Here is a 72,089-nt window from a genome sequence, read left to right on the forward strand (position 1 = left end):
ACCCAGGCGGGTGGGGTCTATGGAGACCTCGGGGGGCGGGAAAGGAGCCAGGGCACCCGCAATGGGACAGGGAGGCAGGTGTACTCACCCCTGCTAACAACGGGCTCTGTAGAAAGAGCTCCATGAGCTCGCGGACAGTAACGTCCATCCTGAGGCTGTGTCTACCGTCCATTGCTATGCACACAGGCTCTGGGCCCACCGTCTCTGTGCCCACCAGCTCTGTGGCAAGCACTGCCAACGGCTACTCGTCCCACATTCCAAATGGCTCCTCACCCCACATTCTAAACTGCTATTTGCACCACATTCTAAACTGCTATTTGCTCCACATTCGAAAAAGGCTCTTTGCCCCACATTCTAAACGGCTCTTGAGCCTGTATTCCTAACTGCTCTGGGCCCCGTACTCCAAAGGGCTCTAGCAGGGAACACAGCTGTGTCAGGGGCTGTGGCAGCTCCCTGTCAATGCTCAGTGCTTTGGAATACACAAAAATTATGACACACTCCCTATGAAATTTAAAATCTTTCTGGGCACATGAAATAGGAGGAAATATAAAAGGTCTATGTCTACATCCTATGTACTTATAAATGTAAATTAACCACTTCAACATAATTTTGCCAATCTCCATTTTTAATTATTTTTTCCATCAGCCAAATTGCAGAAATTTGATCAGTTCCTTTGAAGTAACCATTCATTTTATTTTGTTAAGTCTGACCTAGTAGCTCAGCTTGGGAGTTCTCTTTCCCATCACAGTGAACGGAGACCCTCCAGTTAGTAGTTGACACAGTACAACACCTAAACCCACCAGTCAGCTGCCTACAAAACAATTTCATAGAATAGTAACTAGTAAGTCATTTAGAGGAAAGAAAAATGAACAAAATAAAGCTGCATATTTGGGAAATATTTGAACAAAAAGAGCCTGTGCATAGCTTTCTGTGCAAGGAGCATTAAACTAGCACATGCAAGAAAGACATTTAGAGAACAGATATGCAGGTATGTCAGAACAAATTTAAACATCTAGGCTGTCAATCAATGAACTAAAAGTGTTTTAATTATTTTCTAAACTAGTAATGGTTTTATTTTGGTTAACTAAAAAATTTATTTTGATTTAAAATAAATTTAATTTTTTTAAGTAAATGAAATCTTTGGACTTATGATAGAGGGGGGGACAAAGTACCAATTAGCATTTTTAGTAACTATCCAGCTCCAATAAATATTACAAATTCCTTAAAGTCAAAGAACAAAAATGAAAAAAAAGCCCACCTACAGATGTTATTTTTTCATAAGCACCTAAATCAATTCCTCTTATAGAACCTTCCAAAAATCTAATAGCCTTCATTTGTGGGAAGCATGATGAGATTTAAAATAATGCAAAACAAAACGTGATCTAAATGGGAAACAAATTTATAAATGTAGTTACCTGAACTGAGAACACAGCAAATTACACATAACTTAGAGATTCTTGATATATGGAAAATTACTTCCATTATGATTATGCAAATCAGGATTTGAATAATGGTTGCGTATATGAGCTTATGCCAATGAGATATTAACTGGATGCTAAAATTTTAAACTCTCTGCTTCCAAATTTCAGGGCCAAGGTTTCAGAGAAATGCAGCCAAATTTATGGGACTAGGATTGTTGTAAAGAAAACACGTAACAGTGACATAGAAAACAGGGTCAGGCAGACTGAAACCACAAGAGTGCGTGCAAGCCAGGCACAGTGATGAGCACGTTGCACACATTATAGCTCATTCAATCAACTCAAAGGCCTCAAGGGGTCCCATCTACTCTCAATGACATAGCTGAACTTTGGACCTCAGGTATGCAGAAATTCTAGGAGGAATATAAGGTTTTCTTTCCTGAAACCCGGTTCCATGCCCTGGCTGCTGTGGCTCAATGTTGGCTGGAGCATCATTCCATACACTGAAAGGTTGTGGGTTTGATTCCAGTCAGGCCATATACCTAGGTTGTGGGTTCAATCCCCAGTCAGGCTGCATATGGGAGGCAACCAATCAATGTTTCTCTCTTACCTAAATGATTCATTCTCATTCTCTCTTTCTCTCTCTCTCTCTCTCTCTCTCTCTCTCAATCTCTGTCTCTGTATCTCCCCCCGCCCCTCTCTAAAATCAATAAGCATATCCTCAGGTTAGGATGAAAAGAAAATTGGTTCTATTAGATCTCAGAAAACTTAGAAAGTAATTTTCAAATTTTAATAGTTATAAATTCCTGCCGAAATTCTCAATAGTTTCAGAGAATACCTTGACTCGAACTAAACCAACAATTCAATTATTTTATTTATACAAGCAGTTTTACTGCCATCTGAGTCAGACCCTCAGAATGCTCTGCTGTTGGATTGGAAATCAATAGATACAGCTCTACAATCAGATTCCTAGTTGTGAAAAGTTGAATAATAGTCTTTAAACATATGATGAGTCATTAGCACACATCTCTACACTTAAGATATGTGGAAAGTACATGTGGGATTTTGCAAGGGAATGAGGAAGAGGGGAAGGTAAGAAACAAAAAATAGTCAGAATCCCTTACTTGGAGAAAGTTATTAATAAAGCAAAAGTGCTCACAACTGGACAGCCCTAACCGGTTTGGCTTAGTGGATAAAAAGTCAGCCTGCAGACTGAAGGATCCCTCCCAGGTTTGATTCCAGTCAAGGGCATGTACCTTGGACGCAGGCTCAATCCCCAGTAGGGGACGTGAGGAGGCAGCTGGTTGATGTTTTTCTCTCATCGATGTTTCTAACTCTCTGTCCCTTTCCCTTCCTCGTTGTAATAGCCATTAAATATATATTTTTTAAAAAAGATAAAGAACTGGACAGGTGTGTACCCTTTCATTCATGAAATAAAAATATGTGACCTAGATTTTGTAACATAATTACTTAGAAAGCCTCTTCCCAGCCGTCATTTTGCAAATACAAAGAAAGTGGGAAGGAAAAAATTGAGCTCTTTAGAGCAGCGGTCACCCACCTTTCGGACCTCACGGACCACCAACGGTCTGCGGCCACCGGTTGGCGATTGCTGCTTTAGACGGCTTACGAAAACAGAGACTATCTTGGATTTTCTTTCTCCAAGGAGTGTTACAATGATTATTCCTGTGGGAGAGATAATCAACAAAGTCTCCAGTATGTCTACAAAGTTAAAAGCACAATTGGAAATAAAAAATAGGAAAGATTCCCTTTTCAATGCCCTCTTAGAAAGCAAATATCAACCTAAGGTGACACAGCCAACTATATGTCCCATGTATTTTTCTAACAAAAATCAATAATGCCAGCGCTGTCCAAAATCATCAAGCGCGACTCACATAGGAGCAGTGGACAGTCTGCGCATTCAGTGACACCTCTGCACTGTGCTGTGGCTCAGCTGAGTCCTAAAAGAGCAGGTCCCATGCAACAGAAAATGAATGATTTTGGTTTTATATAGAGTTACCACTGGTGCTTTGCTCAAGATACAAATCCTTTTCATGCAAATAACGTAAAAATTATTATATGAAGAATCAGTTGCTTTTGAAGTTTCCTTTAACAAAGTGTTACTCTATAAAACCAAAGATGATCCTCAGGCGTAAACCTTGAAAAAAGGGAAATCCAGAATGTCCCAACCTTTCTATTATTTTTTCCCTCTACAACCCTAGATACCATAATGTGCTCATGTATACAAAGCAAAGGAGAGAAAAAGTAAAGATAAGGCAACACCAGAAAGAGGACTCTGTTGGAAACTCTACCTAAGTTATTAGCTAGGATTCTTATTATACAGTTTATAGTGATATATAAAGATGTGTCAAAAAGAGAACATACCTTGTCATGTCCTGAATCTCCCCCTCTGACAGTATCTGGTGCCATGTGTTCAATAGTGCCACAGAACAAACACAACAAATCGAGGAGGTACGACAGGCGACAGTTTCTGGTGGGAGGCAGGAAATGTTGTAGGTCATATTTTACGAACTACTAGAGGCCTGAGCCGGGCTTGCACCCTCTCACAGTCTGGGGCTCCCTGTGGGCAGTTGGACATCCTTAGCTTTGCTGCAAAGGCAGGCTCCTGCCACTGCCACTGCCCCTGCACTCGCCAGCTGTGAGCCCAGCTTCTGGCTGAGCTGCTCCCCCTGTGGGAGCATACTGACCACCAGAGGGCAGCTCCTGTGTTGAGCATTTGCCCCCTGGTTGGCAGTGCGTGTCACAGTGTCATAGCTTGGTCTTTCTGCCATTAGGTTGATTTGCATATTAGCCTTTTATTAGATAGGATGATATAAAAAGGCTAGGAAAACATAGCTAAATTCTATTGTGATTACTGTTTATTGTAGCACCTAAAAAGAAATAAATGAAACACAGACCATATTTTATTTTTATTTATACATGTATATATCATAATTAAGTAGTTTTAATATATTTATTAGCATTGACCTATGACACCAGGAGGTCACAGTTTGATTAGAGTCAGGGCACATCTAAATATCCTGTTTTGTTTTGTTTTTTAGGAAAATCTTTATTGCTGAGAGCATTATAGATGCCCCCCTTTGCCCTTCAGGGCCCCCATCCACCCAGATCCCACCCCACTCCAGGCCTTCACCACCCTATTGTCTGTGTCCATAGGTAATGCATATATGCATATAAGATTTTCCTTAATATCTTCCTATTCTCCTTTCCTCTGAGATTTGTCAGTCTGTTCTGTTTCCATGCCTCTGATTCTATTTTATTCATCAGTTTATTTTGTTCATTAGATTTCTTGTTCATTTATTTTGATTTTTAAATTCAGTTGCTGATAGATATGTATTTATTGCCATTTTGTTGTTCATATTTTTTTATCTTTTTTTCTTCTGCCTCTTCTTCTTCTTAAAGAATACCCTTCAACATTTCATGTAATGCTGGCTTGGTGGAGATGAACTCCTTTAGCTTTCTCTTGTCTGTGAAACTCTTTATCTGACGTTCAATTCTCAATGATAGCTTTGCTGGGTAGAGTAATCTTGGTTATAGGTTCTTGCTATTCATCACTTTCATTATTTCTTGCCACTCCCTTCTGGCCTGCAAAATTTCTGTTGAGAATTCAGCTGACAGTCATACGAGTGCTCCCTTGTAGGTAACTAAATGCTTTTCTCTTGCTGCTTTTAAAATCCTCTGTTTTTCTTTTAACTCTTGGCATTTTAGTAATGATGTGGACCTCTTTGGATTCATCTTGTTTGGGACTTATTGTGTTTCCTGAACTTGCAAGACTCTTTCTTTCACCATGTGGGGCAAGTTTTCTGTCATTATTTATTCAAATAGGTTTTCAAGATCTTGCTCTCTCTTTCTTCTCCTTCTAGCACCCCCATAATGGGAATGTTGGTACACTGGAAGTTGTCTCAGAGGCTCCTTGCATTATCTTCATACCTTTTTATTCTTTTCCCTTTTGTTCTTCTTATTAGGTGTCGTTTGCTTCCTCATATTCCAAATCATTTATTTGATTCTCAGAATCCTCTACTCTACTGTTGAATTCCTGTAAATTATTCTTTATATCACTTAGTATATGCTTAATTTCTGACTGGTCCTATTTTTATGTCTTTGGCATTCTCACCAAGATCCTTGAAAGTCTTACTAAGACCCTTGAATCTCTCATTAATTCCTTTGAAGCTCTCATTAAGTCCCTTGAATCTCTCGTGAAGATCCTTGAGTAACCTTAGAACCATTGTTTTGAACACTGTCTCCAGTAGTTTGCTTACTTCCATTTCTTTCATTTGTGACATGTTTCATTGTCTCTGCATTTTGGCAGCTTCCCTGTATCTGTATTTCTTTCTATGTATTAGGTAGAACTATTATGTCTCCTGGAATTGGTAGAGAGAACTTGTGTATTAGGTTTCCTGTAGGGCCTAGTGGCTCAGACTCCCCAGTCACCTGAGCAGGGCACTCTAGGTATGTTCCTGTGTGTGCTGTGTGCTCTGCACAGTCTTGTTGTAGTTGAGACTTGACTGCCGTTGGCATCACTGGGAGGAACTGATTTCCAGGCTGATGGGCTGTAAGGACCAGTTGCATCCAAAATGGAAGAGCTGCTGTGCAGGAGACACCCATATGGAACAGGACTTGTTTCAGTGGGGCTTTGGTGCTCACTGAGTCAGCTCGAGTGTGTTGCTTGTGGATGTGCAGAGCTGTAATTTGCTATGATATGAAGCTGTCCACCAGTTTCACTGGTTTTGGGGCCTCCAAGAGGTGTAAAGTCAGCCACTTCCTGGGGCCACCTAGCAGGAGCTAGAGAGAGATCTGCAGATGGCTGCTATTTGTTTTGGGCTAGGAAGTGCCCAGGTAAGACCCAGCTGTGAAGCAAAACAGGCTGGTGCTAGTGCAGAGTCTTGGGCCTTTTATTGATAGGTTCGATGCCAGCTGCTGCTTGTTTGAGATTTTAGTAAAGTCTAAAGCCTGAGCCAAGATAGGCCACTCATATGGAAAATTGGCTACAAACAGCTTGGGTAGGGCTGCCAATTGGATGGAGTGTTGTCTCAGGGAATAACCAGGGGGGATAAAACAGGAAGAGCCACGCTGACGGAAAGTCTGATATGGCTGCCAGTCAGCTTTGTGACTGGGGAGGTCCCAGCACAGGAACAATGAACCTTGTGAGCACACACTTGACAATCATGCTGGCAAGGTACTCTCAGGGATCCTTCTTTTCAACAAAATTAGATGTTTATGTTGAAAGAATCAGTACTTTAAAAATTAATGCATAAGTCAGGCCAGTGTCGCTCTGTGGTTGAACATTGAACTATGAACCAGGAGGTCACAGTTCAATTCCAGTCAGGGCACAACCCCAGCATTTCTGGCTCATTTCCCAATAGGGGGCATGCAGGAGGCAGCCCATCAGTTATTCTTTCTCATCATTGATGTCTCTCTCTCTCTCTCTCCCTCTCCCTTTCTCTCTGAAGTTAACAGAAACATATTAAAAATTAACACATAGATATACATATGATAGTGTGTACACTACCACAGGGCATAATCTTTGCAAACCTGTCTGAGTGTACAGTACTGATGCACAACAGGACTGGTGAATGAACCACAGAGCAATCTGCCACAGCACTCAAACCTCCCGTGTAAGTACACCATCTCATCTCCTACAAGGTGGTGTGCTTTGATCAGCAGCCATCTGGTTCCCTGGAAAAACAGCACTGTTAGAAGTGTTCAAATGCATCTCTGTCCGTAACCCTGCACAAGGATGCATATCTAACAGCACTCATTCTGAACTGCAGGCTGAGACTGGAGGAGGAGGAGGGAGAAGTAGGATGGCTTGGATGGATGTCAACGGTCCAGTCAGGAAGTGAGACCTAGGCCTTGAGGAACACAGCTGTGCCAGACAACTAGCAGGTATGACCAGCCACTCGGACACTGGATGAGAAAGATTTAAACATTGGGGAACAAAAGCCGGAAAAAGAAACTGGGGGGAGAGCAGGTTAGCGGGGGCTAGTTAAATTGTGGGTGCAGGTGAGCTCAACAGGTTAGACTGTAAACACTAAATGCTAGAAGACCCCAGAGAAAGGCACTGATGGGCAGGGTGGGACAATGACTTCACAGAGGCCAGATCCTATAGACTTGGAATATTCTTTAGTTAACACATAAATGTAACCTGTAAACTCCCCATTCGAGCCCCTTTTAAAGATAAACCTGAAGAGGCACTATATTATGTTCAAATATAACTTAAAAAAGAAATTGGAATTCTTTAGATATCAAGAAAAACTCATGCATAACACCCACTCAAGTTGGATATTTTAAACAAGTGAATGAGATTATTTAATTATATCAAATTTTCTCAAATTTTAAATTTAATTGATGTCTTCAAAATAAAACTTAATATAGCATTTAAAAATAGCAATACCGTTCATGTTACTGAGGTTATTTAAGCTCTTACATTCATTCGATGGGATTTTAACACAAATCAGCAGAGACCTGGTTTTATTTTTAAGTGACTCAAGCGCCATTCAGTGACTCACGCCAAGGGCTTCATGCTCCTCTCATCCCGGGAGGACCTTCCTGGCCCCACAGAACTGAGGTTCCCTGGGCGCAGCGTCGGGAGAGCTCCTCGCTGGGCACAGGCTTCAGGGGCTGCCATGGGCTGAGGCCCCGCAATGGCTTCCCTGGAACTGTCATTGCTGGTGCCCTTCACGCCACGAGTGAAGGTGAAGTGAGAAGTGGCCATAACCTCAGGCCCACGGCTGTCCCCGCATCTCCCTGCAATCCTGTTCCGGCCAGAACCACGTGGCTGTGGGGGGTCCCGGTCTGACACAGGAGGTGGGGGGGGGGGGGGGGGCGCTGGGAAACTCTGGAGCCACACGGGCACGAGGAAGGCCCGGGCTCCGTCACACTCTGCAGGGAGCCTGGCGAGGTGAGGATGGAGGGAACCCGAACCTCAGAAGGCGGCTCCCTACGCAGCTGGTGCCCGCAGAGCGGGGGTCCCACCGGGATGACCGAGCCCAGCCTGCCCTACCCTGGCCTGGCCTGGCCTCCTTCTGGGGGAGGGAATGGACCACCTGCAATGGGCGCTGCTCCGCCACGGGGCTGGCCTAGGAGGCCCCAGCAGGGACTCCTCACCGCGGGCTTAGCTTCTCTAGGGCCCCGCCTGCCGCCCTCTTTGCTCCATCCCAAGGTCCCATGCCTGCCTCACGCTTCCTGAGGCCATGAGCACTGGAAAGCCACCATCTTGCAGAGGCAGGGACTCTAACTTCCGGCAGGGGCGGGACTTCCTGGGGAGAGCAGGGAGCAGCTAGGGGCGGGATGACGCCCCCTTCTGGCCAGAGGGCAGCAGCCCCGGAAACTCGGTCACAGTGAGTCTCCTCTCAGAAGCCTGGTCCACTGATGTGCTGAGATCAGAGCTAGGCTCTCACTTCAAGTCAGGCGGATCTGGCTTCTCCTATGGTGACTGGCACTTAGGGCATGTGAAGTGCATATTTGAGCAAAGATCAATTTAAATCAGGCAGCATGCAATCTAGTAGATAAAAAGGAGTTCTGTGAAGCTGTACAAAATGAAACATTTTTATAGCCAGAATAGAATGGGGAAAGAATGTTATAGTAAGCAGAGAAGTAGGCTGCTGGAGGCAAAGTTACATTTCTCTAGTCTAGGGGGTGTTGCGGGTCTATCTAGTGCTGATCAGGTGATTTCTGATTGACTGGTTTAAGGGTACATTTCTGGTTAAGTCTTGGCTTTGGTGATGTGGGACTTAGTAAAAGCAACTCCATTTTTGGCCTGTTGTCTTGTTTTTAACAATTCCCCTCCTTCTGATCAGATTATCAGCCACACAGAGAGATGTGGTCAATATTTAAGGCATTGGCATGATTCGTGCTACTGATTTGGAGTCCTCCATTATTTTTTTTGCTGAGTCTGTGGGGTATTCACAGGTAATGCTGTCGGGTTCACATTTTTAAATCAGTCATTCTCCTTGCTCTTTTTTTGATGTTCTAATCTTAGGGAGATCATCTTCTTGGTGGTTACTGGCTGTGAACACGCGTTTACAACTTTTGAGGTACCAAGGAGACTAATGATTATAAGCATGACTAGAGGTCAAGTGCACGAATTTGTACACATAAAGGGTCCAGCCTGCCTACCCTGATTGGGGCCATCTCAATGGGCCAGGGGGAGGGGATGAGAGAGTTTGGCCGGCTGGCTCCGCCCCCTGGGTCAAACTCCCAGTAGAGGGGCCAATTTGCATATTAGCCTTTTATTATATTGGATAATTCTCAATGTCTGAAATTCATTTCTGAGCCAAACCAATTAGGATAAAGTAAGTTTTAAAAAGACCCAGTTTTAAGGACTGACTTTCTTAAGCCAACTGGCTTCTTCTTATGTAGCTGAGTCTCAACTTCCTCAGAAGTGGCAATCCAACATATGAGGTTACCTTTCTTGCTCACGCATTTTGTAATAGAGATAACATGAGCTTATTTGACTTTTAGTAAACCTAGGTGGAATAAAGTATTATATTTAATTCTAATAACTCTAAAGACATGCCTGCTTTATTTAAACTAACAAACTTAAACTAGAAGTTTATCTTAGATCAAGTGACCTTGACAAACATTTGGTAAGACTCAAAGTCTTTGCTTTTTAGGTCGAATAAAGGTTAAACATTTAAAACAAAATAAATAAAACCTTTTATAATCTATTATCAAGAGCAGACCAATAGTCCAGGAACACTTTGTCCTCCTAGCTGATGAAAACAGTAGACTTACGTAAAAGAAAAACTTAATTTTCTTTCATTATGTGTTTTTAGTAGTCTCTATATTTTTGAGGGTATATACTTGATTTCAATAGAGCTCTTTAAAAATGAATTTTGGCTATACCATTCAGAGAAAGAAAAAAATGACCCATGTTTAACATATAAGCATGCATAGACATGCAAAAATATATAGACCAATGCTGCCAGAGATCTTGTAGCTTTCATTTTAAAATCTTAACTATGAGACAGGTACAACAATGCACAGCTCACTAGTTTAAAAAGGAACAGTTGGATCAAAACTGTGTTTCTGGCAGATGGGTAAGTTAAGGTTACTTGGTCAAGTGACAGATGGCTGAAGCTTTTTGCTAATATTTGTGAAGGAGATTTTTAAGGTTTTTGTTTGTTCTTGCCACATATAGCAGGTCCTCGCATAATGTTTTGTTTAACACTAAACATTTTGTTATAACACTAATGAATTGCCCCAGGGATTTAACTCATTTTTTTTATATATATCAATAAGGCTGTGGTAAAATTGTAATTATTATGCATCATTTTGCTGCAGTTCCAAGAACCTAATGACATTGTTCAGTGAGGACTTAATATAATTTTATAAAGGCTGTGGACAAGACTTTCAAGAAGAGTGCCTTTATAAGAATCTATATTTTTAAAAGCCTCTTTCCCACTTTTATTTACCTCCATCTCCTTTGATTGTGGGCAGTGTTTTACTTACCTTTTGGGGTGTTTACATCATAAATAAGCTCTTCCTAAAATTGTTCATGTTTCTATTTCATAATCCATTAATTTTATTTTCTGCAAGTATAGATTTTTCATTGCACTCTAAAAACAAATTACTTTCTGACTAAAATGACAGATATTCCATGCTTATAGTAAATTCCCTTCATGTTCTATAATATAGCAGAAACACTCTACATACTAGCAAGTACTAAAACATTATTGTTTGCAAAAAGGCAGAGCTAGTCTCCTTTCAGCCTCTGATCATAGCTTGCCCATCCATCAATTAGTACATCATCTTGTTTTATATGTGTCTCTATTTAAAGACATCTTAGTTGTGACTGGCTTTTTTCACTTAGCATAACATTTTGAAGTTTTATGTATGCTATATTCTAGTGTATGGTTATACCACATGTTGTTTACCCATTTTTCAGTTGATGAGTATTTCGGTTGTTTCCGGTTTGAGGCTCTTATGAATAACACCGCTGTGAACATTGTGTACAAGTTTTTTGTGTGAACATGTTTCCATTTCTTTTGGGTATGTACTTAGATGTGAAACTTCTGGGCCATCGGGTGACTCTCGTTTTCCAACATGGCCCCGCTATTTTACATTTTCACCAGCAATGTACGAGGGGTCCGATTTTTAAACGTTCTCATGAATGTTTTTTATTTTATTTTATTTTTTAATCTTTAATTTCTTTATTGGTTAAGGTATTACAAATGTGTCCTCATCCCCCCAATAACCCGCAACCTCCCCACCCACTCATGTTCTCATCCCCCTGTTGTCCATGTCCATTGGTTTGGCTTATAATGCATGCATACAAGTCCTTTGATTGATCTCTTCCCCTTACCCCCACCTTCCCCTACTTTCCCTCTGGGGATTGATAGTCTGATCACTGTTTCTCTCTCTTTGGATCTGTCCCTGTTCATCAGTCTATGTTGTTCTCTATATTCCACAAAGGAGTGAGATCATGTGGTATTTATCTTTCTCTGACTGGCTAATTTCACTTCGCATAATGCTCTCCAGTTCCATCCATGCTGTTGCAAATGGCAAGAATTCCTTCTTTTTTTACCGCAGTGTAGTATTCCATTGTGTAGATGTACCACAGTTGTGTTTATTTTTTACTGCATTTCTGGGAAATGTCTCCCCCATAACCCCCCCATAGGCATTTCCCTGGTGGCACCTCCCTACAGAAAGCAGATTAGTGACTGCCTGGGGTTAGGGTGGGAGGACAGGGTGGGGCACTGGGAAAGGGAGGCAACTGTTAACTGGTATGGGTTTAAAGTCCTACAATTGGCTCCTCTCTGAGAGGGCGTGGCTAGGCACTAGAGGGCGTGGTTGGACTCTAGGGCGGGCCCAGCCAGCTTAAAACCCTGCTGAGGGGTGGCTGCCCACACTGTGGTGGCTGTTACGCGTGGAGGCATGGAGGAGTGCGCTTGCCTCTGCGAAGTGGGCTCTTTGCTGGAATGTCGGTGTCATCAGGAGTGTCAGGGCCCAGCTGAGAGGGCAGAGGCCAAGGGCAAGGAGTGTCAACAGGATTGCCAGGGCCCAGCTGAGACGGCAGCGGCCTAGGGCAAGCCAGCACTGGCAAAAAAGCACCTCGAGGCGGACACGGAAGGGCGGTGCTGTGCGGGGAGTGGAGGAATCTCGAGCCCCATGCCGCCCCCGTACTGCTCGCTGCAGGACCTGCCAGTGGAGATGCTAGTGAAAATCTTCGCCTTGCTCCTGGGCACTGACCAGCCCAGCCTGGCCCAGGCCTGCACCAAATTCCACCACATCCTGCACACCGACAGCATCTGGAGACGGCGCTGCCGTGAAGAGTATGGTGTTTGTGAAACCTTGCAGAACCTGAAGATGATCGGTATGTCTTATCGAGAAGTCTATGCGAAGCTGTGCCACCCATACAGAAACATTTTGGGATTGTGGCAGCTAGATAAAGACTATGGAACACTGCTGAATGTAGTGGTAGATGGCTTATGCATTACTGGTGGGACGAGCAGGCCTTCCCATAACACCCATGTGGATGACCCAATGCAATTCAAGCCCTCCTTTAGAATTCGCCTGACAGAAAGAAAATCAGCCACGCTGGAATACCTGGATGACTTCTACAGCTTTTCCCACAGCCGCCACCTGCAGATTCAGAAGGACAGGTTCAGCATCCAATGGATCCAAAGAGACCACCGAATGGATTTACCACCGCAGATTAGGAGAGAACGGGGGCTGGAGCTGGTGCGGGAGGACAGACAGCAGTATGACTGGGTGACCTACTGCCGCCTCTACCTCCCGCCAAGCCACCCGGGCGACCTCATCAGGCCAGGCCTCTTCCAATTCAAAGACGAGAGCTTCAGACCAAAGAAGGTTGCCATACTCAGCTTCCATGGGAAGTATGCCAGGGTCACCGAGATCAGGGGAGGGTTAATCTGGACGTTTGAGATCCACCTCAGGAGCGAGATGGCCAGATCTTCTGCAACTTCAATGAGCTCTCCCGCGTGATCCGGGAGATTGAAGAGCAGGTGATCCAGAAGCAGCAGCAGCAAGAAGACGGGACTGAGGAAAGCCAGGGCCATGGCTGGCAGAGCCCTGCCCAGCCCAGCATCGGGGAGTCCAGGGCTGCAGCTTCGGAGGAGCAGCCTGCTCCGTTTGTTCTGCCTGTGAGCGTGAGCTCAAGAGACCAGAACTACCCCCGAACCTGCAGGATGTGTTTCTATGGCATGCACAATGTTATCTTAAGTGGCTTCCACAACCTCATGCGCCTCCCTGGAGTCATCATCCTGTTCAATGAGAACCACCTCGGGTTCATCTCGCTGGAGGAGAAATACTTCATCCTGCTTGGCAGAGTCCAGAACACCTTCCAGAATGTGGAGGCGCCATCCCCGCAGGCCTTCCTGGAGCTGCTCTCAAACATTCAGTCCAGACACCCTGTGATGAGCAGCTTCCATGCACTTTGAAGATTTGGCCTTCTGACCAGGGTACCCAGCTTTGTTTGTTTTTTAAATCCTCACCCGAGGATATTTTCCCATTGATGTTTAGAGAGAGTGGGGGAGAGAGGGAAAGACAGAAATAATCCATGTGAAAGAAACACATCAGTTGTTTGCCTCCTGCCCAAGCCGGGACCTGGGCCAGGCTGGGTATGAGCCAGCAACTGAGGTAGAAATAAACCTTAGACCAGTGGTCTCAACCTTCCTAATGCCGCGACCCTTTAATACAGTTCCTCATGTTGTGGTGACCCCCAATTTCATTGTTACCAGTTGAACATAATTAAAGCATAGTGATTAATCACAAAAACAATATGTGTTTTCCCATGGTCTTAGGTCTTCCCATCCACAGGTCCAGGCTCTATCCACTGAGCCAAACCAGCTAGGGCTGAGCATGTCCTTTTAAAAAGAAAGAAAGAAAAAGGAAAGAGCCTAAAGGTAGATAGTGGTAATTGTTAGATTGTACAACTCTGAATATAATAAAAACCACTGAATTGTACATTTTATTTTATGTTTTTAATTAAATCTTTATTGTTCAGGATTATTACAGTTGTTCCTCTTTTTTCCCCGAATAGCTCCCCTCCACCCAGTTCCCACCCCACCCTCTGCCCTTACCTCTCTTTCCCACTGTCCTCATCCATAGGTGTATGATTTTCATCCATTCTCTTCCTGCACCACCACACCGCTTTCCCCCTGAGAATAGTCAGTCCACTCCCTTTCTATGCTCCTAACTCTATTATATTCACCAGTTTATTCTGTTCATCAGATTATTTATTCACTTGATTTTTAGATTCACTTGTTGATAGATGTGTATTTGTTGTTCATAATTTGTATCTTTACCTTTTTCTCCTTCCTCTTCTTAAAGGATACCTTTCAGCATTTCATATAGTACTGGTTTGGTGGTGATGAACTCCTTTAGCTTTTTCTTACCTGTGAAGCTCTTTATCTGACCTTCAATTCTGAATGATAGCTTTGCTGGGTAAAATAAAGTTGGTTGTAGGTTCTTGGTATTCATCACTTGGAATATTTCTGGCCACTTCCTTCTGGCCTTCATAGTTTCTGTTGAGAAATCAGCTGACAGTCCTATGGTTACTCCCTTGTAAGTAACTGACTGTTTTCCTCTTGCTGCTTTTAACACCTTTTGTACAGCTCACGAGCTTTCTCGTGTTTCGCGTGCCATCTGTTAAGGACCGCTCATGAGTTTTCTCGTTTTTCACGTGCCATCTGTTATAGACCTTAGATGTCAACACACTGTCTTGTCCACATCGAATGAAGCGATCTCATTGGTGGAAACCGTACAGGTCAATCTATGAAAAACTATATAATTGCACGAACACATAAAGCATTGCAGTTACATTGTATTTTGGTCATTCTGTCTGTTCAGAATGGTTTACATATTTTTAAATGGGTTTACTATTTTAACCAATAGGAGGGCAGAGCTGCATCTAACACATATGTTTGAATTTCACTCATTCCTCAATGACTCAAGTGACTTCTTTGCCATATGGAACTATTGGTTTTGAATACTGGAAGCAAAATTGTTTTTCTCAATTTTTATCTTATGTACAATTGAAATAAACTGGTACCATATTAACACAGGTTTAATCTGCATTGCTTACATTGCCCATCACTCTTTTTAAGTCTAAGCATTCAATAATACATTAAGTGAAGTCTAGGTTTGTAGTACTTGCCATCTTCCCTGCTGTAAATGTTCTCATCATCATCAGAGTCAAACTGCTAAAATGATAGCACTGAACATGGACATGATAAGATATTTCAGTAGAACATCATATATTTTATTTCCAACATACTGATACAGTAGCAGCAAATATGCTCAAGACAAGACCTTTCATAATTACAGAGTAAAATAATTGGGACGTGGCAAGTTTTATACATTACTAAAAGTTTGTTTAAGTACAATTGATTTAACTGTAAATTTTTTTAAACATTCACTTTTGGTGGTTCCATACATGCCTGCATCCCTGAACCCAACTTCCTCCTGCCCTCCTCAGTGCTTCTTCCTCGGCATATGGAATAACTGCTGCAAGGACATATTCCACCTTTGTAATCAGTTATTTGAAATATCCTCCCCAATAAAGAGAGAATATACAAATGGACTGTAACACCGTCACAGAGATGGCTGCGCCCACAGTGGAGGCCATGTTCTGTAATGAGCCTTAACAAGCAATCAGCAGGAACTTGAGGCTGCATGGCATCTGGCCGGGGCAGGGACCTGAGGTTGTGCCCCCGACCCAGTGGGGCTTGACAAGGGACCTCAGACTGTGCCCCCTGCCCAGAAGGGCTAGACACGGGACCCCATGTTATGCCCCCCCCCACCCAGTTGGGCTTAACAGAAGAAGGTTGGGCCAGCCAGGTCTGGATCTTGTCCAATGGGAGTGGGACAAGATGGGTCTGGGTCTCAAGCAATTTTGAGGTGCCACGGGTAGACGGGCACTTGACTCTGGGTCCTAGTGCGCCCCAGACTCTGACAGGAGGAATATTTTTCATATACATTTTACTAATTTTCTTTCATCTCTGACACATCTATTATAGAGAAAGGGCAAATAGCAATATTAAAATATTTCCTCCTCTTTGCCGAAACCGGTTTGGCTCGGTGGATAGAGCCTCAGCCTGTGGACTGAAAGGTCCCAGGTTTGATTCCAGTCAAGGGCATGTACCTGGGTTGCGGGCACATCCCCAGTGGGAGATGTGCAGGAGGCAGCTGATCGATGTTTCTCTCTCATCGATGTTTCTAACTCTCTATCTCTCTCCCTTCCTCTCTGTAAAAAATCAATAAAATGTATTTTTAAAATATTTCCTCCAATTAATTCCCTTTTAATTTGCACAAATTTTGTGCACTGGGCCACTGGTATCCATATAAAGGAAACACATATAAAACCCAATGAATCCTATTCTTGCCATACACCATTACCTATTATCATGGAGATTCTTGTATCTCTCCATTTTCCAGTACATTAGTGGGTTATTTTACTTAAAATCCCAGATATATGTGGCCATGCATGGATAGCACAGTGGGTCAGAGACTCATCTTAGTAAAGCCAACGTTGCATGTTCCATCCCAGGTCAGGACAATAACAAGATTCAACCAAAGAATGTATAAAATTCTCCGAAACCGGTTTGGCTCAGTGGATAGAGCGTCGGCCTGCGGACTGAAAGGTCCCAGGTTCGATTCCGGTCAAGGGCATGTACCTGGGTTGCAGGCACATCCCCAGTGGGAGATGTGCAGGAGGCAGCTGATTGATGTTTCTCTCTCATCGATGCTTCTAACTCTCTATCTCCCTTCCTTCCTCTCTGTAAAAAATCAATAAAACATATTTTAAAAAATTAGTGGAACAACAAATTGATCTTTCACCCTCTCTCCCCATTTTTCTCAGTCTCTAAAGTCAGTATGTTTAACTTATTCACCCAATCAGTCCACACAGATGTGAACACCAGCACAGCCCAGGGGCCCCGTGGTGACCAGAAGCCAGGGTTCTCATGAGGGCAGAGCAGGACATGACTGAGGTGACACAGGGGAGGTGCTGCTGTCAGTGTAACTGGTGCGGAACTGGGGTGAGCTACACAACCACCCACGAGGAATGATGACGTCAGTGTGCTCCCTGAAACTAAAACCGAAGTGACCAGGAGAAGCTCTGGGCCTGGACAAGCCCCTGTGGACTCTGCACCCTCCAGCCAGGTGTTGAGGTGGGGCTATTTTAGATTCAGGTGGTTGAGGAGCCAGATTGCTCTCAGGTGTCAAGGCTGGGAGCCATGGTGGCAGCTGGGCAGGTGGGTGTGTGCAGGCAAAAGCCCAGAGCAGTTGCCAGCAGAGCTGGTGCTGGGTCCTTTTGTGTGGATCTGAGGCTCTCTCTAGTCCAAACCCAGGCTGGTGGCCACTCAGTCCCATGGTTAGTGTGAAATGGACTAAGCTCTGCTGCAGGGGTGACTGTGGGATCTGACTAGGAGTTGGCATTTCCTCCAAGAAAATTTATGATCAAGGAAGGTGCAAACTATTACCTATAATAAGTGCTTCCACCATTGAGCTGCCCAGGGAGGGAGTGGGCGACCTCTGCACAGGCTGATTATCTGCCCAGCAGGAGGGTTGCTGGCTGCTGAGCCAAGTGAGCCTCTGGTGGGTTGGGGTGTCTTCAAGTTTAGAGACTAAAGGAGGTGGTAGATATTTATAAAACTGCTAAGAGAAAATGACCCTGATCTGTCCTTAATAGGTAAACATCCACCCAGACGTGGCCAGTGTGCACAATGGTAAGAGCATCATCCCACACACCTGAAGGGGGTGCATTAGATTCCAAGTCTTGGGCATGTACCTGGGTTGCAGGTTGGATCCCTGGCCCCCATTGGGGTACATGGTGGAAGCATGCAGTTGATGTGTCTCTCTCACATCAATGTTTCTCTCTCTTTCCCTACCCATCCCCTACCTTCTCTGTGAAAATCATAGAAAAATATCCAAATATGAGGATCTATATCATAAAAGGCCTGTGGTCATAATGCTGTAATGGCGTCACGACCAAATGGGAAGCAGCTCTCGTGGTGGGCAGGGAAGGGCAAGAGCTACTAGCCTTGGAGAGCTAAGAGCAGCAATGGGCGGGGTGGCCAGCTGAGGCTGGAGGAAGCGAGCTACTTGTACATGATTTCATGTGCACTCGGCCTCTAGTTAACAGTAAAAGGGAACTCCCCCCCCCCCCCCCCCACTGCGCTGAGATAGGTCATCTGCCTGCACAGCCCACCCTTACTCATTCTTCTCTGTCTTTGCCTAGGATATTCCCACTGCCTTTGGGACATGGTCTGTCCTTTCCAGGGGTTGGCAAAGCAGAACCTGAGAAAAGGCCCTGGTAGGAATTTGGGTTCTGTGTCTGCCTGAGAGGAGCTGGCCAGGGCTCTTCTGTCTCCACCCAGAGGTCTCTCCAGGCTGCTCTTCCCCATCCCCAAGTCACCTGACCCACTGCAGCTGCACCTCCTTCTGTATCTGGGGGCGCCTCCTGATTCTTTGGTTCCCCGGATCGGTTCATCTTTGGGAAGTCCTGCCTACAGCCATCCCACACACACCCCTGAGCCCCACTATAATTGTTTGAGTCTCTGTTTTTGCATTTTTGGGATAATTTCCCACTTTGATTTAATTAAAAATAAAGCCCCCCCTCCTTAGCCTCAGAACAGTATGCGAAGTTATGAGTGAGGCTGTGACAGTTACAAGCACAGGGACACCTGTGTCTCAGTCATTGAGAAGCACTGTTGAGACTGAGACCTGGGGTGAGAGGAAAATCTGGAACCTTTCACATGGTGCACATGCAGTTAAGTTGGCATTTCCCTACGTGGAGGTGCGCGGTCTCTGACCGAAGGTGCACTCAGGGAGAACAGGTGACTGAATTGCTTTAAAAGACCTGAGGCTGCTCCATAGGGCCTCTGTCATGTCACTTGAAAACCGCAGGCGTAGAGAAGATGGGAAATGGGAGTGGGGTTCATCTGGCAGGACAAGAACACGGCCCCATTCTGGGGACTAGGAGCCATGGAGAGACTCTGCAAGGCAGGCCCACCACCCAGGAGACCCTGAGTCACGTGTTGTGGGTTTGAGCCTGGCTTCTCTCGCTGAGCATGTTGTCAGGTTGGCCATGTTGCAGTGTGAATGACCTGCGTGTGGACACATCTGCTGGCTATTTGCTTCCCAGTGGGTGGGCTATTGTGTGGTTCTCAAAAAGAGACACAAAACTCAAAACCTCTTTTATTTAAAAAGAAAAACATATGGAGAATCTTTTAGGTTAAAACAATAACAACAACAACAGAAAACCCTAAAGTATTCTCAAGGCTGCCTCAGGAGAAGATGTCAATCCTTCCACAGAGAGAGATGACTTCACATCTGCAGGAGGCCAGTCGAACTAAACCCCACCTCGGCCCATTACTCCTTCCCTCTGTGGCTCTTCCTGTGGGCCTTCTTAGATCGATTTGAGTGGCACCTGCATCTGTGACTATGGTGATGACCTGGGGACTTGGAGCAGGAGGTGTGTGGTCTGTCTCAGGACCTGCAGTGGTGACTTCTTAGACTCCTACACTGATACCTCTCTGGGACACGAGGGGAAGGGTTCCTTCTTTTGAGACTGGGTCTCTGCCTACTGGGATCCCAGTACCCACTTCTTCTGTACCGCAGGCTGGGAGAGCGATGGGGCTAGTCCAAGTTCCGGTAGCTTCTCCCCCGGTGATGGAGTGATGGTATCCTCTCCAACCTCACATCCTTTTCTTCCTGCTGTTCAGTGGACTTGACATCATCCATGTCCTGGTCCAGAGCACTAGCTGCAATTGCTCAGCTCCCTCGAGCACATAGTGTTTCCGTTGCCAGGCCAGAATGACATCACGGACTCTCACTTTGAAGAAGTTTATCAATGAACTCATCTACATGCATCAGTTCAAACTTTGCATTTCAGTTCTGGCTCCTAATTATTCTGTTGACATTGCCAGAGGCTCCAAGTACTTTTAGGAATCAATTGCATTGCCTGTCAGCCTCATGGAAAGTGCTCCCAACATGCAGGCAAACGGAAGTCTTCATTTCTTATAAACTCAACAATGATGTCCTTCTCCGCCTGAATCTGAAGCCGTTTCAAGGTCAATCACAGAAAGGGAGACACTACCCACAAACCTTAATGCCATGACTTTATGGACCACAAGTCTGGGGGTCAGTCCAAAGGACTCCTCTCTCCAGTGCAGGACTCATAGATTCGAGTCCGAATGATCTTCACCTGATATGGAGGGAGGTGCCATGGATGCTCTGATCCTCCGTCACTATGAGGTTCACCATTTTTAGAGCCTGTTGCCCTTATTGCGTGCCTTCATTAGCGGCTTCTTGGATGTGCCCTGACTGAGGATCGGACCCACAACATGGACCTATCTGGATGACCCTCTAGCCACAGAGCTATGGGACCAGGGCTTGAATGAGTTCGCAGTGTCCTCCTTCTTATTTATCTCCTCTCAAAGGCACATACTCTGCTCCTCCCTTCTCCCCCACCGTGACCCCACCCCAGGTGAGTCCTGCTGATCTATAACCTACTCACATAGCACCAGCATTTCCCCACCCCAGCAGCGTGTGTCTTTGTGCAGAACCAGATTTCTCTTACATTTTATGAGGTTGAGTTTCTCACCCATTGCCTGTATCGCTCCCAGGCTTTGTTTACAGTCCTTGGAAAGACCTCATCCCTGTGTTGATTTTGGGTGCAGTTATGGAACTGGTGAGTGGGGTAGGGGTTAGTGTTGGGGTGAAGTCAAAAGAAAAGGGAGAAAAGGGGAGGGGAGGAATAAATGTGAACAGAAGGAGACTTTATCCTTTGATCTCGCAGTATGCATTGAGATGATGGTACACTGCGTGTTCATAATGTTTCCTTGAAATGTACATATGAAACCAGACAACCGAGGGGTCCAGGCTGCCTGTCCTACTTGAGCCAAGAAAGCACAGACAGGGTGAAATCATATATGAGCGTTTATTCCAATAATGCCGGTGGTATGGGAGAGCAGCAGGTCACACAGTAAGTTCTGCTCTGTACCCACTCTCCCATAAGCCAGCAGGCTGTACAGGGAACAAGGACAAAGTTTCCATGGGGAAGTGGGCAAAAGGAGTAAGGATGGGTATAATGGTCACAGATTACAGGCAATGTGGGCAGTGTGGGCTGGGGGGTTGCAAAGGGCAGGGGGAATCCGGGACTCCATTGTTTCCTTTCCTCAACAAGGTTGTTAATCTTTCCATGATAGTGGGCAGCTCCCACATGGGGAGGTGGCAGCATTTCCAGGTGAGCTCCCAGGTCCCGCATGTAACTCCCAGCCAGGTTAGAATGTGCTTTCTTAAATCAGAACAAACAATTATGGGTAATAGAGCATGAGTAATGTTTCTTATAATTATTTCTTATACATAATAAGTAGTCCCAAATATTCTATTTCTGCCACTGACATGTACACTTGCCAAACCTGTAACTTTAGTCTGTGTGTGAATGGGGTTCCACACAATGATTCTTATTCATTTATTTGATTTATCTATTTTATTTTAAAACCTGTATGGTTTTATTAACTGACGGTCTCCCCAGTTAATTCAATTTGAAAAAAAAAAGAGAGGGAGACAGAAAAAGATATAATGATTAGTCAGGTGTCCTGTTAATACTCACTTGCTTTTAAAGTCCCAGCCCCCAAATTTGTCTAGGACCTTCTCAGAGGTCCAGGATGGCTCCTCCCACAAAAATCCATTTGAGAGGGACTAAGGCACACCAGCCTGCTGGCGACTATCAAATTGTTTCACCTCCAAGTGGGCTGGCAGGGCCCCTGTTCTGATCACTGCCTTATGCAGATGTTCCAAGAGCCCCTTCTGCTGCCAACGTCACCCTGTGCAGCCTCCCAGGTGGCCAGCGACTGGATCTGACCAGAGGGCATGCTGCCGGGCACTCACACCAATTCCTGTGGTGAGAGATGGTACCCCCAAGGGGACACCGGAGGGTTGGAAGAGCAGGTGCCGGTGTGGCTCAGCCTGTGGTGGGCAGGGGCAGGGAAGAACACATTGTCTTTTCCATCACCCCTTGGCAGATTGCCTATGCAGCTGCCTGTGGCCAGGGTGCACAGTCTCAAAGGGAAACACACAGACACCTCAGGCACAGAAACACACGGAACACCCCCGCCTAAGATGGGCACTCAGGTGCAGGGCTTATGGCCAGGCTCACGGAGACCAACACTGTAGACACAGGTAACAACTTGAGGGGAACGCACACACAAACACACAGATAAGAACACACTCGGCCACCCAGACAGTGCAACAGGGCAATCCCACAAACACAACAGACACAAATAAACACACCAGAACCGACATACGTGGAAACATAAAAAGGACACAAAGAGGACACACACACACACACACACACACATCAGAAACACCGAAAGGGGTAGCAAATTCACACATACAACCAACACGCCCACATGCAAATAAACACTCCTCAAATCCCGAGTCATACTAATTCACTGACTTGAAGGAAACATTAAGAATTAAGGTGCTGCCCTGGCCAGATGGTTCAGTTGGTTGGAGCATCATTTAATTTACTCCCCGCACCCTCAGAAAAAATTGAGGGTTCAATCTTGGTAAGGGGCTATACCTCGGTTGAGGAATCCATACCTGCTCGGGGCTCATAAGGGAGGCAACTGATCAATGTCTCCTCTCATTTTGATGTTTCAATTTTTTTCTCTCCCTTTCTCTCTCTCTAAAATCAATGACCATATCCTCAGATTAAGATGCAAAATGTATTAAGTTGAGTTTTCAAGAACATCCCATTAAATCCAGAGCAATTCCTCTAAAACTGTCATCAGAATCATCTGAACCCAGTGGTAGTCTGTCTCCTTTGACCTAAGAGGCTAAGACCATCGATATCATGGATCTCAGGAAGATTCCACACTATTAGGGTCATTGTCATAATCCTCTTCCTGCTTACATTTAAGCATCAAATTCTCATGATTTCTGAATAAAGTCATCACTTAATTTTTTTAACGTAAGTTAATCTTTGAGAGATAAAAATGAACTTACCCCTGGGAGAAGGCAGTTCTGAGAGATTCCAACATGGCTTTAGGGAGATAGTGGGGTGGGTAGATCCCATAGTCAGCTAGAAAGTGTGCATTACATAGAGAGACACAGGTTTCTAATGTGTGAAAACACTGCCAGCAGCACAGGAAGCAGGAGCCAGCCAGCTTGCAGCCTTTCATAAAGCAGAGCGACCCCTGGAGACCACTTGGAAGCCGATGTTGGGTTTCTAGAGATGGTTTTTGAAAAAAACGTATTGAAATGTCTAAGGCTCCGCATTATCTCAGATAAGGTTTCATTGGTTGCACATCCTGCCCTATATTTGTGACCTGTGGCCTGACCTTCTGAAATTCTGTGGGAAGTTACCATCATTGCTGCCTCCTTGGAAAGTTCTGTAGTTGTCATTTTCCTCTGGAGCACTGTGCTTGCGGTGAGTATACGAAGTACCTTACAGACACACTTTTGTTGGGAGCCATTATAAATCACACATGCATCTCCAGTTTACAGCATAATAGGTTTCTGGCCCCTCCAAGCCAACTCCCGGTTTGGCCTGGAGTTAAAAGACAACCTTGCAGTTTGGTCTGGAGTTAAAATACAACCTTGCAGTTTGGTCTGGAGTTGAAGGACAACCTTGCAGTTTGGTCTGGAGTTAAAAGATAGCCTACCCTCACCCTAAGCACAAACCTGCTACATCTCCGCTGATAAGCTCACAGCTGCGACATTCCAGAGCCCTCCTACATCCTTAATGATAGGCTAATCCCATGGACCCTCCTTGCCCAACCCCCCTCCTCTAGAACTACATAAATTCTACCCGCTGTAAAAATAAAACAGAGGCTTGATCAGAACTTTGTCTTGCCTCCATTTCTTCGCGTCTCCTATCCTCTCATTCCTTTGCAGGATTTGGTATGAAGTACCCACGATGCGTGCCCTGCAGGTCGGGGCATAAACTGGCGCCCAACGCGGTCTCCCTCTCCAATCCTCCTCAGGAACGTTCACCTTTTGTCCGGCCGGACCTCCCCTTGGCGCCACTGGGATCGCCCTGTGAGTCAGCCTGCTTTTTTCCTGGTCGCCGCTCTGCTTACCCGCTTTGCGAGTCAGACCTGCTACTTTGGTAAGTGAACGCATTTATTTTGGATAGGCATTCTCTTCCCTCATTGCCTCCCCCCTTGTCTCCTGCCTCTAGTCCACTTTGAGCACTCTCTTGTCATTTCGGGGAAGAGTGAAAGGTACCCGATTTTGGCGGAGAGAACTCCGAATCACTCAGGCTTGTCCCTTGGTTTCGTTCCACGTGGTTGACTCCTTCCTAAAACCCTGAGTTCACCTTGTCTTAGTGGTCTTTCTGAGAAAATGGGGACTCCAGCTGAGACTCTGAAGTAAGTGTTTTTGCCTACTTTAAAGCTTAAACCGTCCACCCAAACTCAGACGTAAACCAGTAAGGACTTGTGTCAGTGTTATCCGGAAAAACTCCTTGCCTACTTAAAAACGCAGGCCGTCCACCTTGTGAGCACTCATGGGGTGCCTGACTCCCGACTGGTGAATACCTGCGGGTCCTAGCACGTTACCTGCCTTACAAGGGTCCGAGTTGGCGGGTTATACCAACCGGCTGTTTACGTAGGAGGAGTGGGCTGCAAAAACAGCTCTGAGGAAGGCACTTGAAAACAAGTTTCGATCTGGGGAGCTCTGATCTAGGGGTCCGAGTTGGCGGATCATACCAACCGGTTGCTTACGTAGGAAAACACACCTGTGGCATAAACAGGACTGAAGTAGTCTCAGCAGAGAATTTCAACATCCAGACCTATGACATGTGAACGGGGGCCTCTCTTTTGAGGTGACGGTTGGCATCTTCCTCGCTGGTTCGTCTCCTTGTCGACTCCTGGGCTGACCTGGCACGGGGTTTATACGTCCCGGAGGCTTACGTGGAAGAGACTAAGACATGGGTCAGGCTCTGAGTTCTCATGATCTGTTTCTTGAAGGACTCAAGGAGTCCCTCAAGGCGCGAAGATTTAGGGTTAAAAAGAAAGATTTAAAAAGCTTCTTTACTTTTATTACTGATCTCTGTCCCTGGTTCCCTCTCGAGGGTATTATTGATATTAGATGTTGGAAGCGTGTAGGTGATGCCTTACAGTATTATTATCGTGTTTTTGGCCCTGAAAAAATCCCTGTCCCTGTTTTCAGTTATTGGAATTTGATTAATGATGTCCTTAAAGTCCACTCCCATGACTCAGACGTTAAACAACTAATTGTCACAGGCGAGAGCGTCCTTCGGGACTCATCCTGTCCTTCCTCCGCTTGTCCCTCCGTCTGTGTTGACATGCCTGAGGATCTTAAGCCTAGTCCTCCGGAGGAAATCCCTGATAAAAAATGCTCAGATCCTCCTTCTAAACCAAATACTCTTACACAGAAACTTTACCCCTCCCTAACTCCCTTTACCCAAGGACCGCAGGATAATGCCCTTTCCCCTAAAGATCAGGACATCCTTGATAAAGCTGCCGCTCATTATCACAACGAGGACTTCCCTTTCCCACGCTTAACGTCTGCCCCCTCTGCCCCTTCATTTAAACCCCCTTCTTACATACCTCCTCCTTCCCACAGTCAAAGCCTATGTAGGGTGAGGGAGAGGGACTGCTGCATTTTTATCATGTGGTCCCGAGACCTGCGATCTGCCTGCCCTTCCTGATAGATTTACAGTAGGTCTCTGTCAGGGGACAGCATCTGCTCTAACTGGGGCAGGAAGAGAGCTGAAAACTGCTCCTGAGCGGGTGTGATATGGGGTAGTGGCAGTAGTATTCGCTAGATAGGGTAGTGGGCTCTCAGCCTGCTGAGATGGAGGAGCCTTGGGCTGGAGGCAGATAGGTCAAAAGTGGTAAAAGAGGAAAAGGATTTGAGCCTCTGGGGCTTAAAAGAGGAAAAATCTAGGAGGGAGAGCAGCTAAGGAAATGGTTAATGCAGCAAAGGGGGGGCGTCGGCAGGGAGAGCAGGGAGAGATAGTTTTTGTTGTGTTTTTACTTATCTGAACTATGTTGGACTCAAGGCCGCAAGCTGCTAAGCATAGTAAGTTTTTCTCTGCTCCATTTTGTTCTCTTTAACCCTTCCGATACTAAATTAGACTGATACAGTATACTTGAAATTGCATGGGGGAAGAAGCACCTGCTCTTAGTAATCTAAGAAATACTGGCTGTAAAGGATTGAGGTTTCTAAGAATAAGGAATTACTGAGTAGAAGGTCTGAGGCATGGTTATGCATTTTTAAAAGGACATAGAAAGAAGGTTTAAAGGCTAATTTGAAAGTATGAAATTTATAAAGGTTGTGTATGTGATAAGAAGGAGAAGAGAAATGTTGAAAAGAAATTAATCAAATGGTACAGGCCAGTAAGCCAGAGAGAGTTTGTTATAACTCTGGAGAGTCCATAAAAAGGACTGGCAAGGAAAATCAGAAGATCTTAAGGCAGGTCAGTGGCTTTTTCTCCTTATGTAATTCCTCCAAAATTTGGCAATGCTAAATAAGTCATGGCAATACATTTCTTTGCATAAATTCAATAAGACTGGTTTCCAATAGTGGTTTTATTAACCAGAAACTTTGACTGGAGTATCATGTTTTAAGGAACCCTGTCTAAGCTCTGAAGACTTGAAGCCAATAAGAGTGCCATAGAGAAAACCTGGTATCTTTCTTGGTAGCCCTGAAAATAGCTGGCGCTGGAGCGTCAGGCCCATGCCCTACCATCACTGGCGGTTGGTCAGAGTAGAGGGGAGCAAGGAACCCCCACGCACTCTGGGCCGCAACGAGTAGGAGGGCTGCTGAGAAGGGCCTTGAAGCAAGGACAATGGGCAGCAGATACTGCAGGCAGGCCTGATGGCGGCTGGATGGCTTGTCTTCCTGGCCCTATGGGGCACATTAGGATTCAGTCATGAAATTCCAGCAAAGGTAGTCGGTTACCATTCTTGTTGTGTTTATGCAGACAATCAGGCCAAATTGAATACAGTAAATAAATTGGTATTTTAATGAACGGAGGGGTAATTTTAAGGAGAAAAATCCTATTTTAATAAGAGGTTGTTAAAACTGAAATGTTTTCTTTCCCTCCCACCAGACCATTTGTTACAGTTTGTCTCTTCCAGGTCACAAGCCCACCTCCTTCTATGCTCAGGCCCTTCACAGTAGAGAAGCCTCAAGAAATGTTATAGCCCATGTCCTCCAATGCTTAACTACTATAGGAAAACCTCAAATGATAAAAACAGACAACGGACTGGGCTATACCTCACAGGCATTTAACAATTTCTGTCATCAATTTAATATCAAACATATAATTGGAATCCCTTATAATCCCCAAGGGCAAGGTATAATAAAACGGGCTCATCAAACCCTTAAAAACACCATAAATAAACCTAAAATCATCCCCACTAGTGATGGCAAACCTGGCCCATGCCCCTCTGATTGCCAAATGACTACACAAATGCACTCCACTTGCTACTCCACTGTCCAACAGTGTTCTACCCCAGATGGAAAGACATTACTTACTGCCATCCTAGAAAGGACTTATTCTGGCTCTTTTGGAGGTGAGTATGACTATTCCCAGAGTCGGGGACATTCTAAATATGCCCAGGCCTCCTGTCATGGCACCATCGGTAAACCTGTCTGTTGGCCCCCACAGGCACCGATCCACATATCGGATGGTGGCGGACCAACTGACAGAGTCAGGGAAGCCCTAGTTCAGAACCAAATTGAAAAATTCATTAGAAACATGTATCCTCCCCTCCACTATCACCCTTTAGCCTTACCTAAATCACGAGGAATAGATCTAGACACCCAAACCTTTGATATCTTAGAAGCCACACTCCGTGCTTTAAATGCCTCCAATCCATCCCTTGCAGAAAACTGTTGGCTATGTATGACCCTAGGTACACCTATGCCCCTTGTCATTCCAGATAACATCAGTAACATCACTTCTAATAGTAATTGTACCCTCAGTTTGCCCTTTAGAACTCAACCTGTTGCATTCAACTTTTCCTCATGTCTACAAAAACTCCCCCAGAATAATAGTTATAATCTAGATGTAGGCTTCGTTAGCTTTGTTAATTGCTCTCCCGTTCACAATCACAGTTCCTCCCTTTGCCCCGCTCCGGGACGAGTGTTTGTATGTGGAAGTAATATGGCCTATACAGATCTACCTTTAAACTGGACAGGATTATGTGTTCAGGCTAGTATTCTCCCTGACATTGATATTATTCCTGGGGGAGAACCTGTCCCCCTACCCAGCCTTGATTACATTGCTGGACGCAGTAAGCGGGCTGTCCAATTTATTCCTTTACTTATAGGACTGGGAGTCTCTGGAGCTGTGGCCACTGGCACAGCTGGATTAGGAACCGCATTACATACCTATAATAAATTATCTAATCAATTAATTAATGATGTTCAGGCTCTTTCAGGTACTATCAATGATCTCCAAGACCAAATTGACTCCCTAGCAGAAGTAGTTTTACAAAATAGAAGAGGATTAGATTTACTTACAGCAGAGCAGGGAGGAATATGTTTAGCCCTACAGGAACGCTGCTGTTTTTATGCCAACAAATCTGGAATCGTCTGAGACAAGATAAGAAAACTCCAGGAAGATCTGGTCAAAAGGCGAAGAGAGCTGTTCGAAAACCCCCTTTGGAGCGGACTCAATGGCCTACTCCCCTACCTGCTTCCTGCACTTGGCCCCCTTGTCAGCTTACTGTTAATTTTAACCTTTGGTCCATGGGCTTTTAAGAAACTGACAAATTTTGTCAAACAGCAAATTGATAGCATCCTGGCCAAACCCATTCAGGTTCACTACCACCGTTTAGCTACTATAGACCGAGAACGTGATTAAGATTGCCAGAGCTCCCTCCCCACGGGGACAGCATAAAGCCAGAGGAATGCTTACCTACACTCTATATAGAGGATTGGTATGGGTACCGTCTGGGTGCAGGGCAAAGCACTGCAAGGGAAGGTCAAAACAGAAAATCAAAATTTTCTCGACCGCCTCTGGATTTCTCTGTGAGCACACCTGGTTTGCATAGAGGTTGGTATCCATACATATATAATTGTTGGCTCTGCCTCTCCTCCCCAAAAGATACCAAGAGCCACCAGAGGTGAGATCTGCCGATCTCATGGGAGGAACCAGGTCACTACTCCCCCAGTCGGTTAATGCCCACCCTTAACTAAATGGTAAGGGAGGAATTGTTGGGAGCCATTATAAATCACACATGCATCTCCAGTTTACAGCATAATAGGTTTCTGGCTCCTCCAAGCCAAGTCCCGGTTTGGCCTGGAGTTAAAAGACAACCTTGCAGTTTGGTCTGGAGTTAAAAGACAACCTTGCAGTTTGGTCTGGAGTTGAAGGACAACCTTGCAGTTTGGTCTGGAGTTAAAAGATAGCCTACCCTCACCCTAAGCACAAACCTGCTACATCTCCGCTGATAAGCTCACAGCTGCGACATTCCAGAGCCCTCCTACATCCTTAATGATAGGCTAATCCCATGGACCCTCCTTGCCCAACCCCCCTCCTCTAGAACTACATAAATTCTACCCGCTGTAAAAATAAAACAGAGGCTTGATTAGAACTTTGTCTTGCCTCCATTTCTTCGCGTCTCCTATCCTCTCATTCCTTTGCAGGATTTGGTATGGAGTACCCACGATGCGTGCCCTGCAGGTCGGGGCACAATTTAATAATAAAAAAGCAAGTTGTTTCAGCCCCCGGACCTTCCCTTTGCACTCAGTCCTGCAAGGTTACCTCTGGACACAGAGTTTGCTGGAGGTGCCCACAGCAGCCATTCCGAAGGCAGCCCGGGGCTGAGATAAACTGTGAGTCTTCCCAAGGGAAAAGTGAAGTGCTCACCCAGCACTCACAGCCCAGCCAGGACCCCACCTTCTGATCCTGGTTGTTCAAAGGAGCCACAGGGCCACCCTTCAGCTACCAAATGGGCCTGGCATGCTCCCTGAAGGCCCTCCGCCTGGACTCTGCCACCCCTTCCTAGACTTGCTCAGCAAGATTCCCACCGACTACCCCTGGCTCCACCTTCCCCCGAGCTCCCGCCATCTGTCCCAACTCTCCTGCCCATGGTTTGTGGGCTGTCCTCCACTAGAACCCCAGTTGTCAAAGGAAGGAGACTACGTACTTCCAGAGTCTGAAAGAGGTGGGCTCAACAACATCCATGCCCTCAGACACTACAGATCTCATGTGTGCCTGCCCTTGGCTGGTGTCCCTCCATCCAGCCTGATTCAAGTTCTGGTCTCTAGAGCCTTCCTTTCACCCACCCACTTAAGAACCCAGGCCCATGGACTGGCAGTAAACGCCCTCACCAACCATGTTCAACCCACAGCCCAGCGGCGCACTGTCCCCTAGAGCTCAGGGCTCATCACCTCAACACAGCATCAGGGGTGTGCTCTGCACAGGCCAACCTAGGGAGGGGGGACACTAGCCACAGCACATCCCTACAATGTGCTATGATGTAAAGGCCAAGCCCCTCCTTCTAGAAACCCTTGTATTGCAGAATGTTCCCGCCATTAAAAAAACACAGCACCATTTCCTGGAAAATCCATGGTACCTCCAGGACCCTTTAAGGACAGGGCTTCATTTATAATTAAATCAAAGTGGGAAGTGACCCCAAAAATGCAAAAACAGAGACTCAAATGACTCCAGTGGTGCTCAGGGCTGTGTGTGGGATGGCTGTAGGCATGACTTACCAAAGATGAACCCATCAGGAGACCAAAGAATCAGGAGGTGCCCCCCATACAGAAAGAGGTGCAGACGCAGTGGGTCAGGTGACTTGGGGATGGGGAAGAGCAGGCTGGAGGGAGCACTGAGCAGAGACAGACTATGCCTGGCCAGCTCCTCTTAGGCAGACACAGAACCCAAATTCCTACCAGGCCATATCTTGGGCTTCATTCTGCCAACCCCTGGGAGGGACAGACAATGCCCCAACTGCAGTAGGAACATCCCCGGCAAAGGCAGGAAAGAGTGAGGAGGGGGTGCTGTGCAGGCAGATGACCCATCTCAGGGCTGTGGGTGAATGGTTCTCTCTCTCCCTCTCTCTCTCTCTCGTTTCTTTGGTTAATCCTCAACTTAGGATATTTTTTCATGGTTTTTACAGAGAGTGGAAGGTAGGGGTTAGGTAGGGAAAGAGAGAGAGAAAAACATTGATGTGAGAGAGACCCATTGACTGGATGCCTTGCCCATGCACCCCAAGTGGGGCTGGGGATCCAACCTGCAACCCAGGTACATGCCCAAGACTGGGAATCTAATTCGCCACCCTCAGGTGTGCGGGATGACCCTCTTACCATTGAACCACACTGGCCGAGTTGGGGTGGATGTTTACCCTGTAAGGAAAGATCAGGGCCATTTTCTCTTAGTAGTTTGATAAAGATTGATCACCTCCTTTAGTCGCTAAACTTCAACACACTTCCATCACACCAGAGGCTCACTTGGCTCAGCAGCCAGCAACCCTCCTGCTGGGCAGACGATCAGCCTGTGCAGGTCAATGTTGGAAGCGATTTATTACAGTGGAGTGGGTGGGGCCTTCCTGGATCACAAATTCTCTTGGAGCTCATGCCGGCTCCTAGGTCAGGTCCGTTAGTAACTCATGCAGCAGAGCTTAGTCCATTTCCCACTAACCATGGGACAGAGTGGCCACCAGCCTGGATTTGGACTAGAGAGGGCCTCAGAGCCACACACGAGAACCCAGCACCAACTCTCCCTGGCAACTGCTCAGGGCTTTTGCCTGCCCATATCCTTCTGCCCAGCTGCCTCTGTGGCTCCCAGCCTTGACACCTGAGAGCAATCTGGGTTCCTCAACCACCTGAATCTGAAATAGCCCCACCTCAACACCTGGCTGGAGGGTGCAGAGAGCACAAGGGGCTTGTCCAGGCCCAGAGCTTCTCCTGGCCGCTTCGGTTTTAGTTTCAGGGAGCACACTGGCATCATCATTTCTTGTGGGTAACTGTGTAGCTCACCCCAGTTCCCTATCTGCTACACTGAAAGCAGGGGCACCTCGCTCCTGTTCCCTCAGTCAGTTTCTGCTCGTGCTCTGCCCTCATGAAACCCTGGCTTCTGGTCACCATGGGATCCCTGAGCTGTGCTAGTGTTCTCATGTGCATGGATTGACAGGGTGAATGAAACAAATATATGGATTTCAGAGAGTGAGAAAAATGGGGAGAGAGAAACATTTATTTGTTCTTCCACTGATTTTAAACATTCCTTGGTTGATTCTTGTAACTGCCCTCACCTGGAATTGAATCTGAACCCTTGGGGTTATCCAGATGAGGCTGAGACTCACTGCACAATCTATGCATGGCCAGGCATACATGGGATTTTAAGCAAAATAACCCACTAAGGTACCTGAGATTAGATATTGGATGGGAGGATCTAGTTCAGGAGTGGGCAAACTTTTTGACTCGAAGGCCACAGTGGGTTCTTAAACTGGACCGGAGGGCCGGAACAAAAGCATGGATGGAGTGTTTGTGTGAACTAATATAAATTCAAAGTAAACATCATTACATAAAAGGGTATGGTCTTTTTTTTTTTTTTTAGTTTTATTCATTTCAAACGTGTTCCAGCTTGTGTTCCAGCTTGCTTTCTGGGGATTTTTCATTGTCTTTCTTGTCATCCTCATTGCTGTGGCTTTCCATGGTATTGCTGTCCTTTTTGCTTATGCATTTATCTCTGAAGAGGTCTTCCTAGTTTGCCCACGGCTGATCTAGTTCTTCCCCTAGATTTGGGAAGTTCTCATCCACTATGTTTTTGAACAGACTCTCTGTACCCTGATTCCTCTCTTCCTCCTCTAGAATGCCTAAAATTCAAATATTGCTTTTTCTGATGGAGTCAGATAGGTCTTCTAGAGCTTTCATTTTCCTTTTGCTCGGGTCTCTCTCTTCTTCCTTCTGCATCATTTCTTGATTCCTATCTTGGATATCACCAGTTCTTTCCTCCTCCTGGTTGGTTCTGTATTCTAGGCTCAGTAGTTCGTGTTTAATCTCTTTAACTGCATTCTTCATTTCCAAAATTTCTGATCAGTTCTTTTTTAGAGTTTCAATCTCTTTAGTAAAGTTCTTGTTTTGTTCAGTCATTTGTTTTCTGAGTGCTCTGCATTTCCTGTTAGTATTTCCTCATATCTTGTGGAGTATTTTCAGAACTGCAATCGTGAAATCTCTGCCATTTATATCACACTAGAGGCCCAGTGCACAAAAATTTATGCACTGGCATGGGGGGGGGGGATGTCCCTCAGCCCCACTTGTGCCCTCTCACAGTCTGGGACCCCTGGGGGGATAATGACCTGCTGGCTTAGTCCCGCTCCTGGATGGCAGAGGGCAAGCCCAATCCCTAGGTGCCTGCTCCTCAGCCTCTGGTCAGGTTCAGAGCAGGGCCAATTGGGGAGTTGGGGAGCCGCTCCCTGTCATGCACAGAGCAGGGCGGATCGGGAGGTTGCGATGCCACCCCCGGTCACACTCAGGGTAGGGCTGATCGGGGGGTTGGGGTGCAGCGCCCTGTCACACTCAGAGCAGGGCCAAGCAGGAGGTTGTGGCGCCACCCCCTGTCACGCACAGAGCAGGGCCCATCCGGGGGTTGGAAAGCTCCCCCCTGTCACGCACAGAGCAGGGCCCATCCCGGAGTTGGGGTGCTGCCTCCTGTCACTCACAGAGAAGGGCCGATCAGGGGTTTGGGGAGCTCCCCGCTGTCACATGCAGATCCGAGAGTTGGGGCACTGCCCCCTGACACACTCAGGGCAGGGCCGATCGAGGAGTTGGGGTGCTGCCTCCTGTCAGGCACAGAGCAGGGCCGATCAGGGAGTTGGGATGCTGCCCCCTGTCAGGAAAAAGCAGGGCCAATCTGGGGGTTGTGGCGCCACACCCTGTCATGCTGCTCCAGGGGCAGGGAGGCCTCTCGGCTCCGCTGATCCCAGGACCCTAAAGCCTTGTTGGCTCAGCTGATCCCGGGGCCTTGAGGCCTCCTGACCCGTTAATCCCGGGGCGGTGAGGCCTCACTGCTCAGAGGCTTCAGGGCTGTTTGGCTTCGCTCCACTGCTTGGAGCCTGCATATGCAAATTAACCGCCATCTTTGTTGGGAGTTAATTTGCATATCGTCCTGATTAGCCCATGGGAAGCATAGTAGAGGTACGGTTAATTACACTTTTTGTCTTTTATTAAATAGGATATTTCCATGTGTTCCAGCTTGCTTTCTGGGGATTTTTCATTGTCTTTCTTGTCATCCTCATTGCTGTGGCTTTCCATGGTATTGCTGTCCTTTTTGCTTATGCATTTATCTCTGAAGAGGTCTTCCTATTATTTTCCAGTAGAAGGCCCTGAATCGTAAGACTTTATACCTCTGTGGTCTCCCAATCTTGAACTTCTGTTGCTTCTGTAAGACAGCTGGGCTGCTTGTGGGTGCAGTTTGTTTTGCTCTTACGTTGACCTCTGACCTCCGTGGGGTTCCACCCCAACCACCCCTCCTGGAGATCAGTCACAGAGGGAAACAGCGATTCTACTGCAACAGCTCTAGGTTTACAGATAACATGCTCCTGGATCCGACTCCAAGGGGAAGAGGCAAGTTTCAGGAGTCCAAGGGGGTGCAGGGCTCTGTGGTTCTGTTTCTTTGTCTGACACAGCACCCTCGGCCCAACAGTGGAGAGCTGCACAGCAGAACCCCATGAAAGTGCTCTGTCAGGCGTCTGCTGGCACAATCAGTTCACTTTCTCGACACTCTCTCTTTGAGGTGCTCCCCCCCCACTCCTACCACCCTGTGGCTCTCTGTTCTTCCCAGCCAAAGGGCTAAGTCACAAGTTCCCGGCTGCAGGGCTGCATCTAAGGGCCATCTACCCATTTATTCCCGTTGCCCACCTTTATATGTTTTAGTGTGTGGATCTCTCAGGCATGCATCTGTGTTGAGCAGGGATTTCTTTGTTGAATTATAGCTGATTAACTTGTTGAAGTTCCTGAGAGGAAAAGGTGCACTCTCACGCTGCCATTCCTCTGCCATCACCTCTGGTGAGGTGTCTTGAAGATGAGGGAAGAAGCTGAAGGTCAGGCACCTGACGTGAGTGACTGGGCAGGCAATAGACTAGTGGAGATGGAAGCAGGGCTGGCCTCACTGAACATGTCCTATGTGGTAGCAGGAAGCTGGTTATGTCAACCTTCCCCCGGGGAGGGTGGTGCGATCTGGGCGTCCTGAGAGGGTAGAGGGGCTGGAACTACAGAAGAGCTGCTGTCCCACAGAGAGTATAAAGTGACAACAAGCCAACAGTAAACGTGAGTGGGAGGGAAGTGGGACCTGCAGCAAGCACCCACCATCTACTGCCCAGTGGCAATCCTTTGTGCATGTGGCCTTCCTGTCTTACAGGACTGAAGGCTCCCTGAGGGTGGGAGCCATTTCTTATCTCTCGGTCTCCTGTGTCTAGGCTGGTACTGTGGACATTATAGCTGCTCACAAATACTTGTTGAATGGAACCCAGAGGTGCTGGGTTATTGTGTAAGCCACTGCATCTTTTTAGGCTTCTGTTTCCTTTTCCCAAAATGGGGGAAATCACAAGGCTGTTGTGAAGGCCGGGGAAGAGGGCAGATGGGAAAGCTCTATAAACTGTAAAAGATTTTGCAAACACAAAGTGTAAGTAAAGTCACTACATTGGATCTGTGGCTTTAACTACAAGTCCCTGAAACTCTGTCCCAGCCAGAACCATTTGGTTGTGGAGCATCCCAGTCTGACACAGGAGCGGGAGGTGGGGTTGGGGGTGGGGGCACTAGGAAGCCCTGGCAGCCCCTAGTCCTGGCAGCACAGGGCACGTGGAAGGCGCCCGGCTCCATCACTCTCTGCAGGGAGGAGCAGGCCTGGCTGTGGTGAGGATGAAAGAAAACCCTCACTTAAGAAGGCTCCCTAAGTAGCTGGTTCCTGCAGAGTGGGATCCTCTGCGCCAGGGGGACCCATAGCCTGGCCTGCCCCTGCCCTGCGCTGCCCTGGCCACCTTCTGGGGGAAGGGAAGAGACTACCCGCAATGAGCGCTGTGGGTGTTGGCCCTCCGAGGTCCCAGCAGGGACTCCTCCTCACCGTGGCCTTAGCCGCCCCAGAGCCCACGCTGCCTTCCGGCTTCCAGCAGCCACATGGTGCAGGTAAACACCAGCAGAAGCTCCCTCCCCTGTGGACACAGCATCCCCCACAGGCACCAATGCTGACTTTGGTCGGGGCAGGACTTCCTGGCAAAGAGCAGAGCTCTGAGAGGGGTGGGGTTGCGCCCTCTGCTGGCGGGAGGGCAGCAGTGCCGGAAAAGGCTCAGCAGCCTCAGTGTGTCTCCTCTCAGAACACTGGTCCCTTGACTTGGTGGTGAGTGCAGGGATATGTCTCACTTTGTGCAGGAGATCCCTACCTGTTATGGCCAAGAGGCCTCTTCAGGACCTGCCACCGAAGGAACCCTGGTCGTCAGCAGGGCGTGAACCTTTTCACACATGGGATCGTTTACCTGGTTGCCCATCTACCCAGAGGAAAATATGTCGAGTTATTCCTGTGTGTGTTCACCAGTAGTTATGGGGCATTTCATACTCAGCTTGCTGCTCTGAGACTTGTGTTTCCCCTCAACCCTGGGCCTCTGTCTCCTGTGTGTGGCCTGTGATACCTCTCCTGGGGTGTGTTCTACAGTGTCCCCCAACCCATGCCTAGGGGAATAGTGACCGGACCTTATTTGAGAATAGGGCCTTGGCAGATGTAATCAAGTTCAGAGGAGGGCTTGGATTGGGTGGGCCTTACCTGCAGTGACAGGTGTTTTTCTAAGAGGGAATTTGGACTCACTCACAGGCCATGAGACTGGGACTCAGGGGTGGGTGGGGGGATGGGTCTCCAAGCCATGGACCAAGGATAGCTGGCCGCCACCAGCAACTGGGGTGAACCTCGACCGATTTTCTCTTGCAGCCCCAGAAGGAGCCGACCCTGCCTGCACCTTGATTTCTGGGGATGAGTATTTTACAGGCTGAGGTGGGAGCCCTGGAGGCTGGACGAGCTTCCGTGTGGAGAGCTCTGGTCACTGCCCACATGCCTGGACCACAGTCTCCTAAGCTCCTGGAGACAAGCGCCAGAGGGGAAGGGACTCCCAGCCAATGCCCCCCGTCTAGGGGTTTTGAGCAGGGGGAGGGGATGCTTGTTGCACTGGCCTGCCCCTGCATCCCTGGGTACCTCCCACCCATGCTGACTGGTGGGCCATGGCTGACTTCTGCCCAGGGGCCTGGGGACCAGTGTACAGGGCTGTTCAAGGGAGACGCAAGAGCACACACACTGCCCTTGGTGAGGATGGTGGGGCTGGTGCAATACGGGGTCAGGGAGAAAAGCCAGATGGCACGAGGCAGCCCCTAACTTCACCAGCAAGAAAACAGACCCAGAGAGGGAAATGGCTTTCCACAAACTCATTCTCTCAGAGTAGGTCACCTGGAAGCCTGAGCACAGCCCACTGTTTACTTCTGTCCCTCAATTCCCACCCAGTAGAGGGGGAGGCAGAGCTGACTGGGCAGACTCTACTCTTCCTCAGTCCACCAGCTCAGGTGCCTGGCAAGGGCTTTGTCTTTGGCCACAAGGGAGAGAAATGAGTGCAGACCAGCCCCACTCAAAGCACTTGCAGCCACCTAGACCCTTCTCTTGATCTGGGAAAGGGGGTGGTGGGAGGGAACGAGTGAGGCAGGCCAGGGAAACTCAAGGCTGAGGCTATGCAGGGGATGGCCACCCACCACTTTTCCCTTCAGGCTGCCCCCCGCTGAGCAGCATGCCAGCTGGGCTTCCCTTTGATGACACAACCAGTACTTTCCCATAACAAGGGGGGTGGGTAGAGCCCCTGGAGACCCAGTTCTGACCCTGCTCTGGTGACTGCCACCTTCTGCCAGCACCTCCCAGCCTGGAGCAGCCTAGTGCAGGTGTTACAGAAGACCGGAGAAGAACCAAGCAACGCCTAGAGAGATGGAGTTACATTTATTATTACGCGCGGGCCCAGAGAAAAATGTCTCTAGAATTCTGGGAGAACTCACACAGGAAGTTTCCTGTATTTGTACCTTTTTACCCTCTTTGTCTCCCAAATATGGGGTTTTCTGGTCCCCTTTGCGAGTTCTTAAAGACCCTATGTGCTGGGTCTTTGAGACCTCAAACAAAGGCTTGGCCTGGTGCCAGCACTGATAACTTTGTCTGGGGAAGATGAATACTTCATTCTCCTTTGGTTTTATGTACATGAGTCAAATCATTGGCTCTTGTGGGTCATTGTTGGGGAGGGAGTTATATTGACCCCTGAGGACTATAAGCTTAATAGAATTAATTCTCTGCCAAATAAAGTCAGTGGGCTTGCTTATAAGATAAGGGCTTGGAATGAGGGCCAGGAATAATCTCTAGAAGGTCTGAAGAGTCCTGGACTCTCTATTTCCATGGCTGTCTTCAGCCGGGTGTGATGAAGATACTTCAGGATCCCATCCACCTTGATTGCCGTGGGGGTGGTCCTTTTCATGTAGGAGTCAGTCCTGGATGGCAGATTTCTTTATCTAAACAGAGTCACCAGGTTGGAAGGGATGGACCAGATCAGAAGTTGATACAGGCAGAGCATCTTGGACATGCTTCTGGACTGCTTTCTGGGTGGACTGTAAAGCCTGTAAGAAGTCGAGTAAAGATTGGTTATGGATTTCAGCTTTTCTAGATTGGGTAGGTTAGTGTCTGAAAGAGTCACTAGAATCTGTAGAGGCCCCACTGGTTTTAGGGCAGCCTCCCAGGCCACTTTGTCTGTGGCACGGTTCCCTCTTGCTTCTGTGGAGTCTCCTTACCTTGTAAATAGCATTATGTACATGAGCCATTGCAAATGCGTACCTGCTATCAGTATAAATTGTTACTGAGTTTTCTTTTGCAAACCAGAGAGCCTGAAACTGGGTGACGAGCGTTTGACACCCAGCGCTCCAGTGTGTTCTGGAGTAAAGCCTGGACTGCATGTGTGGCATTAGTTCCTGCCCTATGGTTAACGTATTTGCTTTTTTGATAAGCATAGCTGTGGCTGCTACTGCCCGGAGGTAAGTAGGTCATCCAAATGTAAAGGGGTCAAGTCTTTTAGACAAATAGGCTACTGGTCTTTTCTAGGGGCTGAGACTTTGGGTGAGTAACTCTTTGGCTATGCCCCTTGTCTTCCATACCTAGAGGTGGAAATACTTAGTTACATCTGGTAGTGCTAGTTGGTCTATCATCCTTGCTCTGCTCATGTCTGTCTAACTGTCCAATATATGACTTCAAGGATCCTGGCTCTGAATTATTTTAGGGAAAATGGACATTGAAATTTTTCTGTAATTACTTCCTGCTGAGGCGGGTCAGAGGATCTCTCAGAGTCAAGAGATCCTTTCTGTCTGTCACAGGGATGATGAGGCCTGGGCACAAAAGGAGGTGGGCTTGTGACCTGGCAGAGATAAACTGTAACAAATGGTCCGGTGGAAGGGAAAGAAACCATTTTAGTTTGAATAACCTCTATAGAAATTTAATTTTTCTCCTTAAAATTACCTCTATGTTTATCAAAAGAGCCAAATCAAGACAACTTTTCTATTGTATTTAGTTTGGCCTGATTGTTTATATAAACACAACAACAAGGGTAACTGACTACCTTTGCCAGAATTTCATGATTGAATCTTGGTGTGCCTCATAGGGCCAGGAAGCCAAGCCATCCAGCTGCCATCAGGCCTGCCTGCAGTATCTGCTGAGTTAGGTGAATCCCTCACCTGCAGCAACTCTACCTGAGCCCACACCCTAGGCTTTAAGGCCCATCTCAGGAGCCCTCCTACTCATCGAGGCCCAGAGTGTGTGGGGGTTCTGCAAGGATGCAGAGGCATCCTTATTGCTCCCATTCTACTGTGACCAACTACCAGTGATGGTAGGGCATGGGCCTGATGCTCCAGCGCCAGCCATTTTCAGGGCTCCCAAGCAGGATACCAGGCTTTTCCTGTGGCACTCTTATTGGCTTTAAGTCTTTAGAGTTCAGACAGGGCTCTTTAAAACATGATACTCCAGTCAAAATTTCCGGTCAATAAAACCACTATTGGAAACAGCTCTTATTGAATGTATGCAAAGAAATGTATTGCCATTATTTATTAAGCATTGCTAAATTTCGGAGGAAGTATGTAAGGAGAAAAATATACTGACCTGCTGTAAGATCTTCTGATTTTCCTTGTCAGTCCTTTTCATGGACTCTTCAGAGTAACATAATTGTCTTCAAATGGGAAGAAGAAATTTACAATGTGTCTATATTTAAATAGATAGTAAGAGCTGTCCCTTTAGTAGGGCTCCTTCTACTTGACTTGTCCTTAAACTACATATGGTTTCTGGAATGGGTGACTCACCCTCTCAGAACAGACTAAGGGAGCTTTATTCCTTTACAGGGTCTCACATGTAACAGGACCTCACTGGGTCTGTAATTCCTGTAACAGAGGTCTAGTATTCACCACTTTACTACTTCCCCCTGTTCCAAACAGGCCTCCCCCACTTTCCTAAAGTTGAGGTTTGTGCCACCCCTGACATGGGCATGGTCACACAGGCCTGCAAGGCAGTATACAGGCTCACAACTGTCTCTCAATAGAGACCAAAACCTGGTGGTTGTTCTTCTTTGTCCATGATGAAGTATAACTTTGGCACTGGGGCCACTTCTGACAGCTAAATCTTTTGCTACTAAACATGACATATGGTAGGGCTATACAAACATCTTAGGGAGGTGACCTTCTATTTTTGACCTTCTCACACAAAGCAAAACTGTCCTTGTCTCATTGGAGTCATCTCCATGAAAACACAGGCATTATCTAAGTCTAGTATACAGTTTTCTGCAGGCTACTGTCAGGGCTGTGTATGGTGGCCAGTTCCTTTTTTTTTTCTAGCCACCAACACAGTCTGTCCAATTTCCCTAAAATGTATTATGGCACAGGAGAAAGTTGTTTTGCTATACACAGGCAGCTTAACCCCTATACAACTGGGCTTGGGCCTCTGTCTAGCAAACTGCAGTTTATAAGTTCAATGCACAGCCTCCGGTTCTCCTAACCAAAGGGATCTCGGCCAGTTCCTAAGTCAGATTACTCCTGTCTTGGAGAATCTCAAAGTCCTGAAGGCTCCCCAGTTGAGGGAGAGTGTCTTTCCTTTGCCCTTTGACTTTGAGCTGCCAGTCCAAAACAGCCAGAGTTGTAGTTAGAAACAGCTTTGCATATTGTAAACCGCTCCTGTGGCAGTGGCTTGGGTATTAGGCCCCTTTTCTTCCCACCAGTCCCCTTTGTGGCAGAGCAGCAACCAGGCCTCTCCCAAGGGAGTGCACTGGAAGGGGATATCAGCCCAACCTCTTCCAGCAGCAACAGGTACTGAACCCTTTCAGTACGTTTGCAAACAGGGAGCTTTCACTAGCTTTATCTGCTGCTTTCACAGACTCTGGGCTTGCTGCTCTATACCTGAGGCTGAAGGAAAGATAGTAGCAGTCACTGGCTTCTGCTTTAACTGCTGTAGCCAGCAAGCCAAAGGCCTAAGTCTTGTATTGCTTGTTGTAAAACACTCATTACTCACTGGGTGGCAGCGGGGAAGCTATAGTGTCAGGTAAATGTCTGCTGTCCCCTACTTTTCTTGCTGCTGCTGCTTCTTGCAGGGCCACTGCAGGCATCTTGGGCATCCAGCCCCCCTCCCCTTCTCCCCATCTTTCACCTGACTCTCCCGGGCTGAGTCTGCCTAGCAACCAGTTCTAAATCACCAGGGCGGCTCTGCACTTTAGCTTCGTTTCTCCTCCGCTTGGCTCCTGGGAGTTTAGGGTTGTTTTTTTTTATATTTTAAAATGTATTAGAATTCTTTATTCTTAGAAACCTCAATCCTTTAATGATTTCCAAAAGTGAACAGTCAGCATTTTTAGATTAGTATTTGTGACTTTCAAGTATATTGCATTGGTCTAATTTAGTATTGGAAGGGTTAAAGAGAATAAACCAGAGCAGAGAAAGATGAATTGGGCTTGCAGAAAACTTGCGACCTTGAATCTAGTGAAGTTCTGATAAGACACCTAGTAGACTACAGACCAGACCCCTACGCCAGCAGAGTGGTCTTCAGCCAGTAAAAGTCAACAAAAACCTATCTCTCCCTGCTTCATAATTAACTGCTGACACCTCCTCCCACCCTGTCCCCCAAGCCCAGGGCCCGTTGCTTGTCTCCCTTTCCTATTGTGAGTCAGAGGAAGACAATTCCTACAGAGGGGAGAAATAGATACAGTGGGAGTTTTGGAGCAAACCACAGACTACTAGTGTAGTAGTCCTCCCTCCTGGAGGCTGGGGTCCAACCTGTGGAGAAAAATGACTCTTAGTCAACCTAGAAAGATAGCAGATGAGGACAAGGGGGTGTAGGGAGATTTCTTGCAACTGAAAGCCTGGAGGGCCTCCTGAATGAAAAAATCTTTAATCCAGTTATAGATGCTTTTAGAATCAGGATGAGGGAGGAAGGGAAAGACCAGGTTATGTTCTCTATGAGGATCCTAATAAATAACTGAAAACGGCAAGTCAAACAAAACACACAACCATGAAGACAACAGATTGCATGAGACACAACCAGGGTTAATGGGGTCCATAGAAAGTTAATAATAACTTCAGCCTTAGTTCTGCCTCAGGTGGCTCATGTTGGACTATGATGTCACAGGCAGGGACAAGGCCCTTAAATCTCTCTGCCCTGCGGAGCTATAAGCCTGCCTCTGGAAGTCTCTGTCCACCAAAAGAGATAAGGAAAGCCATAAATAACAAGTTCTTTGTTTTTTTGAAGTTTACTACTTTGTTGCAAATAGTTAACTTGAAAACACTTCTCTCTTGCTTTTCTTAGAAGCAATCTCAGAACCAAGTGATATTGGAACCTAGCTGGCCTGTGTTTTAGCCTTTAAATGTACCCCAGAACTTCAAAATTTCAATTTAATAGAGCAAATTCACAGCTCAGGGAAGTGCAACTGATAGACAGAAATTTTTATTAGCTAAATGGGCTGATTCCCTCTGTGATAGAGAGCAAACGTCTCTGAGAAAAATAACTCAGCAGTGCTGCTTAAGACTTTTGCAGATTACCACAGGTTCAGCCTTTAATAAATCAAAAGTTTAGCCAGACGAATCAACAGAAATGTAGAATAAATCAAAGTAGCTTTTGCTTTTACACAGGCTCTCGCACTTATATTAATACACCAGACAATCCGAGTTTTTTACTTCTACCAGATATTTACTCAGAGTTTAAACAGTCCACCTGATCCCTCATTAATTGCCTAAGGAAGCTGTATGGCTTCTGAGGAGGTGATCAAGCTCCCCCTTCCACTCACTTGGAGTGGGCCTGACTGATAGGGGCCCCTACCTTACCGATTCTGTCGACAGGTCCAGAGGTGTCTGTCCACTCTCTCCAGATGCTGTCCAGGTCCTGGGCTGAGGTCTGGGAATGCCCAGAGTACCCCGGTTTAATTCTGCTAAATCAGCAGTGCGTGCTCCTCCTGGAGGCCTGTCCAATGCCCCTGGGCCCCAAATCTGGTCCAATCAGTGGAGGCCAAAAGGCCAAGCATGGGTTGGTTTTCTCGGTCAGGGATCCAATAATGTTACAAAAGACCGTAGAAGAACCAAGCAACGCTTAGAGAGATGGAGTTACATTTATTATTTCGTGCGGGCCCAGAATTCTAGAGACATTTTTCTCTGGGCCTGCACATAATCATAAATGTAACTCCATCTCTCTAAGCGTTGCTTCGTTCTTCTCTGGTCTTCAGTAACACAGGCATCTCCAAAGTGAAGGCCACCAGGAGGAGAGGAGAGGGAAGGAGGGCATGTGGAAGGTGAGTCAGGGTTCAGGCCTAGGCCAGTGGACTGTGTCAGGAAGCGTCAGTCTGCGGGATGGCTCAGCAGCCCAGGAGACGCCTCCACCTGCCAACTCCCTGGCCTATGAAGACATCTGGATGCTCAACTTGCCAGAGACACAGCCTGCTGTTTCACATGCCAGTTAGGAGTCATATACCCTGGGATTTTGTCCAGGAAGACCTTCGGTCACTAATACAACAAGTACCATGTATCACCTGCTTCCCCTGTGCCAGGCACCATGCCAGAAACTGAAGGTGCAATTGCAAAAGAACAAAACAAAAACAACCCCCCAACTCATTCAATTCTCAAAGCAATCTTGCAAGGTTGTATTTAAACAACCTTCAACAGGTAAGGCAAGTGAGGCCACAGTCCAGCGGTCCCACATCTAGAGAGTGGCAGGTGGGGGTTGAACCCACAGCTGCCGGCTCTGCAGCCGTCTTTCACACCACCCGGCCCCTCTCTGCACAGTTCTACATCTTTGACACCATCTTTGTGAGTGCACCCTCCTGGCCACCCAGAGGGCCCATCTGTGACACCCTCTCCCAGCATCAACACTCAGGGAGTGGAGGCAGGGGCACGGTTGTGAATCCCACTTCTTCATGCCTGCTCAGGGGTGTCAGGTTAGTGGGGTGAGCACGATGGGAAGAGGGAGGGAGGTGGCTCTCAGGAGGGAGCCTCAGCATCCACAACCAGCTCCTACAGTGAGGCTGCTTAGGTCTCGCTGAGTCTGAAAAGGACCAGTGACCTCTGGGCACTTGGTGGTGATGCAGATTCTCAGGAAGCTCCACCCCAGAGCCCCTGAGCCAGAAACCCCAGGTCCAGGCTGTGTCCAGGCAGCCCAGGTGAGTGTGAGGGAGGCCGCAGTCTGAGAAGCATGCATCAAACCATGAACTTGAGGGCAGGGCTTTGGTTATTCTCCAGCCCCCGGCGCACAGTGCTCTGTAGTCGGAAACAGAAATGATGGGAGGCAGAGACCATGTACATACTGCCTTCAGGACCGCCCACCTGACTAGGCACCTAGCAAATATGTGAGAAAACTTGCCGATGAACTGGTTTACTTTGTTTTTTTTTGGTGGGGGGAGGAGGGGAGCAGGCATCATGCATGCTGCCTAACACAGAGTACACACTCATTACATATCTACTGAACAAATAGTCTGTATTCTGTGTCACCAGGCTCTATTAATGCATGCCAAAGAATTTGCTATGTGGCCAGAGAAAGTCCCACTGTGTATGCTTAAGGGGAAGGAGACAATTACTAAAATCCTCCAAGGGTCTCAACTGTCAGGTGGTGACTTCAGCCGGTGCACGGAGGCAACAGCTCAGGAACAGGTGAACGTGCAGCTTCAGGAAAGCTACACGGAGACACGAGGGTCTCATAAAGCCGCTGACATCCAGGGGTCAGAGCTGCAGAGCAGCGCTCTGCAAATTCACACTGTGGGCCGACTCCAGCTCGCCACCCTTCTTTTGTTTTTGTTAATCCTGACCCAAGGATATTTTTTCATTGATTTTTATAGGAAGTGGAAGGGGTTAAGGGAGGGGCAGAGAGAGAGAAACATCAGTGTGACAGAGAGACAATGGCTGGTTGCCTCCTGCACATGCCCTGACCAAGACTGGTGGATCGAGCTTGCAACTGAGGCACATGCCTTGACTGGAATCGAACTTGAGACCCTACAGTCCACAAGTTGATGCTCTAACCACTGATCCAAGCCGGCTAGGACTTGCCACTCATTTTTGTATGGCCTGTGAGCTAAGCAGTCTTTATATTTTTTAATGATTAAAACAAAATATTTTTAAGGAACAGACTTATGTGAAAACTCTATAGAATTCAAAGGACAGTGTGCACAAATAAAGAGTGATTGGAGCAAAGCCCTGACCGTTTATTGACAGATGGCCTAGGACCGCCTCCTGCCCAGCGGCTGCTTAGAGTAACGGCACAGAGACTGCATGGCTCAGGCCCTCCATGTTGGCCTTTCTGCCCGCTCCCTGCACAGATGGAGAGAACAGCCTCCCAGGTCTGGGCTGGCTGCCAGCATAGTCACTTTCTGGCTAGTGGTTATGTCCCCCATCCAAGCCAGCTCTGCAGCCAGGTGGCGCCAGCCCCACCCTATCCCTCTCTGTGACTTTGCTGTCCAGGTCTCCCCTCTGGTCCAGGTCCATCTGAGGGGAGAGAGGAAAGAGCACTCCCGGGGCTCACACAGCGAAGGGGGAGCCCGGTCACGCTCCTCCAGGAACTCCTCCAGGGTGACCATCCTCTGCTCTGGGGGACCCAGAGCCACCCCCAAGCCTGGGGCTGGGCCACACCCCTCTTCTGGATCCTTCCTGGTGGAGAGGCCCATTCTGGGTGGCAGGTACTCCTGGAGGCTGAGGGTAGTGTGTCCTGGGGTGCTGGCATCGTGGGGCGGGGCAGAATGCTGTGTCCCTGCTGGGCATCAGGTCCTCACTGCTCTTGGGTTTGTGGTGGAGCCGGCCAGGTCGGAGGAAGCTGGTGTCAGGGCGAGGGGACACAGAGGGACACACGTCAGCCTCTCACTCTCGCTCACCTGCCTCCAGTGGGCTCTGTGCTGCCTCCGGCTCAGGGAACACAGGGAGCCCTGCTGGGAGCCCAGAGCACACTTCTCCCAGGCTGGCACTGGGGTGTCAAGGACATGCTGGGATTCTCTAGAAGTACACAGTGGGGTTTAATAACAAAATAATGTGGGAGGGAAGTGCAGAGCTCCTGCTAAAGCTGAAATTAGCAACAGCTGTGAGGCAACTCCCTCCTTAGCCCTTGGGACAGCGTAGACAGACCATCTTCTGCACCATTAACAAACTTAAACGCTGTAAAGGAATTCCACTCACCCGTGTCCTCTGACCACAATGGACCGGAACTCCCAGCCCTGTCCCCATCCGGAAGCTGCAGGAACTCAGACTCGGAGGATGAGTAGCTCACCCAGGTGAGCAGAGCTGGTCAGTGAGGAGAAGGGATCTGGACCCAAATCCGTGAAAACTCCCAGGCCTGAGCCTGAAAATGCATGATGTGTCCTATGGAGGCAAACCCATCATGCTGTGAAGAACTTGCTAATTGTTTTCTTTAAATCACACAAATAACACAAAGCCCAGAGCTCAGATCCAAGGGAAGCTGACTTACTCTTCAGGCCCCGAGGTGAGCTGTCACTGGATGCATCCCTATGGCTCTCCAAGCTGCCTGGCCGGGACCCTGAAAAGAAAGGACAATCCTTAACCGAAAGGGCCGATGACCCAGTCTAGCCCAGACTAAGCCATCAAGTCTGACCATGAGGACATAACAGAGCGATTCTGCCACAGCTCAGGGGAGCGCCCCCAGGAGCACAGACCCGAATTCTGGAGATGCCCCAGGAGGGGGCCCGCCTCCCCTGAGTGCCAGGCCCCGTGCACAGTGGGCTTGGGCTGTGCGGGAGGACAGCCTGTGCTTCTGTGTCTGTGAGGTCTGGGGCCAGGCTCAAAGAAAATTTCACGCAGAACTCCGGTACAGACCGAACAGGGAGGCTGTGGGAAAGCGATGGGTTGTAGGGGTGGGGAGCCCACCCTTACTACACATGGAGCTTTCTAGAACACGTGGAAACACCCTGCCTAGACCAGACAGTGCCACCTGGTGAGGGCAGGAGCCAGCACAGGGCAGAGTGTGCCCGCCCACGGGTGGACAATGAAGCCTGTGCCTGCTTCCCCTCGGTGGTCCGAGGGGGCGGGTGCTGGGGTCTCAGGAGGAAAGAACGTGCTGGCTTTCTGTGGCTGTTTGCGGCCCTTCAGCTCCTTCTCTTTTTTTGTCTCAAATTGACAACTGCCCCAAAGGGAAAAGAAACAGACCTCCCTCGTGACAAGTGTGGGGCAGCCGCCCTCCTGGCTGCGGTGTGTGCCCGCCCGAGCATGTCTAGGGAAGCCCTCCTTGCCTCCCTAGGATCACAGGGGAGCACCTACTGCAGGGAGGGCGGCACCACTCGGCCAGGCCTGCAGACCTCTCCTCCTGGTCCATGCCACCAGCACAAGCAGTCCCACGGCGCCCCCGCCCCCGCCCCCCAGGTATCATCAGGGCTGCACATCGTCCCTGCACACAGCTGGTGTTGAGCTGAACTGCACTGAGAACCGGGTCCACACTAGGAGCGCCTCTATTTCCTGCCCTGCCAAGCAGTCTGCTCTGGACTCACTGGGGCACAGGGCACCCAGGTCCCCAGCCCTGGTGCGCTCCCTTATAGCAGGCATCAGATAAAGCCTGTTAGCAGTGGAGTTTGCGGGTGAGCCAACAAGTACTTGGTTTCCGTGAAGAGCACAGAAGCAGAACGAGCGCCCTCTATGAGAAGGAAAAACTTGAACAAAAAAACCCACCTTCCTCTTGGAAAAGGACGTGTCACTGAAAGGCAACTGTGATACAGCTCAGCGGGTCCCAAAGCCTCCGTCCATTCCAGCCCTGCTCTGCCCACCCCTTCACCTCTGTCTCTTGATGAGAGAAGCTCCGAATCAGAACACTGAGGAAGACGATCCCTTTCCTCAGCAGATTCGGTGTAAATCTGGCCCCACGGTGACACTTCCAAGAGCGGTGGCCGACTCCTGTCGTGTTACCCTCCACCCAGTGCGAAGAGGGGAGGGCTCCGCGGTGTCACACTGCCCCCCACAGAGCCTGTCTCTGCCCATAATTGCAGGAGCCCATGCCAGCACCATGGAGCTTTCTAGGCAATGGGAGCGTGGGAGATAGTGCTCCTCCTGCACTTATCGTTGATACTTCAGAAGCCGAAGCCAATGTAAACGCTCTCAGTTTTTGTTTTAATTAAAAAGTTAGCTCCCCACCCTCCTACGATTTTGTTCTTGGGAAATTAAAAAAACCAAAGCGACTGTTAATGGTTGAGAAGGCTGGTCTCATTCACTGATTCCCTTCTGCCTACATGAGATGGCAAGACTTTCCACCAATTTCTAAGATGAAATTTACCCCTGGGAGCTGCTCTGGGCAACTCCAATCCAGGTGAGGAAGGTGAGAACTTCCTGCAATCAGTGCTCTCTGCCTGGGCCACTAGGCCTTCCTTCAGGCAAGGGCAGTCAGAGCCTCCAGAACAGTGACTCCCCATCACGGGAGGGGTGCAAGCAGGAGCTGCATGCTTAGGCCCCTCGGGGAGGCAGGGAAGGGGTGTTAAGGAACTGCGGGTCCCCATTCCCGATTCAGCATAACACCTCCACTTTCACCGCCTTTGTGTGTGGGACTTGCACACAGGCCTGAGCCTGAAGGAAAAGCACTGTTGATGGAAACAGGTCTGAAACCCAGGCTGAAGAGCACCACGCACCGCCCACTCCCCGTGCTGCCTGTGGTTGGGAACTGGAGCTCCAGGGACCGCTCATGGGGCTGTCATCTGAATTCTAGCCCGCGGAGAACATAAGGCTGGTGAGTCATCGAACCTGGAACATCCACGGGGAACTTGGGCCTTTTGCCGGATGGCCACCTCTGACTCTGGCCCAGCCATGAGTCGTGTTCGTGTCCAGCTCCTGGAGAAGGGAGGGTCTCGGGTGAGCTATGCCCTTGGGGAGTATGTGCCCTGTATGTCCTATCTCTCCGCGTTTCTCCTGCTGGGACAGCCTCACACTCGGGACTCTCTCTGACTTAACTGTAAATCACTCTTCCGCCTTCGCAATGACTGGGACTCCAAAGGACAGCAGTGTCCTGGCCTAAGAGCCATGCAGCAAAGGCAGCTGATACTTAGAATCCAGGGAGCCCCTCCCACCTCCAGGGCCAGCTGCACCATAAGCAGGGCCCTGAGAGCAATTCTCTCCCAGAGGCCTGGGGCCTCCAGGCGTTGGAGGAAGGAAAAGGAAAGAACCACCACCTGATGGAGGAGGCGGGTTCCACAGAGACTGAGCCTGCACCAGCAGCTCCTCACCAGCAACGTCGGGAATCCATGGGCCACCAGTCACTGCTCTTCCCTGAGAAGGACTAGGATTCCCTGTGCCTCAGGCCTGCCAGCTGCTCTCTGACAGCAGCTCTGGGTCCCCCCAAAATGGACACCAGGGTCTCCATTGTGCAGACAGTTCTAGGTCCCCCTGAGCGTGAGCACTGGACTGCCAGGGAATCGCCGTGGGCAGTGCTGGGTGTGCAGTGTGAGGAGCCCTTGGGCAGGCTCTGCAGGCGTCTGAACAGGCCTGGGCTCCGGCTCAGGGTGGCTCCAGGCTGAGTCAGCCCAATGGTTAGCCTGGAGGGCCAGGCCTGGAGCCAAACAGGCCGCTGGCAGGCCCAGGGGAGGTGGTTCCCCCGGCTCCTGCCGGAGCCCAGGCGGGGATTCTGCTCTGCAGAGCCTGGGAGACCAGGCCGAGTGCTGAGTGCCCACAAGGGATATGGAGCGAGCCCACCCCAGCCGCACAGGGCACAGTGCCCCTGACACCCAACAGTCAGTGGCTGCCGTTTCAGTGTCTGGCCAGAGGGACTGCCTCCTGCCCTGTGTTCACTCACCTCGCCTTCTCCTAGGGGTGCTTCTGATTTGTAAACTAGGGGCCAGGTCCTGAAGCTGAGCCAGGCAGCCTAGAGGGCAGGGGCCCTGTCTGTCTTTGCTGGGCTTCTCAAACCACGGTTATGCTTGTCATAGCTTCCAGGGTCCAGTGGGAGGTAAGATGATGAAAAATCATAACCGCTTCTTTTCTCGTCAGTTTCTAACACCTCCGGAGCAGTCATTTCCAGCTCTTCTGCTGTCCTCAGATGCTGTCATCTCTAGGTCATAAGCAGAATGTCTTTTTAAGTTTTAAGCTGTATTTCTCCCCTCTGTTGTACATTTTAAATTTCCCAGTGCTCATCCCCAGATGCTACTTTTCACAGCATCTTGCTCTGGTTGCACCGTGCAAAGTGGCTTATTCTGCTGTCATGACCAGCATTTTAAAGCTTTTGTCTCTGTGCCCAATGCCTGCTGACCCTGTTGCTCTCACATTGGTTTATCTCTGGTGTTGCAGGCGCTCCTCAGGTGTCCGGGGACCCTGACCTCTCATGGGCTCCCCCTGGCAAGATATGACCCAACTGCCCTCCTGGGAGTATTTCCCGCTAATCAGATGCCTTGAAGAGGACCTTAATGTCCCATCTAAGCTGCGAGCACGCAGGGCTACTGGCATCTGGAGACATCCAACCTGTCAATCCTCCCCGAATCCCCTTGTTTTTCAGTCTAGGACACCTGCCCTCCTTGCCATGGACCAGCCTCCAGTGCAGGGACCCTGTCAAGTCTCCTCCCTGGAGAAAAAACCTCCAATGTTGCCTGATCTTAGCCCAAACTCTGGTTCACCTCCAGAGTTAGAGAGCCGCTTGGTGCCACCAATTCCTGAGCAGTGGTGTGGGTCCCAGGGCTCAGGCCCAGCCGTCCAGATGGCGGAGTTACCCTCCCAAAGTCACACAGCTGTAGGTGGAGCTGAGCTCTGAACCTGTGTCTGTGGGACGCCAAACCTGTCCACAGAGTCACCCACCTGCTGACCACGTCTCAGTCTGAAAGGTACCTCCTGCCCCTGCGAGGTGGGGTCTTTGGGAAGGACCTCGGGCCGAGATGCTCATTCCTCTTGGTTCTGGAGGGTCCCGTGACTCACCGTGGGTGCGACCTGGGTGCTGCGAGGTGCAGGTGGAGCTGGAAGGAGCTGTAGTGATGGCTGAGGATGAACAGGCCCCGGAGCCCAGCTCTTTGTCTGGGGCTTGGTGGCTGGGTCAGCGGAGGCATCTCCTGGAGTGCGGTCAAGGCTGACTCTGGGTGGGGCCACTCCCTTTGGTATTGGGTCCCAAGGGCCTGGGGCAGAGAAGCACAGTGAGAAATGGGGCTGCAAAATCCCATGCCAAGGTGGGGCGATCACACTGAGGCCTAGAAGCAGAGGCAGCAGGGCCAGGGAGCCCAGGGACAAAAGCGGGGCTGTGTGCCTCACAGGCTGTGGTCTAAGGGGGGGCTCTGGTGGCAGCCTGAGTTGGAGGCCCCAGGATGCCAGCCCTGGCTCTAACCATCGCTCACAGTGCGAGCCCCGAGCAGCCGGGAGAAAATAAAGGGTGAGCTCAGGAAGCTCAACAAAATGTTGGTAAAAATCTAACACATTAACTACTGGGCCACCTGCCGTGTCCTTCAATCCCTGATCACTAGCTAGTAGACCTGGTCTGTGGCTGCTTAGAACCACTCCCGACCTGTGGGCCAGGCCCTCAAGGTCCAGGAAGTTCATTGCCACCCTAACAGTCATCTGTTTAAGAAATCTTCATCTCTCATGGTGACTTTGATTGCAAGAATGGTTTTTACCTTGTATGTTTTGCAATCTCTGAATTTTCTACTGTGAACACAAACTCTTGTCAAAGTTAAATAAAACCCTAATAAATACAACAACATTGGACAGAAAAACACACCTGAAAGACCTTCGACTACCTCGTAGTAGGAAAGGGGATGGGCTCTCCAAATACAAGTGAAAAATGAAAGCTGTTGGAGTTCCTCAGAGCATTAGGACAAGGCTGTTTTGCAGAGTCCTGCTCCAGGTAGCCTGAGGGCTATGGACCCGGAGCCACACCCACTGTGGTGATTCCGGCCCCTCCACTCTCTCCCAGGACCTGCTGCCCCTGCCCCTCAGCCACCCAGTGTCTGGACTCATGGGGAAGTTCTAAGCACCCAAGCCTTGCAATGTGAAATCAAGGGGAGATTTGGATTCTGAAAGATAACCTTGATGAGAAGCAAGATTCAAGTCTGGTGGGATGAATCTGACAGGCGTCCACTGTGTGAGGTCAGTGTGAGGAGCAGCGGGGAGGCGGAGGTGCCAGACAGCAGCCAGGGCAGAGAGAGCGCATTTCCAACAGCATGCGGGGGCAGGCAGGCAGGCGGGGGACCAGCACACGGCAGCCCAGGAATCAGAGCGATGCATGTGCCAAAGTCAGTGCCACATCAACTGACAGGAGCAGTGAGAGAGTCACCCGTTTACTTTTACGGTGACATTGTGTTTATATGATAGTGGTTTTCCACTCACAGTACGGATAACAATCTTTTAAAATAAAGTGGAAACGGCAAGTCGATTCAAGGGAAAGTATGTAAGTATCACTCAGGTGAAATAGACTTTGCAAAATCATGGAGATGGTACGAGGATGGCTGAAGACAGAAAACAATGCAGTAGTAAAGGCCTCTGTGGACCAGCGCTCCCGGCTGGCAGTGACAGTGAGCTGATGACCTGTCTGTCCACTGCTGCCCTCACAGCAACATCCAAGACGTCAGAGGACCTCAGCACGGTCCTAAAAACGTCACTCTGGGCTGAACCCTGGCTTGGCAACATCGATTCAATTATTTGAGATGCTGAGTGGAGCAGTCAATTCTTCAAAACACAGAACACATCTAAAAAGGGACTGCTCTGCAAAAGCCAAGATTCTGTTCTCTGACTCAGAAAGTGGAGACAAGGGCTGCAGATTTAAAGTTAGCTGCCCAAAAATGAGTCTTAAAAAAACTCACTTGCCAGGGGCCGCGCAGTTTCAGAAGCATAGCGACCACTGATGAGTTCTGCGCTGCACAGGGGCAAGGTCTACAAGCCTGCATGTGTGAGAGAGGGGGCGGCACTGGGCCCGGGGTCTCACTTAGCACAGACACCCTGGCCCAGGGACCTGGCGTGGATGCCCTGAGGCTCCTGTAACACTGGGCTGCCCTGGAGTCAGGTCCAAAGGCTGAGACAACTGGTCTCCTTTGAAGTCAGAATCCAGGTTGGCTACATTAAGCTTGGCTTGGAATTTGGGTCAGAAGGAGGGGTCCACTATGGGTCATATGGCCTTTAGCTACTGTTTTTCTGTTTGTTTTTTGAATTTCAGACATGAAGGCAGGTACATTGTGAAGACACTGATGGATTACAATTCCCCAGCGTCTGAGAAAGGGAGGGGCTAGTGAGAAGCAGGTTTGATGTCAGAGGAGGTCCAGAACCTCAGGCGTTTACAGAAAGCCAGGCGGGACGATGGAGACTTGGCCTTGTCCTCGCTCCCACTTCTGCAGAAGCGACTCTTTCTGTGCCGAGTTGCTAAATTGTGATCCCCGGATAACCCAAGAGAGGAAGGAAAAACAAAACAAAACAGCAAATAAATGAAATGAATAACAAATGACTGCCTTAGCTAAATGTTCTTGGGAAATCAGAGTCCTGTCCTGCCCAGGAGAGTTGGAAACAATACCCACCGCACAACCAGAATCAGGACTCGGTGAGCCATTCTGCTCTGACCCCACTTAATTAATTTAGTGGCGTCCTGTGCCCAGGCTTTACTTAGCACGTGAGGAGCATTCAATACTGCTCTAGGAGCCGCTGCCTTAGACTATTTTTCAATGTCAATGTGTTAAACTATTAAATATGAATGTTTACTAGTTTAGGACCCGGTTTTTCTTACTCCTCTGCCCTAATGACAAGCTCCCTGACAACTTGGCTCACACACAACTAACTCCTGCTCCTGTTCAAACACCTTGGGACACTTCCTGGTGTGCCTCTGGCTGCTGCAACGGGACAGTCCACCTGAACTGCTCACTAATAGTCCTTGTGCATCTCAAACAGCCTCTTATGGAAGGATGAGTTTGAAATTCCTCTTTTTCAGACCAAAACACTGTCAACACCAAGAATTATTCCCATTTAGATCCCTACACATCCTCTACTGCAAGCCTACGCTTCATGACCTTTAAATTATGGAGTCTTATCAGAGCAGACAATTGGCCTAACTTCCTGAACATGTCATGTACATGAGCATAACTGACTTATCCGATTTCTGACTTAGGATTCAAGTTCATAGAAGCACCAGTTATTTCTCTCTCCACAGCACCACCTGGTGGCCACAGCTCACACCACAGGAGAAGGGACCCACTATGTAATGCTGGTGCCCCAGGCTTGGTCAGCACCTTCAGGGACCAAAGCAGCTTCAACTGCAGGCAGTGCTCACAGTGGTTAAGAGTTCAGGCTCCGTAATCTGTCAGACCCGGGTTCAGATCCCAGCCCCACCCCTTATTCTCTGGGCAAGTGCTTATCCTTGTCAAGCCTCACTTTCCCAACCCCAAAAAGGGAATAGGAATCATACCTGCTTCACATGGCAGTTGGATCTAAAGGAGAGACGGAAAGTGTGAAACTAGCAAAAGGGTGCTGAGCCCAGAAAGAGCCTACATCACATGGCTTCTGTTACTAATATCTACCACTCACCTGCTCATTCATGGATCCAAACAGTTGTTTCTTTATCTTTTTGAAAAATTTTTATTTTATTGCTTAAAGCCGTGGTCGGCAAACCAGGACTCGCAAGCCACACGTGGCTCCCTGGCCCCCCAGAGTGTGGCCCCTCCACAAAACATCACGTGCGGGCGCGCACGTACAGTGAGATTGAAACTTTGTGGCCCATGCACAGAAGTCAGTATTTTGTGGAAGAGCCACATCCAAGGGGCCAAAGAGCATGTGTCTCTTGAGCTGTGGCCCTCGGAGCCGCAGTGTGCCGACCACTGGCTTAAAGTATTACAAAGAGTAGTACATATGTTTCCTTTTTTCCCCATTGACCTTCCCCTGCCCTCCCCTACCTCCCAGTATGTTGAGTCCATTGGTTATGCTTATATGCATGCATACAAGTCTTTCGGTTGATCCCTTAACTCCCTCACCAACCCTCCCCAGCCTTCCTGCTGTAGTTTGACAGTCTGTTCCATGCTGCTCTGCCTCTGTATCTATTTTTGTTCATCAGTTTATAATGTTCTTTATTATCCACAAATGAGTGAGATCATGTGGTACTTTTCTTTCATTGACTGGCTTATTCCACTTAGCATAAGGCTCTCAAGTTCCATCCATGCCGTTGCAAATGGTAAGAACTCCTTTTTTACAGCAGCATAGTATTCCATTGTGTAGAAGTACCACAGTTTTCTAATCCATTCATCTGCTGATGGGAATTTGGGCTGTTTCTAAATCTTAGCTATGGTAAATTGTGCTGCTATGAACATAAGGGTACATATATCCTTTCTGATTAGTGATGCTGGTTTCTTGGGATATATTCCTAGAAGTGGGATCACTGGGTCAAGTGGGAGTTCCACTTTTCACTTTTTGAGGAAGCTCCATATTGTTCTCCACAGTGGCTGCACCAGTCTGCATTCCCACTAGCAGTGCAGGAGGGTTCCTTTTTCTCCATATCCTCGCCAGCATCCTCGTTTGTTGATTTGTTGATATTAGCCATCTGACAGGTGTGAGATGGTACCTCATTGTTGTTTCGATTTGCATCTCTCAGATGACTAGTGACTTTGAGCATGTTTTCATATGTCTCTTTGCTTTCTGAATGTCCCCCTCTGAAAAATGTCTATTTAGGTCCTTTGTCCACTTTTTATTGGATTGTTTGTCTTGCTTTTGTTAAGTTGTATGAGTTCCCTGTAGATGTTGGAGATTAAACCATTATCGGTGATAACATTGGCAAATACATTCTCCCATGCAGTGGGCTTTCTTTTTGTTCTGTTGGATAGTTTCTTTTGCTGTGCAGAAGCTTTTTATTTTGATGTAGTCCCATTTGTTTATTTTCTTTTAGTTTCCATTGCCCTAGGTGCTGTATTGGTAAATATATTGCTACCACAAATGTCAGCTATTTTGCTGCCTATTGTTTCTTCTAAGATTTTTTATGGTTTGCCATCTTAAATTTAAGTCCTTTATCCATTTTGAGTTTATTTTTGTGTATGGTGTAAGTTGGTGGACTAGTTTCATTTTTTTTGCAAGTATCTGTCCAGTTTTCCCAACACCATTTATTGAAGAGACTCTCTTGTCTCCATTGTATGCTCTTGCCTCCTCTGTCAAACATTAATTGAGCATACTGGCTTGTGTTGATTTCTGGGTTCTCTGTTCTGTTCCACTGGTCTATATGTTTCTTCTGGTGCCAGTAGCAGGCAGTTTTGAGAAAGTGGCTTTGTAGTATTGCTTGATATTTGGTATTGTGAGCCCTCCTACCTTGTTCTTCTTTCTCAAGATCGCTGCAGCTATTCGGTTTTTTTTTTTTTTTTTATTCCAGATGAATTTTTGGAGAGTTTGTTCTAGATCTTTGAAGTATACCATTGGTATTTTAATGGGGATTGCATTAAATTTATAGATTGCTTTGGGTAATATGGACATTTTAATGATGTCGATTCTACCAATCCATGAACATGGTATGTTCTTCCATTTGTTCATGTCTTCCTCTATCTCTTTTTTCAATGTTATGTATTTTTCCGAGTACAGGTCCTTTAAGTCCTCAGTTAAATTTATTCCTAGGTATCTTAATTTTTTTGGTGCAATGGTAAATGGGATTATTTTTTTTGCTTCTCTTTCTGTGAGTTCATTATTAGTGTATAAAAAGGCCATATATTTCTGGGTGTTAATTTTGTATCCTGGTACTTTGCCAAATTCACTTATTAGGTCCAGTAGTTCTTTAATGGAGTCTTTGGGGTTTTTTATGTATAGTAACATGTCATCTGCTAATAAGGACAGTTTTACTTCTTCTTTTCCAATTGGATGCCTTTTATTTCCTCTTCTTGTCTGATCACTATGGCTAGCACTTCCAGTACTATATTAAACAGGAGTGGTGAAAGCGGGCATCCCTGTCTTTGTCCTGTTCTTTAGTTTTTGCCCACTGAGTATGATGTAGGCTGTAAGTTTGTCATATAAGGCTTTTATTATGTTGAGGTATGGTCCCTCTATTCCCACTTTCTGAGAGTTTTTATCAAGAAAGGGTATTGGGTCCAAAGATGGCGGTGATATAGGCAGACGCGTCCCAGGTCATGTCCCGGAGCAAATGGAGTAAACAGCTGAAACTAATAACACCCACCCAAAATTGGCGAAATTACTCAGTTGGTGAGATGGTTTGCAGCCGGGAAGGGCAGAACTCCCCTGGAAAGGTAAAAAAAAAAACCCAGGGATCTGGGCAGGAAAGTTTGCCAGACCTCTGAGCCCAGAGGGTTGGAGGGAGACTGCGTGGCAGACAGCTGAGTCCCTTGGGACAGGCACAGCCCCTGACTGGGGAAAGGAGATCCGCGGGATTCCTGGCACCGGGGGATTTGAGATCTGGGTTCTGTGATCTCAGAGGACTGAGCCTAAAGGAGGCAGCCTGAAGAGCTGACCAGAGTGAAAGGGCCAGGGCTAGGCCCTCCACCTTGCCCAGGGTAAGGGCTATGCCCTCCACCTTGCCCCAGGGTAAGGGCTACGCCCTCCATCTTGCCCCAGGGTAAGTGCTCCATCTTTCTTTGGCCACGTGCTTGGCAAGGAGCTTCTTCCCAGAAGTCTAAGCCTCTGCTAGCCACACCCAGGAACAAGAAACCGACTTGTGCCTGGCCAATCGGCAGAGCACAGTCCTTTCTCCTCCCCTTACTCCAACTCCCCCTATATAACCTGTCTCCACACAGAGTTATCTCTCTCTGCTTCCTGCTGCTGTGTCGGCAAGGTGGGGGAGCCGAGCTAGCTCAAATAAAGACTCTTATGCTTTTGCATCGGACATGGCTGGCTCCCTGATGTGGTTTCTTGGGGATCCTGAAATCTGGGCATAACATTTGGGGGCTCATCCGGGATTCCCAAGACCATCCAGAGACCCCCAGTTCGAAGAGTCTGACTGGCCGCGGTAAGTGTCTGTGTGTTGTGTATTCTGTTCTGTGTGACATATGTTATCTTTAAGGGACTTTTCCTGTATCTGGAGGAATGGCTTCTAGATGGTACTCACCGTCAAAACTCAGACTGGGTAAGGGTTCGAATCTGGCCTATCTTTTTAAAAAGGTAGAAGAGAAGCATTCCTAGGCAGTTTTCTACTGCCTCTGTTCAGGGACTTGTTCTGTATCTGTTCTGTGTGAGCTTACTTCTGAAATCTGTAATCGCCCGCAATGATCTAAGTGGACGCACAGGGGGATCAAGGGCGGGAGGAGTCGGGGGACACCTCGACCCTCCATCTGGAGGGGTGTAGTTTTGCTTCCGCGGAGTCGGAAGGTCTGTAGAAACCCCCTCAATCTGAGACGAGGCAAGCTGCTCCCGCCGGTTTGGTGTAAGGCCATCGTCTAGTTGCTTCCATGGAGTTGGAAGGCTGTTTTTTGGGGCTCTCTGTTTGTCTGTGTCTGTGTTTTTCTGTTTTCTGTGGACTTACTGGACGGATGTTATGGGACGGACTCAGACTGCTCCTTTGGGTATTGTGATTGATCATTTCAAGGAGATTGGGGGAGGCTGTAGAGCTCCCTCAGGAGTTGGGAAGTTGTTATTGTTTAAACTCTGAGTGAATGTCTGGTGAAAGTGTGTGAGTGTGGAGGGAGGGGGCCTGCCCTCTCCCCTCCTTTGTGTGGCTCCACGACTTCGGTCAGGTGGGCATCTGAGTGAGGATCTGTGAAAACAGGTCACCCCCTCCCCAAGTAAATGCGTCTGGGATTTCTGTGCATGTGTAGAGAGAAAAGCTGGCTTAAAACTAATGCACGCACTGTCCGATTTTGGATAGAGTTTTGAGCTAGAATCTCTTTGCAGATGTGCAGGATGGAGCCCAAGACTGATCATTTACCCAAAGAATAAAAAAACGGATGCTAGCTAGATTCTAGACTGATTGAGAAATGCTGAATATTTTGACTTGCCAGCTAAAAGTTTAAGGTTCGGATTGAATTGGGAAAAATTGTGTTATTGTGGTAACTAAATGCCTTTGCTTATTGGTACAGCCACCATTTTGGGCTGCATGACTTGGCAGCCGCCATGTTGGCCGCATGGTTTGCCGCTCCCCTGGGGGCTGCCATCTTGAAACAGCAAAGGCCCCTCCCTCTGATTTAGTCAGGGGTGGAGCTTTAAGGCGGAGTTTTATGGGGCAGAAGTATGCTTGCCTCGAGGATTTATTTTTTAAGCTGATCTCTTAAATCTAGAAAACCCTGCTTTCCTTAAACTAAGGACAATCAAAGGTTATGTCAAAGTCTTTAAAAGGGACTGATAGCAGTAATCCAATTTCTAAAAGTCAGATAGAGACTGTGGTTTCATGCTGATATTCAAGGGCATATTTTTCCTTTGCCTGGGAGGGACAGTGCAGCTGTCCCAGGGTCGGGAGGGTTCCAGCTAACTTGCAACTCAGTGTTTGGGAGACACAGGATATGCCTAAGTTTAACCTAGGTTACCCAAGGACTCTAGATAATGTGTTTACCCACAGCTGTGGTTTGGATTGCATGCTGTCTCTGCTTCTGTAAATTGATCTGTCCTTATTGCTTAAATATGTATCCTTGTTAAATTTGAATGTATTGTTAATCCGAGGAATGTCAATTATTTACATGTCACCTAAAAATTAAGGCTAAAAGTTTTAACTAACTGAAAAGCATGGCTTTGGTGTGATGGGAGGAAATAAATTTTGAATGGATGGTAGGCCAGTAAGCTGGAACTGGTCACTGGTGGTGGATTGTGAGAAGGGCTGGACATTGCCTTACTTCTCCTTCCTTGGTACCCCTGAAACATCAGAGGGTACTTCTGGCCTTGATTTTCTTGGTTTTTGGTTTTGGGTTTGTTTGTTTGTTTGTGATGAAAACCGTTTCTATCTGAATGAGACATAGGTCAAGAATCCTGTCCTGGGATGTGGGAAAGGCCCCCACATCTGTTCCTGTCAGGCCCCCATCAGGGGACTTGGGCGATGTTCCTGTTATCAGCTCAAGAGCCCAAGACTGTAAAAATACTTGTTCACTGAAAAGGTGTAAGTGTAAATGTTTATTTGATGTTTGTAAGCATCCCTGTTTGTTCGCTGGGAACTTTGATTTGCTATGTGATATTCTGTGCTGGGTTGGGATTTTGGAATTCTGGGGTAGATTTAAAAGGTATTTGTGGCTTTTCTAGTCTGATTGGGACATTTAAGGCTGGGGCTCACAGTTCCTCAGGGCAGAGATTTCATGGGCCCTTCCCCCTGCCTGTGAAAGGAAGGCAACGGGCCCTAGAATCTGTACGAGACCAGCCCAACCCCAACTCCTCCTCATCAGCACAGACCAGGAGATTGGGTCTATGGCAGAAGGCACTGCCAGGAGACCCTCGAGCCACGTTGGAAGGGTCCCTACACTGTGGTGCTGACGACCCCCACCGCTCTCAAGGTAGACGGCATCGCGACCTGGGTCCATCTGTGATCCGGGAAGACTTCGTCACCAAATGGAGCGTCGATCAAGATCAACGCAACCCGCTCAAGCTCAAGCTACGGCATGCTCGACCTGCCTGCTGCTGGTAACATTGCTCGCAATCACTCCTGCTACCGGGAGCCCCCACAATACTGTGTAATAGACTGAGATGATGCCTGCATCTTCATGGACATGGCTCCAAAGAGACAAGGATAATTCATAGGAAGGTCAAGAATAGACTTTAGTAGGATTTGGCTGCCTGAAGCGGCCATGATGCCAATATTATGTTTCATTGTATTGATATGTTATATTGACCCTTGATTCTCTTGCAGGTTTGAATGTATGTTGGCTTTCCTGGAAGGGGACAGTGTGGGGTGAACCCCAAGAGTAGAGGGTGTTTGGCTGCCAAGAGGGCAGGTGCCCAACTGGGCAGGGAAGGGTGCCCATCAGGTTTTGGTCTCTGTTGAGAGACAGTTGATGGTTGGCAGCCTGTATATTGTCTTGCAGGCCTGCGTAACCATGCCCATGTCAGGGGTAGTACAAACCTCAACTGTAGAAAGCTGGGAAAGGCCTGTTTGGAATAGAAGGTCTAAGGAATGGTTATGCATAAAAAGAAAGTTTAATGCCAACAGTTACTGTATTGTTATAACTCCATGAAAAGGAATTGGCAAGGAAAAATCAGAAAATCTTAGAGCAGATCAGTATGTTTTTCTCCTTACATAATTCCTCTGAAATATTGGCAATGCTAAATAAGTCATGGCAATACATTTCTTTGCATAGATTCAATAAGACTGGTTCCTAATAGTGGTTTTATTAATGGGAAAACTTTGACTGGAGTATCATGTTTTAAAGAGCCCTGTCTGAGCTCTAAAGACTTGAAGCCAGTAAGAATGCCACGAAGAAAATCTGGTATCCTGCTTGGGAGCCCATAAGATGGCTGGCGCTGGAGCGTCAGGCCCATGCCCTACCATCACTGGCGGTTGGTAAGAGTAGAAGGGGAGCAATAAGGATGCCTCTGCATCCCTGCGGAACCCCCACACACTCTGGGCCGCAACGAGTAGGAGGGCTACTGAGATGGGCCTTAAAGCCTGGAGCGTGGGCTCAGGTGGAGTTGCTACAGGTGAAGGATTCACCTAACTCAGCAGATACTGCAGACAGGCCTGATGGCAGCTGGATGGCTTGGCTTCCTGGCCCTATGGGGCACATTAAGATTCAATCATGAGATTCCAGCAAAGGTGGTCGGTTACCATTCTTGTTGTGTTTATGCAAACATCAGGCCAAATTGAATACAGTAGATAAATTAATCTTGATTTGGTTTTTTTGATAGCCATGGAGGAATTTTAAGAAGAAAAATCCTATTTCAATAGAAGTTGTTAAAGCTAAAATGGTTTCTTTCCCTTCCACTGGACCATTTGTTAAGCATATAGGGATAGTTCAGTTGATAGTTCTGTGTGCCCAGTTCGGGCCTCTAGCAATGGTGGAATAGAAATGCAGTCCGTCTCATGATTGAGCCGGAAGTTCCAAGACAAAGGGGGGAATGAAAGGGCCAGGGCTAGGCCCTCCACCTTGCCCAGGGTAAGGGCTACGCCCTCCACCTTGCCCTAGGGTAAGGGCTACGCCCTCCATCTTGCCCCAGGGTAAGTGCTCCATCTTTCTTTGGCCACGTGCTTGGCAAGGAGCTTCTTCCCAGAAGTCTAAGCCTCTGCTAGCCACACCCAGGAACAAGAAACCGACTTGTGCCTGGCCAATCGGCAGAGCACAGTCCTTTCTCCTCCCCTTACTCCAACTCCCCCTATATAACCTGTCTCCACACAGAGTTATCTCTCTCTGCTTCCTGCTGCTGTGTCGGCAAGGTGGGGGAGCCGAGCTAGCTCAAATAAAGACTCTTATGCTTTTGCATCGGACATGGCTGGCTCCCTGATGTGGTTTCTTGGGGATCCTGAAATCTGGGCATAACACAGAGCATGCAGTGCCGGTAAGAGAAGAGCTTACAGAATCTCAGCCTTCCCCGTTTCCATGGCCGGCATTTGTTTGTTTTCACTGAATCCTATTCATAAGACATTTTGGATACAGACACTCACCTGTGCTGAAGAGAGGGAGAAGGTGCGGACGAGTGGAATCTGGGGAGAGGCTGAGGAGGGGGAGGGGGCGGGAGAGGTGGCAGCGAATTGAGTGCTGAGACACCCCTGGGCCCAAGATCAGGGCAGCCATTCTCTCCAGAGGGTGGGACTCCTCTACCTAGCCCGCAGGCAAGGAGCACAGCCACACCCAGATTCCACCCTGAATGAGATCAAGGATTAAAATAATCTGATCAGTCCCTGGGACTTAACAGGGTCTGGCCTATAGAGGGATTTTCAATCCCAGCAACAACACAGAGCAGGGTAATGATTAAAGAACCAGCTCTGGACAGTTGACCTCCCCAAATCAGTTTTAAGTGCAATAGAGAAAATAAACCCTTGCTACTGGGTAGATGAGCCATATAGCCTCAGAGGCCAACCCAAAAACACTGCTACCCAGAGGCTGAGCCACAAACGGACTCTTAGCTAAACACAAATTAAGGCAGTCTGGGACACAAATACGGCCTGCTTTAAAATCAGGACTGTGGTTTGCAACACGGAGGCACAGTGTATCACAGGGAAATTCAACACTCTCCTGAATACCTGGCAGGACTAAGGTGAGCCAGACAGACGAGTAGAAGAACCAAAGGACCTTCACTACTGCAATTTTTTTTTCTTTTTTCATCTTTTAACTAAGAAACCAATTTTTTTCGTCATTTTTTTCATCACCTGATTTTACCCTTTTAATTACTACATTTTTATTTTTAACCAGTATTATTACTGCTATCATTTACCATTTTTTAAAGTGCCATTTTATTTTCTCTTTATTTTATTTTGGGATTAGTGTTCTCCATTCTATTTTCATCATTCCTTTAGCATCAATTTTCCATGCCTCAATTTTACCTCTATGCTAAAATCCTCTCCCTCAATTTCCCCCTTTTGTTGTCCTGTTTCTCTTACCCTATTCTTGCTTTAGATTTTCTCTATTACTTCTGTTAACCTCCTGTCAAAATTTCACCCTACTTATATATCCTATTTCCAATCCACTGCTCTAAATCCTTATACACATATCCCTTATAATTCTTCACTATCCAAAATTTTTTTCTTCTTTTATCTTTCTATTGTTTTGTTGCTGTTTGCTTGATTATTGAGTATATTGGGTTTTTTTGTTGTTATTTGTTTGTTTGTTTTGTGTCATTGTGTGTGTTTGTGTGTGTGTGTGTGTGTGTGTGTGTTTTAGGACTGGTGTGAGGCTATTTTGCTTTTGCTTTTTATTTTTTTTCTGCTGGTTTTTCCCCTCTCTCCAACCCTCCCCCCCCCCCCCGTTATTTTTGTGCTTCTGTTTTCCCTTGCCTCTCTTGATATTATTGGTTGTTTCTAGTTTGCATTCATCTCCAGGGAGCTGTTGCTGGAACTTGTTGGGATTAGTGGCGGTTCTATAGGAGTTTTCTCCTCATATAAAGAGTCTCTTCCCCTCTTCTACATCATTCTCTCTTTTCACTGTTTTTTTTTCCTCTTTTTTTCCTCCCTCCTTTTTTCCAGTTTCATTTTTGCACTCCTTTTTTTCTCCTATTTTTCTTTTCTTTTCTTTTTTCTCGTTTATCTTTTTCTCTTCTTTCTTCCTTATCCCCTAATTCTCTTAATTTGGGTGGTCACCTTTATTTGGAGTTATTAATATCGTGAATATATTTGTGTTTAGTGCCTGGTACATGGTGCCTTGTTGTGTTGTATTTTGTGATTTTAAATCAACACATCAGATCCAAGCAACAGCAGCCTCCTGACCACCACACCATCAGTCTGAGGGACAGCAACTGTACGTGAAGCCTCCTCCCAACAGCCAGAAGAGCCACCACAGCTGCGAACAGCACCCACCAGAGGAGCTGCTGCCAACTGAGGAGCAGCTGCTACTGCAACCGCCTGAAGAGCAATCACAGCCCAAGGAGCCACTGCCACCCAGGGAGCAGCCACTGAACAACTCAATGTCTAGATATGTCAGTGAGATCAAACATGAGTAGACAAAGAAACCCCAAAGTAAAGAAAAGGAGGACTCGCCAGAAAAGCAGCTAAGTGATACAGAGGCATGCAACATGACAGAAAAAGAATTCAGAATAAGGGTCCTAGAGTGCATAAACCGGATGGAGGAAAAAAATCAACAACTTATGCAAGAAGCAAGAAGAAACAGATGAAAAAATCAACTACCTATGCAAGAAGCAAGAAAAAATGAAGAGCGATATAGCTGCAATAAAAAACACCATTGAAAGTATCAACAGTAGACTAGGAGAAGTGAATTAGAAGACAAGGAAGCAAAACAAACCCAAACTGTACTGCAATTGGAGAAAAAAATTAAAAGACAGGAGGAGAGCCTAAGGGAGCTTTGGGACAACATGCAACAAAACAACATATGAGTAATAGGGGTGCCAGAACAACAGAAAGATGAACAAGGATTAGTAAACCTATTCGAAGAAATAATATCATAAAACTTCCCTGATGTGGGGAAGAAAAAAATTCACACAAGCCCAGAGAGTCCCAAACAAGGTGAACCCAAAAAACCCACACCAAGACACATCATAATTACCATGGCAAATGTTCAGGACAAAGAGAGAATCTTACAGGCTGCAAGAGAGAGACGGAAAGTTACATACAAGGGATCTCCCATTAGATTATCTAATGATTTCTCAACAGAAACACATCAGGCCAGAAAAGAATGGACGGAAATTTACAAAGTGAGGCAAAGCAAAGGACTGAATTCAAGAATACTCTATCAAGCAAGGCTATCATTCAAAATTGAAGGGGAAATAAGAAGCTTCACAGACAAAAAAAAGGCTAAGGGAGTTTATCACCACCAAGCCAGCAATGCAAGAAATGCTACAGGGACTGGTGTAAAAAGAAGAAATAAAAAGCTCAGACAGAAAACAGCCACACAAAAAAAGAAATGGCTACAAACAAGTACCTTTCAATAATAACTTTAAATGTAAATGGACTAAATGCTCCAACCAAAAGACATCGAGTGGCTGAATGGATAAAAAAACATGACCCATACATCTGCTGTCTACAAGAGACCCACCTCATTAGAAGGGACTCACACAGACTGAAAGTGAAGGGATGGAAAAATACCTTCCAGGCAAATGGAAAGGAAAAGAAAGCTGGGATAGCAATACTTATATCAGACAAAATAGACCTCAAAGTGAAGGCCATAACCAGAGATAAGGAAGGCCACTTCATAATACTAAAGGGATCAATACAACAAGAATATATAACCCTGGTAAACATGTATGCACCCAATGCAGGAGCACCCAAATACATAAAAAAACTCCTGGAAGATATCAAAGGAGAGATCGACAACAATACAATCATAGTAGGAAACTTTAATACACCACTGACATCACTGGATAAGTCCTCTAGACAAACAATCAGCAAAGAAACATCAATCCTAAATGACGCACTAGATTAGATGGACTTAATAGACATCTTCAGAACACTTCACCCCAAAGCTGCGAAATACACATTCTACTCTAGTGTTCATGGGACAGATTCAAAAATAGACCACATATTGGGTCACAAGCAAAGTCTCCCCAAATTCAAGAAGATTGAAATACAAAAAACATCTTCTCAGACCACGATGGCATAATCTTATAAATAAACTACAATAAAAACAACCCAAAATACTCAAACACTTGGAAGCTGAATAGCATGTTATTAAATATTGATTGGGTTACCAATGAGATCAAAGAAGAAATTTAAAACATCCTGGAAACTAATGACAATGAAAACACAACAATCCAAAACCTATGGGACACAATGAAAGCAGTCCTGAGAGGGAAGTTTATAGCTCTACAGGCCTATCTCAAAAAACAAAAAAGAATGGTAGTAAATCATCTAACTCTACAACTCAAAGAATTAGAAAGAGAGCAACAAGAAAACCCCAGAGTGAGCAGAAGGAAGGAGATAATAAAGATTAGAGCAGAGATAAATGACATAGAGACCAAAAAAACAATACAGAAAATCAATGAAACCAAGAGCTGGTTCTTTGAAAGGATAAACAAGATTGACAAACCTCTAGTCAGACTCACCAAGAAGCAAAGACAGAGGACCCAAATAAACAAAATCAGAAATGATAGAGGCGAAATAACAACAGACCCCACAGAAATACAAATGATTGTTAAAAAATACTATGGATAGCTCTACTCCAACAAACTAGACAACCTGGAGGAAATGGACAAATTCCTAGAAAAATACAACATTCCAAAACTCAATCAGAAAAAATCTAAAAATCTCAATAGGCCAATAACTGAAGCAGTCATCAAAAAGCTTCCAGCAATCAAAAGCCCAGGACCAGATGGCTTCACAGGGGAGTTTTACCAAACATTCAAGGAAGACCTAAAACCTACCCTCCTCAGACTACTACAAAAAATTCAAGAGGAAGGAACACTTCCAAGCTCATTCTATGAAGCCAGCATCACCCTAATACCAAAACCAGGTAAAGACAACACAATGAAAGAGAATTACAGGCCAATATCCCTCATGAACATAGATGCCAAAATCCTCAACAAAATCTTAGCAAATCGGATCCAGCAGTACATCAGAAAGATCATACACCATGACCAAGTAGGATTTATCCCAGGGATGCAAGGATGGTACCATATCCGCAAATCAATAAACATGATACATCACATAAACAAATTGAAAGAAAAAAAACCACATGGTCATATCAATTGATGCAGAAAAAGTATTTGACAAAATCCAACACCCATTTTTGATAAAAACTCTCAGCAAGGCAGGAGTGGAAGGGTCATACCTCAACATAATAAAAGCCATATATGACAGGCCCACAGCCAACATCATACTCAATGGACAAAAACAAACACCATTTCCCCTAAGGACAGGAACAATACAGGGATGCCCACTCTCACCACTCTTGTTCAACATAGTCCTGGAAGTATTAGCCATTGCAATTAGGCAAGAAGAAGAAAAAAAAAGGCATGCAAATTGGAAAAGAGGAAGTAAAACTGTCCTTATTTGCAGATGACATGATATTATTCATACAAAACCCTAGAGACTCCATCAAAAAGCTACTAGACTTAATACATGAATTTGGCAATGTAGCAGGATACAAAATTAACCCCAAGAAATCTGAGGCATTTCTATACACTAATAGTGAACTTTCAGAAAGAGATTATAAAAACAATCCCATTTAGCATCACACCAAAAAAATTAAACTACTTAGGAACAAACTTAACTGAAGAGGTAAAAGACCTCTACTCAGAAAACTATAGGACGTTGAAAAAGAGATAGAGGAAGACATAAACAGGTGGAAGAACATACCATGTTCATGGATTGGTAGAATCAACATCATTAAAATGTCCATTCTACCCAAAGGAATCTATCAATTCAACACACTTCCCATTAAAATACCAACGGCATATTTCACAGATCTAGAACAAACTCTCCAAAAACTCATCTGGAATAAAAAAAGACCCCGAATAGCTGCAGCAATCCTGAGAAAGAACAAAGTAGGTGGGATCTCAATACCAGATATTAAGATGTATTACAAAGCCACTGTTCTCAAAACTGCCTGGTACTGGCACAAGAACAGGCACACAGATCAATGGAATAGAATAGAGAGCCCAGAAATCAGCCCAAACCAATATGCTCAATTAATATTTGACAAAGGAGGCAAGAACATATAATGGAGCCAAGATAGTCTCTTCAATAAATGGTGTTGGGAAAATTGGACAGATATATGCAAGAAAATGAAACTAGACCAACAAATTACACCATACACAAAAAATAACCTCAAAATGGATAAAGGACTTAAATGTACGACAGGAAACCATAAAAATTCTAGAAGGATCCAATGGCGACAAAATCTCAGACATATGCCGAAGAAATTTCTTCACTGATACAGCTCCTAGGGCACTTGAAACTAAAGAGAAAATGAACAAATGGGACTACATCAAAATAAAAAGCTTCTGCACAGCAAAAGAAACCATCAACAGAACAACAAGAAAACTCACTCCGTCAGAAAACATATCTGCCAATGTCATATCTGATAAGGGCCTAATCTTCAAAATTTATAGGGAACTCATACAACTTAACACAAGGAAGATAAACAATTCAATCACAAAAGGGGCAAAGGACCTAAATAGACACCTTTCAAGAGAGGACATTCAGAAAGCCAAGAGACATATGAAAACATGCTCAAAGTCACTAATCACCCGAGAGATGCAAATCAAAACAACAATGAGGCACCATCTCACACCTGTCAGGCTGGCTATCATCAACAAATCAACAAACGACAAGTGCTGGAGAGGATGTGGAGAAAAAGGAACGCTCGTCCACTGCTGGTGGGAATGCAGACTGGTGCAGTCACTATGGAAGACAGTATGGAGTTTCCTCAAAAAACTAAAAGTGGAACTCCCATTCTACCCTGTGATCCCACTTCTAGGAATATATCCCAAGAAACCAGAAACACCAATCAGAAAGGATATATGCACCCATATGTTCATAGCAGCACAATTCACCATAGCTAAGATCTGGAAACAGCCTAAGTGCCCATCAGTAGATGAATGGATTAGAAAACTGTGGTACATCTACACGATGGAATACTATGCTGCTGTAAAAAAGAAGGAACTCTTACCATTTGCAACGGCATGGATGGAACTGGAGAGCATTATGCTAAGTGAAATAAGCCAGTCAATGAAGGGAAAATACCACATGATCTCACTCATTCATGGATAATAGAGACCATTATAAACTTTTGAACAATAATAGATACAGAGGCAGAGCTGCCTCAAAAAGATTGTCAAACTGCAGCGGGAAGGCCGGGGAGGGTTGGGGGAAAGAGATCAACCGAAGGACTTGTATGCATGCATATAAGCATAACCAATGGACATAAGACACTGGGGGGTAGGGAAGGCCAGGGGATTGTCAAGGACGGGGGGGAAAAAAAGGACACATATGTAATACCCTTTGTAATACATTAAGCAATAAAAAAAAATAGAAAATATAAAATAAAGAAAGTGTGTTGGATTTTGTCAAATGCTTTTTCTGCATCAATTGATATGATTATTTGATTTTTGTCTTTTCAGTTTGTTTATGTGATGTATCACATTTATTGATTTGCGGATATTGTACCATCCTTGCATCCCTGGAATAAATCCCACTTGGTCATGGTGTATGATCTTTCTAATGTAATGAATTCAAATTGCTAGAATTTAGTTGAAGATTTTAGCATCTATGTTCATCAAGGATATTGGCCTGTTATTCTCTTTTTTTGTAGTGTCTTTATCTGGTTTTGGAATTAGGGTAATGCTGGCTTCATAGAAAGAGCTTGGAAGTGTGCCTTCCTCTTGAATTTTTTGAAATAGTCTGTGGAGGATAGGTTTAAGTTCTTCTTTGAATGCTTGGTGGAACTACCCTGTAAAGCCGTCTGGACCAGGGCTTTTGTTTACTGGAAGATTTCTGATCACTGCTTCAATTTCTTCGGTAGTCATAAGCCTATACAGGTTTTTTAAGTTCTTTTTTATTGAGTTTTGGGAGCTTGTATTTTCCTAAGAACATGTCCATTTCATATAGGTAGTCCACTTTGTTGGAATAGAATTTTTCATAGTATTTTTTCATAATCATTTGTATTTCTGTGGGATCGGTTGTTACTTTGCCTCTTTCATTTCTAATTTTGTTTATTTGGGTCTTCTCTGTTTCTTGGTGAGCCTGGCTAGAGGTTCATCAATCTTCTTTATCCTTTCAAAGAACCAGCTTTGGGTTTTGTTGACCTTTATTATTTTTTGGGGGGGTCTCTATGTCATTATCTCCACTCTGATCTTTATTATTTCCTTCCTTCTGCTTACACTGGGATTTTCTTGTTGCTCTCTTTCTAATTCTTAAGTTGTAGGGTTAGATAATTTATTACCATCTTTTCTTGTTTTTTGAGATAGGCCTGCAAAGCTATGAACTTCCCTCTCAAGACTGCTTTCGCTGTGTCCTATAGATTTTGGAGGTTGTGTTTTCATTGTCATTTGTTACCATGATGCTTTTTACTTCTTCTTTGATCTCTTTGGTAATCCAATCATTATTTAAAAGCATGCTATTTAGCCTCCATGTGTTTGACTTTTTAATTGTTTTTATTGAAGTTGATTCCCATTTTTTTGCCATTGTGATCTGAGAAGATGCTTGGTATGATTTCTATCTTTTTGAATTTGAAGAAACTTTGCCTGTACCCCAATATGTGGTCTATCTTTGAAAATGACCCATGTGCAGTTGAGAAGAATGTATATTCTGTGGCTTTGGGGTGGAATGTTCTGAAGATGTCAATTCCATCTGATCTAGTGAGTCATTTAGGCTTGCTGTTTCTTTGCTGATTTTTTGTTTAGGGGATTTGTTCAGTGGTGTTAGTGGGGTACTAAAGTCCCCTACTATGACTGTATTACTGCCAATCTCTCCCTTGATATCCTCCAGAAGTTTGTTTTTTTTATGTATTTGGGTGCTCCTGTATTGGGAGCCTATATGTTTACTGGAGTTATATCTTCTTGCTGAATTGCTCCCTTTAGTATTATGAAGTGACCTTCCTTATCTCTTGTTATGGCCTTCACTTTGAGCTCTAATTTGTCAGATATAAATATTGCTACCCCAGCTTTTTTTTTTTCATTTCCATTCACCTGAAAAACCTTTTTCCAACCTTTCACCATCAGTCTGTGTGAGTTCTTTGTTCTTAGGTGGGTTTCCTGTAGAGAGCAGATATATGTGTTATGCTTTCTTATTGGGGTATTTGATCCATTTACATTTAAAGTGATTATTTATAGGTC

The 72,089-nt window shown here is 46.7% G+C and overlaps 2 pseudogenes; one reads left to right on the plus strand and one right to left on the minus strand.

The window, feature by feature from the left end:
- Positions 1-12,548: 12,548 nt before the first annotated feature.
- Positions 12,549-13,840, plus strand: LOC139019303 (F-box only protein 31 pseudogene; annotated as a pseudogene).
- Positions 13,841-19,775: 5,935 nt separating this feature from the next.
- On the minus strand, positions 19,776-20,669 carry LOC139019304 (pre-mRNA-splicing factor 38A pseudogene; annotated as a pseudogene).
- Between the last annotated feature and the right edge of the window lie 51,420 nt (positions 20,670-72,089).

This window comes from Myotis yumanensis, unplaced genomic scaffold (assembly GCF_028538775.1).
Source record: "Myotis yumanensis isolate MYYU_CA2020_CCGP unplaced genomic scaffold, mMyoYum1.0.hap1 SCAF_11, whole genome shotgun sequence".
Classification (NCBI taxonomy): domain Eukaryota; kingdom Metazoa; phylum Chordata; class Mammalia; order Chiroptera; family Vespertilionidae; genus Myotis; species Myotis yumanensis.